Source organism: Choloepus didactylus, chromosome 2, assembly GCF_015220235.1.
Source record: "Choloepus didactylus isolate mChoDid1 chromosome 2, mChoDid1.pri, whole genome shotgun sequence".
NCBI lineage: Eukaryota > Metazoa > Chordata > Mammalia > Pilosa > Megalonychidae > Choloepus > Choloepus didactylus.
The window spans coordinates 13,085,594-13,157,682 of record NC_051308.1 but is presented as its reverse complement, the minus strand read 5'-3'; the positions used below and the strand labels follow the sequence as shown (position 1 = coordinate 13,157,682).

Below are 72,089 nucleotides of genomic sequence, written 5' to 3'. Positions count from 1 at the left end.
GTTATAGCAATTTTTGCTAATGTACATTTGACTTTTTTAAAATGATTTCCTCATACCTCCTCTGAATGTAGGGGATCAGTGGAATGTGTGTGTGTGTGTGTGTGTGTGTGTGTGTGTGTGTGTGTTTTAACATTGATATCAAGTTTCAATTCCAAAGTATATGCCACGCTCACCGGTCTGCTTATTCATAGAGTTACAACCTCAAATCATCAATACTGTATCAACAGTCAGGGCAGCCAGCCTGAGATATGCATATAATCATGTTTTTGGTAAAGGGAAGTCTCTTTTTGTAAAGGGTTCTGAGGTTTGGTAGGCTGAGCAATGGTCCCCCAAAATATCCTTGCCCTAATCCCTAGAGTCTGTGAGTATATTACACTATAAGACAAAAGGGATGTTTCAGATGTGATTGAAGTTAACTGTTCCAGTTTACTAATGCTGCCATTAGGCAAAATACCAGAAATGGATTGCCTTTTATAAAGGGGGTTTATCCAGGTACAAATTTACAGTTCTAAGTGTCCAAACTAAGGCATCAACAAGATTATATCTTCACTAAAGAATGGCCGATGTGTCTGGAATACCTCTGTCAGCTGGGAAGACACGTGGCTGGTGTCTGCTGGTCCTTTGCTCCCAGGTTGTATTCCAAAATGGCTTTCTCCAAAATGTCTCTGGGCTTCTGTCTTCACTTAGCATCTCCAAGTTTCCTTCTGTCTGCATCTCCAAGCAAGCATCTGGGTCTTGGGTTAGCATATCCTGGGGCATTTTCATCTCTCTGCTCTCTGTGCAAGCTCCCTTTAAGGGACTCCACTAAACTAATCAAGACCAACCTTGAATGGGCAGGATCAAATCTCTATGGAAACTTTCAATTAAGAGGTCACACCCTAATAAAAAACATCAATCTGCCCAGCAAGATTACATTAAAGCATATGGCTTTTTCTGGGGGATGTAACATATGCAAACTGGCCCATTAAGGCTCTTGGGAAGAAGAGATTATCCTGGATTCTTTGGGTGGGCACAATCTAATCATGTCAGCCTTTAAAAGCAGAGACCCTTTCCTGGCTGGAAGTCAGAGAGATGCAACCATAGAAGAAGAGGTAGGAGAGATTTGAAGTGTGAGAAGGATTCAACCAAAGACAGCCACTGCTGTCTTTGAAGATGGAGAAAGGGGACCACAAGTCAAGGAGTGCAGGCAGTCCCTAGAAGGTGAGTTCTCTCTGCATTCTTAAAGCCAAATGGGGGAAGCAACTGGAAAGAGGGGAGGGAGACCACCATTCAGAATATAGGATTTTACTAATTCTCACTCTTTTTAGTAGGGTATCTCACCCTGGTCCTCTACTCATCTCACCAATGCTTCTCTGGTTCAATTTCTCTGCAGAATATATTCCCCTTCTCCTGGCTGTGTGTGTTAAGGGAGGAGACAGAGAAGGGAGTGGAAAGGATGCACCAACTGTTCCTTACACATGTTTTCAACCAGTCCTCCTGTTTTCTGTCTCACCATCCAGCTACCCCTACCATCTGAGGTACCTGGTGCCTCCAATTTCTAACCCTCTTGAGGCTCTGCTTTGTGAATTAACTTGTTTCTTGTTTGCATCCCCACTCTGGGAGCATTTGGGCAACTGCTTTCTTTGTTCTTCTAGATCAGTTACCAACCATTGACCTGCTTTCATCTTCCAAAAATTTGTTGATATCTCTTGTATTCTGTGTTCACTGTCACTATTCTCTTTGTCTTTGTGGATTTATGCCAATCACTCATTCATTCATTTATCTATTTATATTTATATTGAAGGTCATTTTAGTGGTGTTTTGGAAGGAAGCAATGGGTTCAATCCACTATGTTAAACTGGAAGATTTGAAAACATTTAATAATAATAATAATAAAAAAAAACATAACATTCAAGTGGAAGAGAGCTGGTTCAATCTCTTTATTTGATGAAACTGCAAATGAAGAAAACCTTTCCACCTTAATTTGTATTTCATAGGTCACTGACAATCATAAGTCAATAAAACAAATGTATTTTGATGTCCACATTTGTGGCCAGCCAGTTCCAGGATAGTAGAGATAAATAGTGACGGCCCTAGGATGCATGCTCTTAGGGGAGGAAAAATAGGGTTATCTCCAAGTGGGCAGTAATTAGAAACACTCATTGGTATGTAATGATCATAGCTGAGAATTGCAACAGGCTCTCCCACAGACAATCAGCCTCACAGAGAAAAAATATCCTTCAAACATCCCCAAAAGTGGAAAATGTCTCCTGGAAATGACTTGTTCTTTCAGTTCTTCTTCCCCATACACTTATGAACATCTTCAGCTATGACAGCTTCAAAGTCCAGTGGTAGAAAGAGTCACATATACTTGAAGACTAGGGTATAAGTTTCCTTTGGCTGTTGTGACAAGATACCAAAAACTGGGTGGCTTTAAAAGAACAGAAATTTATTCTCTCATACTTCGGAGGCCAAAAATTGAAAGTCAGGCTGTTGGCAGGGTTGGTTCCTTCTGGAGGCTCTGAGGGAGAAACTGCCCCATGCCCTTCTAGCTTTGGGTTGGGTGCTGGCACTCCTTGACATTCCTTGGCTTTTAAACACTTCAATCAAATCTCTGCCGCCATCATCACATCTCCTTCCTCTCTGCATCTCTGTGTGTCCTTTTCTGCCTCTTATCAGGACACTCTCATTTGACTGAGGACCCACCCTAATCCAGGATGATCTCTTCTTGGTCCTTTCCTTCATTACATCTGTAAAGTCCCTGTTTCCAAATAAAGTCACAATCTGAGGTTCCAGTGGACAGGGATTTGGGGGTGGGGGGGTGGGGGGCGGGACACACACTATTCAACCCACTACAAGCAGGATAACAAGTCCAACTTGCTTGTGAACCACATATTTCATTTTTCAGTTTTCTTTTAATCAATCAAAATGTTCAACCCTGCATGCCTTTTGTTCCCCCTATGTACTGTATTAGAACTGTCTGTTAAGAAGTCTTCTTGGCTTAGCCTTCATTTCCTCCTATTTTTGCTGGCACATGACAAGCTGTAAAACTCCAACAGCAGAGTAGTTTGATGCAGAGAATGGAAAGCACACAGGTCCTGAGTCAGAAGACCAGGCCAGCCAGGTCATTTTCAACTCAATGAGCAAATGCAAAGCCCACAGGGCCTCGGTGGAATGGGGGTTATCTTGCCTGCTTCACGGCAGACAAGAGGATTAAATGAAATCATTTATATGAATATGTTCTTTTGGTTATGGGGGAGGGGGAATTATTTGATTTTTTCAAGGCTTTTTTAAAAAAAATGAAATGCAAACTATGAAAAAAAAAGGTACACAAATCATAATTACTTAATTCAAAGTGAATATACCCATGTGATTACCACCTATAATAAGAATGAAAACATTACCAGCATCCCAGATGTCCCCTTCATATCCCTCCCCATAACTATCCTCAACGAGAACCACTCTTTTGCCTTCTAGCACCATAAATTAATTTTTCCTGTTTTTAGAATTTACATAAATAAAGTCTAATAGTATATAATATTCTGGGTTTGGATTGTTTCACTCAACATTATATTTGTGAGATTCATCTATGCTGTTGTGTATATCTGTCATTCTGAATGTTTTTAAACTATAAAGCAATAAAGGAGGTAAGGTTTCAGCCATACAATTCAAGTGTCATTGACAACAATCATGTCTTCAATTTGTCTTAAAAGCTACCAGCAGGGACAAAGAATTACTTGTATTTTAAAAACGTTCATGTAATGGACCTAGAATCCTTTCTTTTATGAAAAAGAAATGGCAAGAAAACCATTATGGATCTAGCCCATCAAATTCTCCAGGTGCCAATAAGGTTTGTCTTGAGGTCTTCTTTCTTATTCTGCTCCCACAAGTACACAGGTAGGCCCCCATTCTGGCATCAGATCCTCCTTACACAGAAGTATCCTTTGAATACTCTAAGGACAGACTAGAGAAAAATGACAGCATCCAGTATTAGAGGCTGTTTTCATCCATATTTACATAGTTAGGCAAATTAGGGCCATGTTGCCTAACTCCAACAGAAATATTAATGATTAAACTGAATCATTTAAATAGTTAAACTACTTGCACACAGCAGATTCTATTATCCAATATAATTATGAGGTCACTAAAATTAATGAAACTTTTATTTAGTTAATGAAATAGCCTATGGTCAGATCAAATACCAACTAGATTCATTAACTTCTAATGCAGGAAGGGAAGAATCAGATTGAATATTATATGCTAATGTCTTCTGAAACAAAGCAAATCCAAACACAGCAAAGAGAAATAACAGATATTTGGAAACTTAGCAGCAAGCTGTCAATATTTCTTTTTCTTCTTACCCTTGCATTATGCACTCTATCTGATCACCATAGATGATAATGTTCTCCATTAGCAAATTGGCCCCGCAGACACTATAAAAACCTTCGTAAAGGAGTAACAATGATATAGCTATTTCTTAAATAGCAGGTCATGAAATTAGCAGATGGTTTTTCAGCAAAGAGGAGGCAAATCTGTTGACAGCTTGGCTGAGCGCAAGTCACAGATGCTTTACCTAAATACCTAGAAGGAAGACACAAAGGCAATCACCACTCCTCCCCTGAGCACTTGTCACTTGATTAACCAATTTCTATTCAACTTTTACAAGATTTTCTATGGAACTCAATGCACCCTTATGGCAAAGAAACCAAGCCAATGACTTTCTTTCATGAAACAAATTCCAATCAGTTGCAGCATTCTGGGAAATGAGAATGTAATGACACTGATTACAGAACCAACACTAGAAAGCACAAGACTCTCTCCCAGGGGGATATCAAGAGCGTACTGAGGCTGGTCAGCTCCACAAACTGGTAATTTAGCCCAGTAAATGCAACAAGGCCATTCATAAACACCAAATTGCATGATCTTGGCTCCTAGCCCAGTCACTAATCCACTGAAGGCCATTCCAAAGTGCAGGTTACTTTGAGAGGAATAGAAATGGAAATAGGGAATATAAAAATGCTTTAGAAAAAAATTATATCAGAAAGAAAGAAAATAGCTATCCTAGAGTGGTTTATTTATAAATAAGGCATCTAAATTTATGCCTCTGGGAAATTGTAGTTCTCTCACACATCCTAAGAACAGGTAGTATATAATAGATATATATATATATTTTAGAGTTAAAACTAACAACTTCCATCTCACTAACATCTTTGAACTTTTTAAAAATTGTTTTCCACTCTAGACTCTTCATGAGAATTTAAATGACTATGGTTATATCTTTCAGATTTTGATTTCTAACCAGAGTCGGCCGCAATCCTTCCTGAACACCATCATCAGATTCATCTTTCTAGAACAACAAAAGTCCATACATCACTCCTTCAGTGGACTCTCTCTTCAAAGCAAAGTGCAAACTCCTCTGCTGAACACACAGAATCCTTCACAATCCAATGCCACATTCTGCTTCTCCAACCTTATTTCCCACCACTTCTCAGCACAAACCTTCCAGGTCAGCCAGTCTAGTTTTCCCCCTGCACCCCCAACCATAGCATGTTCAGGTCTAAGTTTATTCAGGTTCGCCCTCCCCACTTCCCTCACCTCTACTAGATTCTGATTGCCTTTCGTGTTGCAACCTGTATGCTATCTCTGACCAGGGCCTCTTCCAGGGCCGGGCAAACTCAGCAGAAGGACTTTGTCAAAGCTGGGGGTTGAAGGGCCCAGAATGGGTCAACAGAGATGTTCATCCAGGGTAAGAAGATGAAAAACAATCCAAGTCACAGCCAAAAGGAACACAAAGTCATAAGTGCCTGGAAGTGGAACTGAGCTTCAGGTCCAAAGGGTGGTGGGCAGCATGATCATGTATATAGGCACATGTGGGAGACATCTGCACTTTCCCACTCACTTGAGTTAAGTGTGGCCATGGGACTGGGGTGAGCCAATGAAATGAGAGCAGAGGTGACATTTCTGAATAATCATTATTTCTCTTTGCTGTTTTGCTTTGTTTTATAGAATGCTGACATATACTATCTCATTTGCATTCCTTTTTCCCTCTGATTGCAGTTGATAGACTTCTTTGGTTTCTGGTAACTCCTGGCTACAGGCTATTTCATTAACTAAATACACATTTCATATACTTTAGAAAGCTCCAATTTATACTGAGAGTATCTGAGAAACACAATCTGATGTGAGCAAATAGTTCTGAGTTCTTGGTTCAGAAATGGCATGTGCTTTTTTTTGAAAAAAGTAACTCTTTTTTACTTAAGAATTATTTTAGATTTACAGAAAAGTTGCAAACATAGTACCTTGAGTTTCCATGTACCCTTCTCCTAGTTTCCCCTATTGTTAGTATCTTGCATTACCACGGATCATTTGTTAAAATGAAGGAACCAGCACTGATACATCACAACTAAGTCCCACGCTTTATTCAGATTTCACTAGCTTTTTCCTAATGTTCTTTTTCTGTTTCAGGAACCCATCCAGGTCACAACGTTCATTACATTTAGTTGTCACATCTCCTTATTCTCCTCTGGTTTATGACAATGTTCTAGTTTGCTAATGCTGCAGAATGCAAAACACCAGAGGTGGATTGGCTTTTATAAAAAAGGGGTTTATTTGGCTACACAGTTACAGTCTTAAGGCCATAAAGTGTCCAGGGTAACACATCAGTAATCGGGTACCTTCACTGGAGGATGGCCAATGGCGTCCGGAAAACCTCTGTTAGCTGGGAAGGCACGTGGCTGGTGTCTGCTCCAGAGTTCCGGTTTCAAAAATGGCTTTCTCCCAAGATGTTCCTCTCTAGCAAGCTTGCTCCTCTTCAAAATGTCACTCACAGCTGCACTGAGTTCCTTCTGCTATGTCAGCTCATTTATATGGCTCCACTGATCAACCTAGACCCACCCTGAATGGGTGGAGCAACACCCCCATGGAACTTATCCAATCAGAGTCATCACCCACAGCTGGGTGGGGCACATTCCAAAGAGACATTCAAAGAATTACAATCTAATCAACAATGATAAACTCTGCCCACACAAGAGTATATCAAAGATAATGGTGTTTGGGGGACACAATATATTCAAACTGGCACAGACAGTTTCTCAGACTTTCCTTATTTTGGCTGGCTTTGATAGTTTTGAGGAGTACTGGTCGGGTGTTTTGTAGAATGTACATCCATTCAAGTTTGTCTGAAGTTTTTCTCATGATTAGACTGAGGTTATGGGTTTAGAGGAGGAAGGTCACAGAGGTGAAGTGCCATTCTCATTACGTTATATCAAGGGTGTACGCTATCAACGTGATTTACCACTGCTGAGATTAACCTCCATCACCTGGTTGATATAATGTTTGCCAGGTTTTTCCCCTATAAAATTATGTTTTCCTCCCTTTCTATACTCCACTTTTTAGAAGTAAGTCATTAAGCACAGTGCGCACTCAAGAGATGGGGATTTAAGCTCCACCTCCTCGAGGAAGGAGTACTGTGCCAGTTTGGATGTATTATGTTCCCCAGAAAAAGCCGTGTTCCTTGATGCAATCTTGTGGGGAGAGATGTATTAGTGTTGATTAGGTTGGAACCTTTTGACTGTTTCCATGGAGATGTGACTAGTAACACCTTTGATTAGGGTGTAACCTGTTGATGGGATTGTTTCCATGGAGGTGTGCCCTGCCCATTCAGCTTGGGTCTTGATTTAACTACTGGAGCCCTATAAAAGCTCAGAAACAGAAGGACTTCAGAGAAGCTGCAGCTGAGAGACACATTTCGAAGACGGCCGTTGAAAGCTGATGCTGACGTTTTGGAGAACGCCATTTTGAAATGCAACCTGGGAGCAAGCAGACGCCAGCCATGTGCCTTCCCAGCTAACAGAGGTTTTCTGAATGCCAATGGCCTTTCTCCAGTGAAGGGACCCTATGGCTGATGACTTTCCTTGGATGCTTTATGGCTTTAAGACTGTAACTTTGTAAATAAATACACCCCCTTTATAAAAGCCAATCCATTTCTGGTGTTTTGCAAAACTGCAGCATTAGCAAACTGGAATAAGTGTCGCCATAAATTATTTGGAATTCTTCTGTAGAGGAGATTAGTTTCTTCTCCCCTTGTGGCTCTCTAGAATGGGAGTTTTATGTGCCAGTGCATGCTTTGCTTTGTTCTCTTTTCCCTCTGCCAAGATGACTGTTAATGGCGACTCCATCAGCCTCAACCCAGAGGGAGGGCAATGACATGATGGAGAGTCCCCAGCTACCTGCAACAGATGTTTAATGTGAACAAGAAGTGAACCTGTGTTGTTTTCAGTCTTTGATATTTGGAGATTGTTTATCACACCATGACTATGCGTATCCTTTCAGAGAGAAGTCAAAGCAAGACTGCATTTAATAAGGTTACAAATCAGGACGGTGAGAGCAATGGAGAGTCAGGACACAGATTAATGGTTTAAGACTGAGGCTGGGAACAGTGCCAGGACACTGGAGATCTGGTCTGACATGATATGGCCTAGAGGGCTTGGGGGAGGGTGGCTAAATGACACTAAAAACTTATGCCAGGTGGAGCAACTTTCTCTTCTGGATCTTTCCTAATAACTGCAGCACTCATTGTTTTTATTACATTTCATAAATTCTAAATAAAATCATCATGTCTCCTTTACCCCATAACCATCTCCTCTCACTGACTGTATTTCTGCAAGTGGTGCAGACATTTTCCCTTTGTAGGCTTAAATCTTAGTGTTATTGTTGAATCCAGCTTCCTCCATGGTCAATCATTTCTAAAGGTTCTACCCTCTGATATTATGTTAGGCTTGGCACTTCATTCCCATGGCCACCATCCGAGTCCAGATCTTCATCACCTCCTATCTGAACCACTGTATGGATTCCAATTAATCTTCTAATTAATTCACCTTTCCCTTCTCCCCATCCTGGTCTCTGTCTCTAAACCACAGACCCAATCAATTGTTTCTGTTATGTGAACTACCTTCTTGATCTACCATTCAAAGCCTTCAACAATCTGGCCCCAATCTACCTTTCTCTCTTTAGTCTTCCCCATTGTTCCAATTTGCTAATGCTGCCCATTACGCAAAATACCAGAAATGGGTTGGTTTTTATAAAGGGGGTTCATTTTGTTACAAAGTTACAGTCTTAAGGCCATAAAGTGTCCAAGGTAAGGGGGTACCTTCACGGAAGGATGGCCATTGGTGTCTGGAAAACCTCTGTTAGCTGGGAAGGCACGTGGCTGGCGTCCGCTTGCTCCTAGAATAATCATTCCCTCTTCCTTGTCCAATGTAGAAAATCATATTCATTCTTTTTTTTTTTTTTTTTTTAAATTCAGTTTTATTGAAATATATTCACAAACCATACAGTCATCCATGGTATACAATCAACTGTTCACAGTATGATCATATAGTTATGCGTTCATCACCACAATCTATTTCTGAACATTTTCCTTACATCAGAGAGAATCAGAATAAGAATAAAAAATAAAAGTGAAAAGAGAATACCCAAACCATCCCCCCATCCCACCCTATTTGTCATTTAGTTTTTACTCCCATTTTTCTACTGATTTTTTTTCAATCTTTTAACTTTGTTTATCAAAAAATTAAAAACAAACAGGCAAACAACAACCAAAAAAACCCCACAACATTTCAAACAAAGCAATGGATTAAGGAAAACAAATAACCTAAAATAATTACTTTGCTTCCAATATGTTCCTACCATACCCCAAGAAAATTAATAAACCATGTCCAAACAGAGGAGTAAGAAAAACAAATAATCTAAAATAACTACATTGCTTCCAACATGTTCCTACCATACCCCAAGAAAATTAACAACCCCTAAGAAAACAAAGGAATAAGAGAAAAAAAAACCTAAAATAACTCTATTGCTTCCAACATGATCTTACTATATCCAAGAAAGTTTACAAACCATAATCATTCCTGAGCATTCCCATAACATTGAGATTACCCTCCATAGTTTATCTGTTCTTATTAGATTATCATTCCCCCTCCACTAATTGGTATCTCTAGGTCCCCTACATTCTACAGTATAAAACATTGTACATTTTTCACAGAATTCACATTAGTGGTAACATACAATATGTCTCTTTTTGTGCCTGGCTTATTTTGCTCAGCATTATGTCTTTTTTTTTTTTTTTTTTTTTTAATCTTCATTTTATTGAGATATATTCATATACCATGCAGTCATACAAAACAAATCGTACTTTCGATTGTTCACAGTACCATTACATAGTTGTACATTCATCACCCAAATCAATCCCTGACACCTTCATTAGCACACACACAAGAATAACAAGAATAATAATTAGAGTGAAAAAGAGCAATTGAAGTAAAAAAGAACACTGGGTACCTTTGTCTGTCTGTTTCCTTCCCCTATTTTTCTACTCATCCATCCATAAACTAGACAAAGTGGAGTGTGGTCCTTATGGCTTTCCCAATCCCCTTGTCACCCCTCATAAGCTACATTTTTATACAACTGTCTTCGAGATTCATGGGTTCTGGGTTGTAGTTTGATAGTTTCAGGTATCCACCACCAGCTACCCCAATTCTTTAGAACCTAAAAAGGGTTGTCTAAAGTGTGCATAAGAGTGCCCACCAGAGTGACCTCTCGGCTCCTTTTGGATTCTCTCTGCCACTGAAGCTTATTTCATTTCCTTTCACATCCCCCTTTTGGTCAAGAAGATGTTCTCCGTCCCACGATGCCAGGTCTACATTCCTCCCCGGGAGTCATATTCCACGTTGCCAGGGAGATTCACTCCCCTGGGTGTCTGATCCCACGTAGGGGGGAGGGCAGTGATTTCACCTTTCAAGTTGGCTTAGCTAGAGAGACAGGGCCACATCTGAGCAACAAAGAGGCATTCGGGAGGGGGCTCTTAGGCACAACCATAGGGAGGCCTAGCCTCTCCTTTGCAGCAACCATCTTCCCAAGGGTAAAACCTGTGGTAGAGGGCTCAACCCATCAAACCACCAGTCCCCTATGTCTGTGGTCATGTTGGCAACCATGGAGGTGGGGTAGGCGAATACCCCTGCATTCTCCACAGGCTCCTCAAGGGGGCACTGCATCTTTTTTTTTTCCTTGTTTTTTTTTTTTAACTTTCCCTTCTTTTTTAAATCAACTGTATGAAAAAAAAGTTAAAAAGAAAACAAACATACAATAAAAGAACATTTTAAAGAGACCATAACAAGGGAGTAAGAAAAAGACAACTAACCTAAAATAACTGCTTAACTTCCAACATGTTCCTACTTTACCCCAAGAAAGTTACCTAATATAGCAACATTTCTGTGAACTTGCTCCTACTATATCCATCAGAAATTAACAGACCATAGTCATTCCTGGGCATCCCCAGAACATTAAATAGCTTATCTGTTCTTCTTGGATTATTGTTCCCCCTTCCTTAATTGCTCTCTATTGCTAGTTCCCCTACATTCTACATTATAAGCCATTTGTTTTATATTTTTCAAAGTTCACATTAGTGGTAGCATATAATATTTCTCTTTTTGTGCCTGGCTTATTTCGCTTAGCATTATGTCTTCAAGGTTCATCCATGTTGTCATATGTTTCACGAGATCCTTCCTTCTTACTGCCGCGTAGTATTCCATCGTGTGTATATACCACATTTTATTTATCCACTCATCTGTTGAAGGACATTTGGGTTGTTTCCATCTTTTGGCAATTGTGAATAATGCTGCTATGAACATTGGCGTGCAGATGTCTGTTCGTGTCACTGCTTTCCGATCTTCCGGGTATATACCGAGAAGTGCAATCGCTGGGTCGAATGGTAACTCTATATCTAGTTTTCTAAGGAACTGCCAGACTGACTTCCAGAGTGGCTGAACCATTATACAGTCCCACCAACAGTGAATAAGAGTTCCAATTTCTCCACATCCCCTCCAGCATTTGTAGTTTCCTGTTTGTTTAATGGCAGCCACTGTAATTGGTGTTAGATGGTATCTCATTGTGGTCTTAATTTGCATCTCTCTAATAGCTAGTGAAGCTGAACATTTTTTCATGTGTTTCTTGGCCATTTGTATTTCCTCTTCAGAGAACTGTCTTTTCATATCTTTTGCCCATTTTATAATTGGGCCGACTGTACTATTGTCATTGAGTTGTAGGATTTCTTTGTATATGCAAGATATCAGTCTTTTGTCAGATACATGGTTTCCAAAAATTTTTTCCCATTGAGTTGGCTGCCTCTTTACCTTTTTGAGAAATTCCTTTGAGGTGCAGAAACTTCTAAGCTTGAGGAGTTCCCATTTGTCTATTTTCTCTTTTGTTGCTTGTGCTTTGGGTGTAAAGTCTAGGAAGTGGCCGCCTAATACAAGGTCTTGAAGATGTTTTCCTACATTATCTTCTAGGAGTTTTATGGTACTTTCTTTTATATTGAGATCTTTGGTCCATTTTGAGTTAATTTTTGTGTAGGGGGTGAGGTAGGGGTCCTCTTTCATTCTTTTGGATACGGATATCCAACTCTCCCAGCCCCATTTGTTGAAAAAACCATTATGACTCAGTTCAGTGACTTTGGGGGCCTTATCAAAGATCAGTCGGCCATAGATCTGAGGGTCTATCTCCGAATTCTCAATTCGATTCCATTGATCTATATGTCTATCTTTGTGCCAGTACCATGCTGTTTTGGCAACTGTGGCTTTATAATAAGCTTCAAAGTCAGGGAGTGTAAGTCCTCCCACTTCGTTTTTCTTTTTTAGAGTGTCTTTAGCAATTCGAGGCATCTTCCCTTTCCAAATAAATTTGATAACTAGCTTTTCCAAGTCTGCAAAGTAGGTTGTTGGAATTTTGATTGGGATTGCATTGAATCTGTAGATGAGTTTGGGTAGAATTGACATCTTAATGACATTTAGTCTTCCTATCCATGAACATGGAAAATTTTTCCATCTTTTAAGGTCCCCTTCTATTTCTTTTAGTAGATTTATGTAGTTTTCTTTGTATAGGTCTTTTACATCTTTGGTTAAGTTTATTCCTAGGTACTTGATTTTTTTAGTTGCTATTGAAAATGGTATCTTTTTCTTGAGTGTCTCTTCAGTTTGTTCATTTCTAGCATATAGAAACATTACTGACTTATGTGCATTAACCTTGTATCCCGCTACTTTGCTAAATTTGTTTATTAGCTCTAGTAGCTGCATCGTCGATTTCTCAGGGTTTTCTAGATATAAGATCATATCATCTGCAAACAATGACAGTTTTACTTCTTCTTTTCCAATTTGGATGCCTTTTATTTCTTTGTCTTGCCGGATTGCCCTGGCTAGCACTTCCAGCACAATGTTGAATAACAGTGATGATAGCGGGCATCCTTGTCTTGTTCCTGATCTTAGAGGGAAGGCTTTCAGTCTCTCACCATTGAGTACTATGCTGGCTGTGGGTTTTTCATATATGCTCTTTATCATGTTGAGGAAGTTTCCTTCAATTCCTACCTTTTGAAGTGTTTTTATCAAAAACGGATGTTGGATTTTGTCAAATGCTTTTTCAGCATCTATTGAGATGATCAATTGATTTTTCCCTTTTGACTTGTTAATGTGTTGTAATACATTGATTGATTTTCTTATGTTGAACCATCCTTGCATGCCCAGAATGAACCCCACTTGGTCATGGTGTATGATTTTTTTAATGTGTCTTTGGATTCGATTTGCAAGTATTTTGTTGAGGATTTTTGCATCTGTATTCATTAGGGAGATTGGCCGGTAGTTTTCCTTTTTTGTAACATCTTTGCCTGGTTTTGGTATTAGATTGATGTTAGCTTCATAAAATGAGTTAGGTAGTGTTCCATTTTCTTCAATGTTTTGAAAGAGTTTGAGTAAGATTGGTGTCAGTTCTTTCTGGAAAGTTTGGTAGAATTCCCCTGTGAAGCCATCTGGCCCTGGGCATTTATTTGTGGGAAGATTTTTGATGACTGATTGGATCTCTTTGCTTGTGATGGGTTGGTTGAGGTCTTCTATTTCTTCTCTGGTCAGTCTAGGTTGTTCATATGTTTCCAGGAAATTGTCCATTTCCTCTACATTATCCAGTTTGTTGCCATACAGTTGTTCATAGTATCCTCTTATAATTTTTTTAATTTCTTCAGGATCTGCAGTTATGTCACCTTTTTCATTCATTATTTTGTTTATATGGGTCTTCTCTCTTTTTGATTTTGTCAGTCTAGCTAGGGGCTTGTTAATCTTGTTGATCTTCTCAAAGAACCAACTTTTGGTGATATTTATCCTCTTTATTGTTTTTTTGTTCTCTATGTCATTTATTTCTGCTTTAATCCTTGTTATTTCTTTTCTTGTACTTGGTTTAGGATTGGTTTGCTGTTCATTTTCTAGCTTCTTCAGTTGATCCATTAGTTCTTTGATTTTGGCTCTTTCTTCCCTTTTAATATATGCTTTTAGTGCTATAAATTTCCCCCTTAGCACTGCTTTTGCTGCATCCCATAGGTTTTGGTATGTTGTGTTCTCATTTTCATTTGTCTCTATATATTTAGCAATTTCTCTTGCTATTTCTTCTTTAACCCATTGATTGTTTAGGAGTGTGTTGTTTAACCTCCAGGTATTTGTGAATTTTCTAAGTCTCTGATGGTTATTGACTTCTAATTGTATTCCATTGTGGTCAGAGAATGTGCTTTGAATAATTTCAATCTTTTTAAATTTATTGAGGCTTGTTTTATGTCCCAACATATGATCTATTCTGGAGAAAGTTCCATGAGCACTAGAAAAGCATGTGTATCCTGGTGATTTGGGATGTAATGTCCTGTATATGTCTGTTAAATCTAATTCATTTATCAGATTGTTTAGGTTTTCAATTTCCTTATTGGTCTTCTGTCTGGTTGATCTATCTATAGGAGAGAGTGATGTGTTGAAGTCTCCCACAATTATTGTGGAAACATCAATTGCTTCCTTTAGTTTTGCCAGTGTTTCTCTCATGTATTTTGTGGCACCTTGGTTGGGTGCATAGACATTTACGATTGTTATTTCTTCTTGCTGAATTGCCCCTTTTATTAGTACGTAGTGGCCTTCTTTGTCTCTCAAAACATCCCTGCATTTGAAGTCTATTTTATCTGAGATTAATATTGCTACACCTGCTTTCTTTTGGCTGTAGCTTGCATGAAATATTTTCTTCCATCCTTTCACTTTCAGTTTCTTTGTGTCCCTGTGTCTAAGATGAGTCTCTTGTATGCAACATATTGATGGTTCATTTTTTTTGGTCCATTCTGCGAATCTATATCTTTTAATTGGGGATATAACGTTATAACCGTGAAGGCATTTCTTGAATCAGCCATCTTATCGTTTGGTTTATGTTTGTCATATTTTTCCCCTCTGTCTATTAATATCCTTTATTGTACCCATACCGAATCTCTTTAGTACTGAACCTTTCTCCAAGTCTCTCTGTCCTTTCTTTGTTTCTCTGTCTGTAGGGCTCCCTTTAGTATCTCCAGTAGGGCAGGTCTCTTGTTAGCAAATTCTCTCAGCATTTGTTTGTCTGTGAAAAATTTAAGCTCTCCCTCAAATTTGAAGGAGAGCTTTGCTGGATAAAGTATTCTTGGCTGGAAATTTTTCTCACTCAGAATTTTAAATATATCGTGCCACTGCCTTCTCGCCTCCATGGTGGCTGCTGAGTAGTCACTACTTAGTCTTATGCTGTTTCCTTTGTGTGTGGTGAATTGCTTTTCTTTTGCTGCTTTCAGAACTTGCTCCTTCTCTTCTGTGTTTGACAGTGTGATCAGTATATGTCTCGGAGTGGGTTTATTTGGATTTATTCTATTTGGAGTTTGCTGAGCATTTATGATTTGTGTATTTATGTTGTTTAGAAGATTTGGGAAGTTTTCCCCAACAATTTCTTTGAATACTCTTCCTGGACCTTTACCCTTTTCTTCCCCTTCTGGGACACCAATGAGTCTTATATTTGGACGTTTCATATTATCTATCATATCCCTGAGGTCCATTTCGATTTTTTCAATTTTTTCCCCCATTCTTTCTTTTATGCTTTCATTTTCCATTCTGTCATCTTCGAGGTCACTGATTCGTTGTTCAACTTCCTCTAGTCTTGTACTATGAGTGTCCAGAATCTTTTTAATTTGGTCAACAGTTTCTTTAATTTCCATAAGATCATCCATTTTTTTATTTAGTCTTGCAATGTCTTCTTTATGCTCTTCTAGGGTCTTCTTGATTTCCTTTATCTCCCATACTGTGGTCTCATTGTTCATCTTTAGTTCTTTGAGTAGCTGCTCTAGGTGCTGTGTCTCTTCTGGTCTTTTGATTTGGGTACTTGGGCTTGGGTTATCCATATCGTCTGGTTTTTTCATATGCTTTATAATTTTCTGTTGTTTTTGGCCTTGTGACATTTGCTGAACTTGATAGGGTTCTTTTAGGATTTGTAGACCAATTGAAGTCCTTATCTCTAATTTATCAATATTCATTCTTTAATATTTGGCTCAGGAATCATCTCTTCTATTAACATTCCTTTTTGTTTTTCCTTCCTTCCTCCCTCTGTCCTTCCCTTCTTCCCTTCCTTCCTTCTTTCCTTCCTCCTGCCCTCTAAAAAATAATTTTAGCCCTGTACTTTCGGTAAGGATAAAACAACACATAAGAAATGGACCTTTTCATCAAGCAGCATACAGTCTACCAGAGGAGACAAAGACATAACCAAGTAAGAGCAAACCTCCTTCAGAAAGAATCCCAGCCGCCTTGGCCATCTGACAGGGCTCCAGCTACAGAATTCCTCACACTGGACAAGAATACCTGTTCTGCTTCCTGTCTTGGGGAATAATTGTGGGTATTCTTAATGACAGAAAGCTTGTCATCTCTGAATTTACAGCACCTATAATCATGCCTGGTACCTAATAAATGATCAATAAATATTTGTTCAATTGAATCCAAATAAATTGATGTATGTGTTCTTTCTTGCAGGGTTTTCTTGTTGGCTGGTGAATTTTTACATCAGATTTAAACAAAAGACATGTTTCCTTGTTAAAGTCAGCTCAAAAGAGAGCAATTATATTTTATTTTGCTTTTAAAACAGTAAAAAAGAATTTTATATATATATATAAAAAAATAAATACACTCTTTCTGAAAAGAAGCAATTTTTCTGCAATGTTGGAAAAAAAATGACTAATTCTCTTCTACATAGAAATTTCACAGATCTTTCTCATTGCAATGAGTTGTGTATCTAAAAATTATAACTGTAATGATATGAATTAATATTAATATTAGTATTACATTTTTACCTGAACCAAAAATTAAAACAAACCAACAAGCCTTATGCTCTGTGAAAATGCTGAGCCAATTCTCAGAGTCTTACAAAGACTTGAGAATATTTTTTGAGGAAATAAAAAGTGCAATATGGAAATATTCCACTTAATTATCACATAATTATGTTTAAAAAAACACTAATTTTTAGCATTAACATTCCAATTTAATTTAATGTTCCTTATGACAGTATTTGTTAACTGGCTGTTGGGTCAGGCCAAGGACACATCATAACTGCCTGATGAACAATCAGACTTTCTTTTTCCCCTTTTTTAGAAACTGATGTCAATTTTCCATCACCTTCATTTCTATATTCTGTTGAAGAGTCTGTGGAGAAACAGCAAAAGATGACTCAGAGGTTTTTCCACCTGCTGATGGTCTTAGTAGTGGAGCTGCAGCCCGTCTTCAGTAGGGGATGGCTACAGGCCCCAGCCAGCCTCGTCACAGGTTGCCAGCTCACATTGAGCCACAGAAAATTCGGGAGCTGAGCAGTCCATTCCCCCGAAACTCTTCTTTGGTCACAGCCTTCTTGGCAATGTTTGTTCTTCTTTTTCACTCTCCCCTGGGTCTCTGTGGAAGTAGGGGTCAGCCGTGCCTTCCTATGGCTGGGCAGGTGGCAGCTGAAGGGATGAACTGTGAGAATAGAGAAGACGAGGAAGTGGGGAGATGGGGTGGTTGTCTGGGTGGAGCACAACTGACTGCTCTATGAGAAATTACTGGGTCTACCGGAACTAGAATTATAATACAAAACAATGTTGTAACAGTAAAATAATAATAGTAACAGTAATAGTGAGCATATATAGCACTTACTATGTTGCAGGCAGTGCTCTAACAGCATTATGTATGTTAACCATTGTGAGTTATTTTTTCTAATTTCACGTGCCAAAAAAATGCAAAGACTACTACTTCCTAGATATTTCTAACAAGATGCCATTTGCCATTAAGGCTCTTTAAAATCTAGCCCTTAGCATACTAGGGGGAAAACAAAAAGAGCAAACTTGATGTTAAAAGAAGATATCAGGTTGTGGTGATGAATGCACAACTATATAATGGTAGTGTGAACAATTGATTATACACCGTGGATGATTGTATGGTATGTGAATACATCTCAATGAAATTGAATTAAAAAAGAGACGATATCAGGGACTGCACAGCAAACTTAAAAAAAAAATAAAAAACCTGTTTGTGTTGTGCAATTAAATTAAAAAAAAATTCTCTTTTAAGGGCCAAAATAGATTATACCACCAAAATCCAAATTAAGTGGTTCTCAAGAACAAACAACGTGTAGCTAAATTGTAAAACTCTTTTTGGACCTCAGAATGTTATAGAAAGTTTTCCCTTTGACAGAAGTAAAATTTTCCTCCCTGTGACATTCCTCTTTGTTCATTATGATACCTGTAGGGCAGGTTAAAATATGTTGGTCCTCTGAGAAATCATTTGTTCTAGATGGTTTCCTTTTTTTCCTTGCTAATCAACCTAATTAATTCTCTTAGCTCTTCTTCATATAAGACATATCATATGCACATTTATATATGTATACAATATATACATTTATAGAAATGTGTGCATTGTGTAATTTAGCAACAAATACTCTTTGCATGAATGTAAGTAAGTATATAGTACCTACTTTGATAATTCATATACAAGAAGTTCTATTGCAATGGACCCTGTTTAATGCAATATGAGCACAATAAAATAACAGTGATTTTTTTTTCCCCTTTGGGACATAGTTAGTATGCATGTAATTTTAGTTTTATTTTCTCCCATGTGTATTCCATTGCTTCAGTGTTTTTGTCTTTGGGTCACATTTTTTTTTCCATCAGATTTTATGGTCAATTTGAAGAGCAGTAATCATACAAGAGATTATGATGTCTGTATCAGTCAGCATCCCAGCAGGAAAGAGATGACATACTCAAAGGGGTAATTGAAGAGAGTTAAGTGACATGGCCACCCAGAAAAGTCAGAACAGGATCAAGTAAACCAATAAAAGATGGTAAAGAGTCCAGGGATTAGCAACTATCAGAAGGTGTGATCATCCGACCTCCTGAAGGGTCAAGGGGAGAGGGTATTTGTCAGAGCTTGGCAAGAGTGAAAGCAGTGGATAAGGGGTTGCATGATAGGAGCTAGGACTTAAGCAGAGGAGCAAAGCCACTGCCAAAGCCTGGTCTGTTAGGGAAGGAGCTGGGGAAGAAATACCCAACTTCTCTTTCCACTCACCCTCCGATCTCCCACCAGTGCCTCCTATAGACTAGTCCCAATGGGATGCCAGAGATCCCAGGGCATGAAGAGAGAAGACGTTGGTAACTCAAGCCACGATACAGGGTTGAGATGGGTGACAAGGGGATCCGGAGGGTCAAACCGAAAATCGAGTTCAACATGAACCACAAGGAGAAAAGTATAATCCCCTTGAAGGTGTAGACTAGGCATAAAGCATCTTTTTATTCCCAATGTCTAATGCAATGCTTGATACACAACATGTGTTCAGTAAGTGTCTCACTGAATTTATGAGCAGCTTAGAAACAAGTTGCTTCTGAAATATATAAGGTATTCTAATTAACATGAGAATACTGATGAACTTTGGCTTTTGAAACAAGCAACACATCACATAAGACTAGGATTAAAAACTTCCAGGTCTTAAAACAGTCTTCCTTTTAATAATCAGTGAATGTTAAGGAAGACTCTACTAAACCTGATTTTCCTTACCACCAATCTTTCCCTAACAGATATAGAGAGGAGTATTTCTGATTTACTTAACTGATTTTTATAAGACAATGAAAGAACAAAGTCCTCCTAAACAGAGAACAAATATAGGGTAATATTGAACTCTGGGGGCGGACTCCTTTGGTTTGTCCTGATTCCATTGCTTGTGTTTTGTTGGGTAGTTTACTTAGACTCTCCATGCTTCAATTTCTTCAGCTGTAAAATAGGAGTGATAATAGTACTCCTAGAAACTCCTTTCCAGCAACTATCCTACCTTCATCAGACTCTTTTATACAATGCTCTGCATGTTTCACCCAGTCACTAACTTCTATTGCTCCTAACAACTCAAAATCTCTTGCTTTGATTTGTGATCTCCAATTCTGGTCCCATTGCCTGGTTACTAGAACCTACCTTTCTATCTAACCCTTGTGGATTAACACCTTGGCTCTATTTGTCAGTTTTGGTTCTGTGATTGCAGTAGGGTTGCCAGATAAAATTTGGGATTCTAAAATACAAATAAATACAGATAATATAAAGATAAAATACAAAGTCAAAAGTTTTGAATTGCAGATAAAAAACAGCTAATTTTTAAACATTAGTGTAAGTATTAAACATACGTGTTGAATCATGTCCTCCACAGAAGGCATGTTCGGGTCCCAACCCCTGGTCATGTAGGTGTGAACTCATTTGTAAATAAGATCTTCAAGGTGTCATTAGTTCAGGTGTGCTTAAACCAAATGAGGGTGGGACTTGATCCAATAGGGCTGAAGTCCTTATAAGCAAAGGAAAGTGGACACAGAAAGAGAAGCCACAGGGAGCAGCCAGAAGCAGAAGTCAACAGAATCCAGAAGAGAAAGGAGAAGGCACCATCATGTGCATTGCCATGAGATAGAAAAGCCAAAGAACCCCAAAGATTGCCTAGCAGCCAGAAGATACTGACTCCAGGAGGAAGCAAGCCTTCTATAGCTTCTGGAGCTAACCCATTGTTAAGCCAATCTATTGCATGAATTTTTTTAGCAGATGGGAAATTAAGATAGTAAGTTTGTCCCAAATATCACATGGCAACTCTACATTGGCAGTTGCCTCTCGAATCACCCTCAAGCTTATGATTCAAAACCTATTGGCCCATCCCATCCCATGTTCTCCCTCTTCCCCAGTACAGCCCCAGGTCCTGAGCACCTCAGCTCCTGCTTCTCTGGAGATATGTTTGGTCAGATGTGTCTCCTACTGAGAATACATTGATCATTTTACCCTAACTTGAACCCTCAGCAGAGATATCCTGGTGTCTATTGTTTCTCAATATTGAAATAGAGGGATGAGCCATGACAAGTTGATTGAAGGGCTTCAAATTTTTATGGTCACCATTTTCTCTCTGAGGATCTATCAAATTTCCACCTCGGGTATCATGAAAAAGAAGTTTCCTCTCTCATCTCTTGTCTGTTTGCTTTGTGAATGGGTAAAAGAAGGGCCAGTTTTTCCAGTTTCTGCCTTGTTAAGGACTGTCGGGAGTCTAAGGGCCTTGGCCAGATGAGTGAGATGGAATTCCCAAGAAGCTGTCTGGAAACTTACCAGGTTTAAAGTATACTATACATTTCTTATTCCTTTCTAAAAGCTCAAGTGAAATGACACCTCACAGGTAGAATGGGGCTTGTCCATCAGGACAGGAAATGACATCCTTGCCACCAGCCCGTGAGAAAGACCCCAGCTGACACATGGGAATTCATTGTTTGCAGCTTTGTTATCCATGGATCTCTGCCCCAACTGACTGGATAAATGTTATTGAGCCCCTCGGTCAATTCAAATTAAATAAGGCACCTGAGGAAGATACTTCCTGCCATCCAAACTTTTAAGAGTTTTGGGCTCTAACTCTTGTCAACTTATTTATTGTTGTTAATTCTACAGGCGTAACTTTTTTTGGAGTTTTATTTCAAAATGTAGTCTATCATTTTAAAAAAAGTCAATCCCTTATTCCTTCCTAAATTACATACTGTTCCTCTGTGCTTATTTTCTGAAAGCGAACGTACTATAAGCTTGGGTTTTCCAGCTGGATATCCTGCAGGAGAGGTGGGTAGCTATGAAAGTACTGCTCCTGCTGCAACCAGAAAATGCTATGCTGTTCTCTGTCACATAGTATTATTAGTCCAGAAGTTGTTCACCCTTCCTCCTCTCCCACCACAGACACATTCACGTGTGCATACACTGACCGAGGCAAAAATCCCTACATTCTTTGGGTAAGATAAAACACATGTACTCCTACTTTTGTAAGAATATAAGACATATTGCTACTCCACATAGATGGCACAGTTTTATTTCATGCATTCAAATTCCTTGATGCCATTTTCTGGCTGTTGAATTTGGACAAGTTATTTAACCTTTCTGAGCTTAAGTTTTCTCACCTTTAAAATGTAAGAAATAAAAATTAACTCACAGCACTGTTGGGAGGCTTAAATAAAATTACTTAAAATGCTGTCAAGCACACAATGGAGGCTCAATACATGATCGTTGTTATTAGGATGAAGCTCTGAACATGTGGACCACTTAGATCTGTGATTTATTGAGTTGATGTGACAGCCACGAAAGTTCGCTCTTCAAAGCTCCCTTCAAGAAAGAACTTGCTGTTCAGCTGCAAGGAGAGCTGTGAGCAGATGGCTTCCAGCTGCCTGGTGCTGGAGCTGAGGTCATGCTCTACCCAGACAGCGCACAGCCGATGACTGAGTGTGCCAGGGGGTACTAGGGCCTGGCTATTTCTGTCCGATATGGAACTCCTCTTTGTACCAGAGCCTCCCATTGGATTAACGGAGACTGTCAAATCCAGGGCAGCTGAGGCTTGCCCTACCCTATCCTGCTCCTTCTCCCTTTATGTGTCACAGACATTACTACCCCAGTAAACATCTTATACTCCTAACACCCTTTCATTTTCTACTTTCTGGAAGACCTGATCTGATGCAGTGAAGATTCCCCGTTTTATACCATCTGAAAGTACAAGTTCATGTGATACCTGGTACAGCTGGGAAAGGAGTAAAGCCAGATCAGATCGAATTACTGTTAACTTAGGTAGGAAAGACCTTTCTCTCTCTCTCCTTCTCCCTCTCCCTCTCCCTCTCTCTCTCTCTGTGTGTGTGAAAGACAGAGGGAGAGAGAGAGAGAGAGAGAGAGAGAGAGAGAGAGAGAGAGAGAGAGAGAGAGAGAGAAAGAGGAAAGGAAGAACCCTGGTCCTGGATCCACTCCTTGGAGATCTTTCCACTAAAGATGTGCTTTACCAAAGTGACAATACTTTTCTTAGGATTTGTAGCCCACGCTTGGCTAGAGTCTTGAAACCAAGTTGAAATAACTTGCAAATCCATACCCTAGCCATATGTGGGCCTCTGAATCCTTAATATCAGAGAAGGTGGCATTAACTTCACTCAGACCTGAAATAGGGGCTTATTATGCAGGCACATGGGAACAAGAGCTTTTGATCTCCAGGAAGAAAGTGAACAAGACCTCATGAATATGCAAGTGCATGGGATGTTGGGAGAAATCTATGTTCAATATTACTGGAGTGTGAATCGTATAGAACAGTGGTACAACATTTAAGTTAGGGGGTAAGACTCAGATCAAGAAAAGTCCTTACAGACCTTGCAAAAAGGAATTTGGATTTTATTCCTCAGGCCAGTGTTTTCCCTATTGAGAGTCACAGACCCCTGGGAAGTTATGGAGTTAATGTCGGAGGGTCCAAGAATCTATAAGAGAACCAAGAATTATTTACAGAATAATATCATACATATATGTACCCTTCTTTTTCAATTATATGTAGATGCTTTTGTGAGTAACTTAATCTCAACTGAAAGCATTACTGAACATAAGATAAAATGAAAAATCATTTTTGAGTTCATAAAAGCATTTCTTAATAAGTGTTTTCTCAATTAATGTGAAAATGCAATTACATACTGCATTTTATCATTAGGTAGTTTACAAAAAGGGTAAAAGTATAATTACTATTGTGTGGTATCTGCAAAATTGAGGGGCATTACAAAATGGTTAGGAACCAATGCTATGGGCAATGAAGGACCATCGACAATTTTGTAGAAGTGAAGTGACATGAATAGCTTTGATACATATATATCCTTGGCTGCAGTGCATAGGATGGAATGGAGAGGGATCAGATTTGCCAGACCGGAGGCAGGAGACATGAGGAATGCATGAGGAGATGGAATGAGCCTGGATTTCTGGCATGGTGGTGGGAAGGCAGAGAAAGTTGATGTGAATAGGACCTGGTGATCAATTAGATCTGAACAAAACGGGAAAGGGAGTATGAGCTGATGCCCAGATTTCTGTTTTGGACACTGGACAGATGTACTGATGCATAATAAGCACTCTCTAAGAAAAACAACTCAAGAGAACACACAAGGAAGGGCAAGTGTGTGGGGAAAGATGAGGTGAACTTTGGAAGATGAGGGTGTTAGGCAGAAAAATGGTTCCCCAAAGATATCCATGTCCTTATCGCTAGAACTGGTGAATAGGTTAGGTTACATGGCAGAGGGGAATTAAGTTTGCAGATGGAATTAGTGTCACCGACTGGGGAGATCATCCTGGATTATCCAATGTGGGCCCGATGTAATCGCAAGGGTCCTTAAATGTGGAAGAAATCAAGAAAGTCAGCAGTAGAGTGATGTGATGTGAGAAAGACTCCAAATGCTCCACCAGCCGTGGTATCTCTGAAGATGAAAAGGGGCCATGGGCCAAGGAAAGTGGCTGGACTTGAGAAGCTGGAAAAGACAAGAAAAAGGATTCTCCCCTAAAGCCTCCAGAAAGAAACACAGCCCTGCCAACACTTGATTTTAACCCAAGGAGACCCATTTTGGACTTCTGACCTCCAGAACTGGAAAACAATAAATTTGTGTTGTTTTAAACTACTAGGTTTTTGGTAATTTGTTACAGCAGCAATAGGAAACTGATACAATAAGTGAAGTTTGAAGTATCTTTGAACATTCAGGATATTAACAAAGAGAGATGAGATACTCTGCTCTGGAATATGTCCTCTTTTTAGAGACAAACATCAGGTTTCCAGCTACTGCCTCATAGGCACACTATATCTCAGTGCACATATGCACACAGATACATAAGCACACTTGCATCTTGAGATACAAGTCTGTAACTTAAGACTTTTGGTTTTATTGTTAGAATTCCACATGGGATTAGATAAGAGGAAAAACTATAGTTGGGTGACTGTGCTAGTCAGTAATGACTGCAAAAATGGTGCCAGTGTCACAAAACCAAGAAAGTGCTAATTTGGAGCATGAGCTTCTTGCATGAGAGGGGCCAATTGACAATCCAGCAGTGCCATGAAACACAGGAGATCCTTGACTTCCACCCAACTCCCACACTGCTACCTTACCCACTGGACTGACTCCCCAAACCATCTTTTTTTTTTTTAAATTCAGTTTTATTGAGATACATTCACATACCATACAATCATCCATGGTGTACAAATCAACTGTTCACAGTACCATCATATAGTTGTGCATTCATCACCCCAATCTATTTTTGAACATTTTCCTTACACCAGAATAAGAATAAAAAATAAAAGTAAAAAAGAACACCCGAACCACCCCCCCATCCCACCCTATTTTTCATTTAGTTTTTGTCCCCATTTTTCTACTCATCCATCCATACACTGGATAAAGGGAGTGCGATCCACAAAGTTTTCACAATCACACTGTCACCCCTTGTAATCTACATTGTTAATACAATCATCTTCAAGAGTTTGGTAGTTTCAGATATTTACTTCTAGCTATTTCAGTACATTAAAACCTAAAAAGTATTATGTATATAGTGAGTAAGAACGTCCACCACAGTGACCTCTCTACTCCGTTTGAAATCTCTCAGCCACTGAAGATTTATTTCATTTCATTTCGCATCCCCCTTTTGGTCAAGAAGATGTTCTCAAGCCCATGATGCCGGGTCTAGATTTATCCCCAGGAGTCATATCCTGCGTTGCCAGGGAGATTTACACCCCTGGGAGTCAGGTCCCACATAGAGGGGTAGGAGGCAGTGATTTCACCTGCAGAGGTGGCTCAGTTAGAGAGAGAGAGAGGGCCACATCTGAGCAACAAAGAGGCACTCAGGGGGAGACTCTTAGGTGCAATTATAAGCAGGTTCAGCCTCTCCTTGCAGTAACAAGCTTCATAGGGGCAAGACCCATGATAGAGGGCTCGGCATGTCAAGACATCAGTCCCCAATGCCAAACCATCTTTTGTAACACTGAATCCAGACTTTAGAGCATCATCATCTGCTGAATTAGCATCTTCAGTTATCACTGAGTAAGGGTGATAATAGCAGCAGCATCTTTGTACCACGGAGTCAGCCTGGGCAACTACTGGAATAATTTATATTATTTCACTCTTATTTTACAAAAATTGGTAGAAATAATAAAATGAATAAGCTAGTATCCATAAAAAACATAAGCCTCATAAAATTTAATAGAGATGAAAATGGAAATCATTAGGTGCCAAATCATCAACTCAGTGGGCTGCTCAGTGGACTTGAATTGATGAACTGGGTGTCATGCTGTGAAAGAGATGAACAAAACTATGCAACATGTTTACTGATAAGATCAATAAGAGTTGACAATTATCAAGTGCTTATTATGTACCAGGAACTGTACAGTCTTAACCCCATTTAACCCTCACAGTAATTTATTAATGTACGTGCCATTATTACCCGCTTTACAAGTTAGGAAGTTTAGACTCAGAGAGGTTAAGCAGCTTGCTTAGGGAATCACAGTCAGTAAGTGGCAGAATCAGGATTCAAACCCAAGCCGCCCAAACTCTAGAGTTCAGTGGTCTCCATGATCTTACTCCCCATCACCACCATCACCTCTGGCATAATTCCCTACTACTCTCTCTCTCTTCTGTCTGTCCCATCCATACCGGCCTCCTCAACACGCCAGGCACTCCCCTGCTTCAGGTCATTTATACTCATTATTCCTTTCAGAAAACTTGTCTCCCAGGTATTTCTTTCCCTCACCTCCTTCAGGTCATGGAAACAACTCAGCAAAGCATTCCCTGACTTCACCTATAAAGACTGGACATTCTGACGATGTATCCTGAGAAGGCTCATCTGGAACGGAAAATGAGCACCCAGAAGGCAGGACGTAGACTGGTGTGAGAAAAACTTCCAAGTCCCTCTGGGGCTTGGGATCTGCCTGGCCTAATGGAGGCAGGTGAGGGACGAAGAAGCTAGCCAGCTTTAGACACCCTAGGACACGTGTAGATTGTGCAGTACTTTTAGGTGCCTTCCATGCAGAATTGCCTGTCCATTATTCCTGAGTGTTCAATGAATTCTCCTTAGAGTTGTAGCCTGGCCTCTGTGTGCTGGGGAGAATTAGGTGGTTGGGTCTAACCTTCACTAGATGACTCCAGGATGACTTTTACCCTCTCATAATGGTCATCTCCCCAAGGTCACATTCCTGAATCACTGGGGTAAAGACTGCATCCTGGTACCATGATGATAAGGCTGATTGCAAAAACCTGAAGAATTCACACAGAGCACACCATAGCTCCAGCTCCCTTCAGTAGACCGGGAACTCCAAGCCATGCTGCTTGTCACCTATAAAGCCAATGGGGGTGTTCAGTGCGCCATTGTAATTGGCTCCCTCTGACTTCTCGCTCCTTCCAAGGTTATTTATAGACCCTACATAGGCAACACTATTTATACATAGGGAAACTGAGACTTGGATCTGGAGACATCTCCATCTCATCACAAAGTGCTACTCAAACTCTGAACTTCTGGTTCCAAGAATAGTGACCTTCTAATACACTGGGACACCAGTATGTGATTCATTACCAAACGCATATCACGTTGTGAACCCAGAATTCTTACAAACCCATATTGAGTAAGGTCTTAATGGGAATGCATTTCCAAAGCCCCTCTGATTACACGTCTGTGATGCTTCTCAATCAGCGCTCTTTCAAGATGGGGGTGTGCTTTTATTCACTTCCAATAAAATTCTTTGGTAGGAAAGGCAAACGCAGTTATACACATAGCTCAGAATTTATTTCATACCACCTCATTTATGGCATTTTCAAGTACAACATTCTGCTCCACATCATTTATACTTAAAAACAGAAAAGCACAACTTGGTAAGGCACCAGGTTACGAGAGTCTGGGGAGAAGACCTTGCTCTCATTTTGGCTTATGTAATACCTGCACAATTTCTTAAGTATGTCAAGAACAGAGAACAGCATTATAAAATGTTCATTTATATATACATGGTAAAAAGATACAACAGAACAGTTTTTGGAGTATATGGTACTTCTTAAATTATGACATTGGCCTATACTTTAGGAGTTAAAGCTAAAGTAGCATTCTCTAAAGCACAACATTTAGAAAAAATCTTCTCTGCAATACCAAGCTGTAAGTAGAATAATTTTTGAGCTTTAAAGTGAATCAACTTTAATTCAAATACACACTTTAAAAAAAATTTCCCTCCCAAATCCCTATTTTCACAAAGAAATAAAATGCAGGAAAACCTGGAGTAAAACCGTACCCTTACTCATCTATAAAATGCAGCAACTCATTAAAAACTGTCACACTCAAATGTCAACCCACTAGATTTCAGCATTAATAGTCCAGATTGCATAAAGGCAAGTTGTTTCTTCATTTTCTGGGTTTGCAGTACAGCATTAGGCACAACCTGCTAAAAAGTAAATGACCCATGTAAAGCTCTCAGAACTGGACCACACAGATCTTTCATTGCTTTACTTACACAAGTGCCCCTTAAAAAGGCAGGGGATATGAAGGCAGATCTTGCGGGTACTAAGTGTGGCCTGATATACAGTCACATGCATAAAAGTTCTTTTGAGATTTGTGTTTAATTTTAAATTAATTTGCACTGTACTCCATGACATTTCCTTTCGTATAAAAATAGTGTTTAAAATTACTTACCAGTTAAATAACTTATCCCCCAACCCTCCACCCCACCATTAGGAATATACACTAGCTTTCCTTGTTACCCTCATCTCTGCAATGCCAGGGCAGGCAAATCCTAGGCTGGAAAGCATGGTTTTCCACAAATGGGTGAGCTAGGCATGGCAAGATTAGGATGAATTTAATTAGGTTTATTTTACGTATTTCAACAAATGGAGTAATTTTATCCACTCATATTGTAGCTAAACATTTTGGAAACCTGATATCAGCTTCAATATACTGAAAAATGAATAGCAAACCGTCCATGTATTTTAGTGGTTTAAAGATTAATCTTTGTTAAACAAAGAACTTCTTTAATTTTATTTACTAGCAAGAATAAAAAAGGCCCTTACCCTAAAACATAGTCTGATCTTTTATTTTTTCTATAGGAAAACACAAATTGGACTTTTTAAAAAAATATATATTAAAAAAAAAATAACACAAGACCTACAAAAAGATAAAACTTGTCTATCCACTGGCTTTACAATGATTTCCCTAGAGTTAGCTATTGCATTGATTTGGGTAAATTTGTTTAACCCACTGCAAGCCTGACATTACAATGAACTGCATTTATGCTATCTTTTGGCATGTCAGAAGCATACCTATCACATAGTAAAGGCTACTTTCCTGATATGGCACTTTTTTCTCCAGAAGATTAAGCCCTAAAATCTACTACAAATATGTCATTTTCTTAATGCCCCACAGCAAGGCAGCAGCTGAATGGGAGGTGTCCCAGCTCCTCCCTGCTGGCCTGAGAGCAGCGGGCATGCCCCCCACCCCCCATCCTCTGCTTTCAGTTGAACGATTTAACCGTTCAACTGTTAAATGTGGATTTAACTGAATGTTCTCACAGGTTTCAGGTTGTTTATTTCTTTTTTAGGATCTCAAAAATAAGTAAGTTATATGTAAAACCATATCTAGGGTTTAATCAAAATGATGTCTATTCAAAAAGAGTTTTAACGGGAAGAGGAAGCCAATCTTAACTAAAATCTTTTTTTTTGTGACCATGCACTATTTTCCATTAATGTTTTAAAAGACAGAATCTGAGGCATACACAGCCATTTATCCATATGTTGTGTATGCAGACGTACATTTTGGCTGACCTAATGGAAAAAAACTACATTTTATGTCCAAAAAACATTTGCTGTAGGCCTTTCAAGAGTGTTCACTTCCTTGTAGAGATGGGGGAAAAATGAAGATAGATGCTCCCCAGTTCTCTAATTACTTAGGATTTAGGCAGTTTGGAACACACTTTACAGTACCTAAAGAAGAGAACACTCTGCAGTGAGCTGCTGTAAGCAAATGTCACTTTCTGATCTCAACATGCTTCACTCCCTAAAGAAAATGTAAGAGCTCTTAACTAACACCTGCTTTATTCCACATGGCATTTTGGCTCCTTTTATGCAGTGGCAACACAACTATCTAAGAACAAAAAAGCTCAATACATAGGTTTCCTTTTTGATCTACACAGTGCTATATAATCAGTGGGATGTTGGTTGGGTTGGTTTCAAATCTTAATCAATGGGCTAAATGACAAGAGACTCAACCAGTGATTGCTTTGAGGTTTTGTAGGCAGAGTTGCTTTCATTTTCTTTCTCAGATTTTTTTTGCTCTTTAATAAAATAGTATGGTTTGCAAGGAGTTTCAAAGCTAAGAGTCGTTCTTACCATGGTTGCCCTTACGAACATAATGCACAGTTACATTAAGTAGCCCTTAATCAAGGGAGGGCTAACCACAAACATCCCCCTCTTTTTTCTCCTGTCCATTATAATGCAGCAAAATTTCATTCCTGACATCCAGATCAGAGGTGTCCTTTTCATATTAGATGTAAATTACTTCAGAGATCTAGAGCTCTACATTTCCAGAGTTATGAAAAATTCTTAACTTAATTCAAAAACTTTGCATAACTGTCTCATCTCTAAGTTCAAACAAACAAGAAAATTAAAAGCCAGAAAGAATACACAAATTGAAAACTCCTTCTATATTACATATACACACACAGTCTCTATACAAGTTCTACACAGTAAAAGGAGTCATTTCAGCTAATATAGCTTCTAATATTGATGTCATCCGAAAACAGCTTTTCTGAGTTTCTGCCAGCATTATACGAAACAGCAGTATTTTTTCCACCAGGACTTGGAGAGATTTTTCACCTTGTCTGGAGTCCTACTCTTGGACTTCTTTGGCTGTTGCTGAGTGTCTGAGTATTGAATGCCAGCAACGATGGCGGCATCAAAGACCTCTTTGAGATTTTTCTGAGTCAAGGCCGAACATTCTATGTAAGAGGCAGCTTTGATTTCCTCGGCACACAACTTAGCCGCCTCCTCAGGCACTGGCTTCTCTTTGCATTTGTCCAGTTCAATGAGGACTTTGACATCTTCTCTGAGATCTGACTGAGTTCCAACCAGAATGATGGGGGCTTTGGGACAGTGGCATCGAATCTCTGGTACCCATTTCTCACTCACATTCTGGAAAGATGAGGGGCTCATAACACTGAAGCACAGCAGGAAGATGTCTGTGTTTGTGTAGCAGAGAGGCCTCAGCTTGTCAAACTCATCCTGTAACCAATTGAAGCAGCCAGAAGTTATTTTTGCAATCAATTTTCATCAGCAAAAAGACCAATCTTAACACTTGTCTTAAAAAGGTTCCGGCAGGTAACAGAAACTCAGCTGGTTATGGGAGGAAGAGATAGTGTCTCTAAACAATCCTGCTGTCTTAGTGGGTCCATGCTCCCGATCCAGATTTGACTACTGCCTTCTTCAAGGGGCAACTATGGCTCCAGCACTGCCAAATGAGTTGAGCATTTTCATCAATACTCACGACCTTGCAACTTGCAACTTACCAAAGAAGATGTAGCTGAAGTGGATGAATCTTATATAGCAAAAGTTTACTTTTTCTAGACTATTGGTCCATACAGACTAGCCTAGATTTATCCCAACTCTAAGTACTCAGCTAACTCATGTAAAATTTATTCTATATCCATACTAATTCCTGAGATTCCAATCAGATATCAATGAATCCCAGTCTATTAATGCAGCTCCTTTCTTTATGAATCTAGTCCCACTCATTCTCATGACATCTATCAAGTATACAGATTTCATTACATCTGCATTAAGGAGGGAAATTGCACCCAGTGTAGGGTAATGCTAATCAGATACAATGGCAGACCAGAAATGAGTCGATGGCCTGTTAGACAAGATTCTCCTTGCAACTCAGAGAACTTGTGCCTCTCAGTATCATTTAAGACATTGTTCAGTACATTCCCCTTCTAGTGCATTACACCTCTTGCTTTTTGCTTCAACTTCTCTTTCTTTCTCTTTCTTTGTCTCTGTCTCCCTTTCTTTCTCCTCTTTTCTTCCTTTATTTCTGCCAATACCAGAGGCCTGCCAGAGGCCTCCATGTACAGGGCTTTGGGTAATGATGAAGGCTGCAGCTATCCTATCCTATGGGACAAAAAATTGGACCCAACTAATTAGACTTGGTTATAATCGAAACCAAATGCCTATGGTCTCAAATCATTTCATGCAGCCATTCATTTACCAAATGCATATATCGAACATCTCCTGCACCAGGTACTGGGCAACATGATTGGGATTTAGTTGTGAAGGAAACAGACATGGTTTCTGCTCTCATGGAGTTTGTACATTGGTGTCTAAATTAGGGTCTCTTTATATGGAACATTCTACAGTCTCATGCAGCACAATATTCAGCTAACTGAAAACTTTTCATTCAATTTTTTCATAGGAAAATATTTAAATCATCTCATTACTATTTAAAATTTATATCTGTGGGTGGAACCATCCTCATGTAGAATGCTACTGATAATTTTCCAAGTATAAGAAAAATTGAACATTATTCATGCTTTTCAGTACTCAATTTGCATATTCTGACTATTTATAAGCTAATATTTACATACACATTATTCTCTGTCCATGGCTTTCTCCTCTAGGTATAAATAAAATATCTGTTTCATTTGAACATACTGTCTTCATTTGTGGTTCCATATTTCAATTGTGGGGCAATAAGCAACAAATAAATATTAAAATCAACCGGCCAAAATGCTCAGGAATGAATATGGCATTTCAGAATATCACAACCATTTGTCCAGTCTTCTAGAAGGTGAAAGTTAAAAGAAGAATGACTTAAGTTTCTTAGAGCCAGTTTTGTGCTGAAAGAAGAAGCATAAAAACTCAACTAGGTAGACTATGGCTCACCTCTGAAGATATTTTAATTAAATGTTCTCTCTGTTCTCAAAGGATCTCAGAGAAGCACAAAACATGAAACCAGCGTTAAGTGAAATCCCTCAGGTGGCTACGCTTCACTGGGGGAAGGCCAGTCATACTTGGCTCTACTCTGGAATCTGGGCTTGCATTACCAATAAAAAGAAAGGCAAGCACAATGAAGCCTGGGTTTCTGTCAGGGGCTTGGAAATCTGGCTTCCCCAGACCTCTTGAGAGTCTGTCTAAGGGGCTCAGGAAGCAAAATAGAAATTAAACCCTCCTGCTCACTGCCTGACCAGAAACCTTAGCTATTTGCTGAAATAAATGCAATACACACATGCACGATGAGACCAGTTGGAATGCACCACTCAATGAAATGTGTTCTGGGGGCCAAGAGTTTCGCACATACCTGCCAGGTCTGTGTTAAATAAATTGTACAGGATTAAGGTCAGTGGCTGGGGGTGGGGGCGGGGGTTGGAGACAGGTAAATTGTATCCATCCTTCTGGTCAAGTTGCAACCTGTCTTTTTTCTTGATTATTAAGATTTTTCCAAGGACCTCACAGGTCAAAAGGCTGAAGCATTTTCAGCTCCCATTGGCAATTCTATACTGAACTACTCCCATTTCAGCAATACTCCCTTCACTTATGTCAAAAGCATATTTCTTAAAGCTCTCCAGCTCCGATCTCTTTTCACTTGAGTAAGAATGTGAGTCCAGTGTTAAAAACCCTTTTGAACATTTCATAAACTTGTGTACCCTCCCCAACAAGAAAACCCAAAGGCAACTTCTAGTTATTTATTCAGCCAGTAGGGCTACACTCTCCTCTCACAGTTTGTCAACTTCTCTAAGAAACCTGCATTTTAGCCTGACTTTATGGATTATCTGTGCTCAGTTTCTCCTGGTATTTGAAGTAGAGGTGGGTAGTCACTTCATTAACCCTGTGAGGCTACTCTGGGGATTGCCTACAGGAGAGGTAAATTCCACTGGCTCTGTCAACACTAAGGAAATCCTGCAGGTGTCAATTTAAGTCACTTCAAAGGTAGTTTATCAGACCTGGATTAGGAAGTGTAGCAAAGGATTACCACCCTGACCCGCTTTGCCAAGAGTCAAAGGAAACACTAATTTATACTTTGAGAGCAGGAAAAAACCTGACTTTATTCTTTATTCATGATTTAATCAGGTATGCTTTACTGGCCAATACACCAGTTGAGGACTATATAGTAAATCTCACTGAAAACATTGCTGGAGGAGTAGAGGAATAATTTCCAAATAAACTGAAGCTTACCAACTTAGCTCCAAACCTTTTCTTTTTTTCCTAATTATAAACTTTTTTGTGTGTGAAATGGTTCTAAAATGATTTTCATGCTCCCCTGACTTTTAAACAGACAACACAAAGGGGGAATTTAACTCTTCCTTGATAATTCAGGATCACTTTTACGAAGTTTTTCTGGTAAAAATCCTATCCCTCTTTCAATCCTTTGCAAACAAGCCTCCAGCCTCAGAGCTGAAGAGGCTTCTTCTTTACTCTTGGCTTTATTTTGCAACCTTCACAAGCTTCTATTAACCCATTTGTGTCTCCTATAGATTGTAAGTTTTCTGAGGGGCAGGCCTGACTCATCTTTGTATCCCCTAGGACCTAGTACTCCATTCATCCATTCTACAAGCTTTTATGAAGCTCCTTCTATGTGCTGCGCACCGTTAGACACTAGAAATAAAACTCCCGACCTCAGGAGACAGGTCTTTTGTGGAGCAGTGACATCCAACAGGAGACCCCACCATGTGGATGGCAATGCCCATGGGGCAGTGGGATGTGTTGAGCTGCCCTTTCCTTCCCCAAAAGGCCTCTAATAACTGTGCCTTTTGATTTGCTGTGTTTTCCTGTCTCCTGTCTTATTCTCAAGCTGTTACCTATCAATTCTTATTGGGGGGGGGGTAGCTATATTTAGTGAGGTGCTACTCTGCCCACATTTTAAAGATCAGAAAACTTGACCTGTAGTAGGTCAAGTAGCTTCCTACAAAGCAATAAACTTTCATTACAAATACCAGCATGGCATTCAGAAAGAGTAAATACTAGAAGAAACTGCTTTCTTAGAAGGTGAAGGTGAGGCTGAGGAGCAACTCATGGTTAGGGTAGGGAAAGAACAAAGGAAGCCGGGCTACAGCTCATTCTGCCAAGGTTACCGCCACACTGACATTCAGTTGGGATCTCCTAGTCTATCAAGTGTGTTACTTTGTGTTACAAATAAAATCTGTCCTCAGTTCCTAATTTACTGACCCAGCGTGAGTGATCAACTTGGATGTCCTGGGATGAAGGAGGTGTTTAAGGACACTGGAAAACCAACCGTCTTAAGTGCAGATGGTCACAGAACAGCATCTCACAAAGCGACTTGGGTGGCTTTACCTGCCTACAAAGAACCCACCACCAATTTGCCTAACTAGCAAGTACTAAGGATACAAGATATTCATGAGCCTGTCACTTCAGCAAACCCAAGAGGCATGCATCTCTGGGTTGTAATAAACAACAGCGTGCCTTCAATGACCTTAATTTAACACCTGTGCCAAGGGTGTTTTACGTGATGAGAGCACCCCAGAGGTTCTTTGGTGAACACCCTGAGGGGGTCACTCCCTGACTGTCACCTCTCAGTGCCTGCCCTTCAGACAAGAACAAATAGTCACAATGACTTTTGAAAGAGTAAGTTCCAGTTTATTCAATTCCCCAGCTTCAGACACATCCAACAACTGTATCTATGCTTTAACAGATGGGGGTGGTCCATAGTGAGTAAAACCATGGAGGGGAAATAGTAACACTTATTGACAAATGCTCCATCTTTTTCTTGAGCAAATTTCTTAAATATTGGGCTCATGGACATTTCCTAAAATTATTAGAAGATACTACCAACCTACCCTGAAAAATGATTACAAAGCATTACTGATCATTTTTAACAAAAACCAAAAATGCAGTAACATTAGAAATGCCTGTAAGGTAAGAACCGTTCTTGACCCTGTTTTCTCATGCCCCTACCCACCCTAAGCTGGGCCAAACCCCGTTTTATTGGTACCAAGGTACTTCCTCTGCCTCCTTCCTCAAACTTTGAGAAGAGCCACCGGCAAGGGCTCTTCTAAAGCTAGAATGACCCAGTTATTGAGGAATCATTTAGAAACTCATAAATGGTTATTTGGAAACCCTTAAACGTCCATTTCCTTTGCCAGCACTGAGCAGTAAAGTGATACTTACCTGGCCAGCCGTGTCACAGAGCTGAAGTCTCACGGGTCGCCCATCTACAGATACCACAGCTAGAAAACAAGACCAAAAGGACTGTCAGGAAGCGGTTTTTGATCCCATTCAGAAGAGTAAGACTTTCAGCTTGCCCTACCATCCTCCTCTTTCCAAACCCTTCAACTCCTATTCTGGTTCCTTCAATGAATTCAAGACTTGCCTAAAACGAGGAAACCTGATCCCAGGCAAACATTCTGTATACAAACCCTTCTGGGCCTGACAATTCACTTCGGTGCAAACGGATGAGGCAGCAAATCCCTGACCCTTTGATGGCACCATCAGAAGCGCCCAATGCTTTTCTTCTAGCCTGAAGAGATTTATTTTCCTGTCACACTTGTTTCAAAGGACCTAAGAACAACACTGGGGGGAGGGGGGTGGATAAGTGGGAGCCAACCTTGCAGTTTTAAGTTTCAAATCAATGGAAAACCTCACAAATAATTCTGTTTTCCCTTGGGAAAAATTTCCCGGCTTCAGAATTTATCATAAAATCCTAGCTTGTTTTGAGAACATGTGCAAACACAGGGTGTCCACATTGTCCTGTTTGTAAAAGAGGTTACTGCTTATCTCTCTCTGTCAGTTCAAAGAGAGGATTAAAAAGAAAAGAAAAGAAAACCATGCCCACCTTTCCTCCAGGATGCTGGTATTTGATGGAGGGGAGGTGGGGAGCAGGGGTCTTCATTAAAGCAGGGCTTGGAAGTTTCTATTTGAAATAAGCAATTAGTTTTGTCTCACTGCAACTTTCTAAGCTGCTTACAAAAGTTTATACTAGTCAGTAGGTTAAAAAAAAAATGCCATTTAGGTGGGGAAACCCCCTAGAAAAGTACTATATTATCTAGGCTACCTTTGAGATGTAAGAAATCATTGCCCTTTGCCATAGGAGTTAGAAAGACCTCCAGCTAGAAGGCAGTGAAGCAATTAAAAAAAAAAAAAAAAAAAAAAAGAGCATGAGAAAATAAGCTTTCCACACTAGTTTCTGTGGATTTTACCTTTTCTTAAATTTCAAAAAGATCTGAAAAGTTTTAAAAACCAGGCTGTTTGTAATTAAAAGGATTCTTTTATCTTTGTGTCTATCAAAACATGTGACATTACACCCCGTTCACAGAACTGTAAGCAGCTTAAAGAGATACTAGTAAGATGCTAACGATCAAAAATAGAACTAATGTTCGGGTTGGGACTGGAGCAGGGAGAGGAAGAGGTGGGATTCAGAAGAAAGAAACCGTGTTTATTCTCTAGGCTTAATCAAGACCTAAGCCCCGTTCGCCAGTGGTGCTAGTGCTATTTTCACTAAACGAAGTATTTTCCGGGATCTCCGCAATTCTTTCAAGTGGAGGACCCCCTTGTGTGCTAGGCCGCGGGAAAGCACAGGACCGAGAAACTCAAGGCCACAGGTAAACCTCAACCTGCACTTCACCTTCCGATTGAAGCTAGACAGCGGCGCCAGGACCGCCGACCTGACACAACTTTTCTACGTAGAAAACTGACCAGGCAATTTGAACTCCACCTGTCTGATTCCCCCTTATCTCGCAAACTGAGAGATCGTTTGATCTTGCGCCCACTCCGTCACGGAGCCCCATCCCCCACCCCGCCCCTAAGTTCTGGTTTTAGGTCTTCTCATTCCCCCGTGTTCCCTTAGATTTTGCTCCGACCTTTTCCAGTTCCCGAGACTCAGGAAATCTACCCAACTCTAAACCTGATCCATTTTCCAACTGGAGCTGAACCTGGCGCCCGGCAACCCTCCTTGGAAACTCTTGGAGCCTCGTAACGCCCTCGCGTCGCCTGTCCCTTCCTCGGCTCAACAACCCTGTCAACAGCACTTTCATGGACTGGACTGTTTAACTGCACTTTCATGGACAGCTACTACCGTAACTCTCCGAGTGTTCCCAGCCACAGCGCCCTGCTGGTTCGCCACCCCCAGGTCAGGGTCCCCTCCCCGGCCATCCGCGCCCTCACCCGAGAAGTTGTCGAAGGCGGTGGGAATGTACTCGGTGGGGTAGCCGTTGGTGGTGTAGCTCACCACCAGGCTCGTTTTCCCCACGGCGCCGTCTCCGACCAGCACGCACTTGATGCTGCGCCTCTCGGCGCCGCCGGCGCGACAGCGCGTCCCCAGCGCCGCGGTCCGGCCGCTGCGCACCCGACGCGGGGGCACCGGGGGCACCTCGCAGCCGCAGCAGCCAGTCACCGGCTTGCTGATGTACTCCGGGTCCCCTTGCTGTGGAGGCATTGGTCTCTCGGGCTGGAACGTGGAGGTGAAGGGAAGAGGGGCAGCAGGGGCTGGGGGCTGGAGAAGAGAAGCCCGGGAACTCCGGAAGCCAAAAGTTAGCTCAGTCTCTTCACCGCGGCGGCTGCTCAAAGCCCAGGGTGTCCTCGGCTCAGGCTTGCGTCCAGCGGGTCCCGGAGAGAGAAGTAACCTAGAATGGTCTGGCCAACAGCTCAGTCTCCTTCTTCCTCCCAGGCGCGCGTGCTGGAGGTCGCAAGCGCATCCACCGGGGAGCCGGGAAGCACTCGCGGCTCCAATCTCCCCTCCGCTCCAGATGGTTCTCTGGCGCGCGAAGATCGGGGTTCAGGGAGGGAGCTGTCACAGACCGCTGGCTGGCAGCTCTCAGATCCCACAGAAAGCAGCGATTCCAGAAGCGGCTTCCAGACAAAGGCGATCTGGGGGAGTGTCGCGGCTTGCGTGCTCCTGCGGTGGCACCACCCGGGCGCAGAGCGGCAGGCCCGCAGTGCGGAGAAGACCGAAGCCAGCGCACTCTGGTCTCTCTCCTTCCCGGCTTCACGATGACATAACTCGTGGGGAGAGGGCGGGGAGGGAAAGGAGGTGGAACCCGCCGAGCTGCCTCCCCTTGGCCGAGACTACAGCGCTCTCTACCTGCGCACTGCGCCCCCTGCACCTTCCTCGCTCTCGGGGCCGCACCGCCCGTCGCCCGGCACGAGCCGGAGGATCTGAAGTACCCGCTCCCCGGGTAACACGGCGCTTGAAAGAGCCGGGGCCCAGCTGACTTGGAGCTTCCTTCCCAGTTTCTGAGATTGAAACAATCCCTGCGCGCCGATTGGCTGGGGCAGGTCTCCGCCTTCTCGCCCTCACGCCAGCAGGGTACTGAGCTTCCTTCTTTTTTTCTCTCGCCACTCCCTCCTCTAGCTTCTTTCTGCTTCCCTGGGCCCTGACTCCCTTTCCCCAAACCCTCCCTGCGGGACCCCCTCTCCCTTCTCGCAGCCTCTTCCTTCTGTCTGACTCTGGTGGAGGCTGTGCTGTAAAAATTCCCTTCCGCAGGTCACAGCTCTTCACCCAAGGAGGGAGAATGCAGTGTCTTGGGGGTATAGCCTCCAATGAGACCGTGTAAAACAGGCGGAACTTTTTTTAAAAAAATCTAACTACAAGCCCTTTCTTCTTCTAAAATCTTTTATTCTAACTTTATTTTGGAGCAAAAAAACCTGTTTTTAATGCTGATCTGGGTTCCTCTTTGGCATGCCATAAAGTTTTATACATTTATAGTCCAGCAAATTTCTTTATAGCTCCAATTCCCTCATTTACTTAAATGTGATTTGGTGATATTTATATTATCCGAAAATAATACATTTATCATTGTCCTCTCTGCCTTGCTTCCTATATTTAGTCAACAGTTCATTCAGCAAACAGGGAAAGTCTCTTCTGGCCCACCGGGATACAAAGACTCTTTGGGGTTTTGGTGTGGTGTGAGAAGCGGGCATATACTGCTACTACTGATACTGATATTACTACTAATAATAAAAGTAACAACACTAACTCAATAAATATTGAACTTTTATTAACTGCCACCTTTGTAAGCATTCCGCATGAACTAATTCCTTTAAACTTAACTTGGTTTATACCCGTCTTACAGAAGAGAAAACTTGCTCAGTTACACAAGCTGGTAAGTGGCAGTGCCAGGATTCAAACCCAAATACTCTGGCTCCAGAGCTTAGCTTTCTTTTTTTTAATTCATTTTTGTTGAGCTATATTCACATACCATGCAGTCATACAAAGCTACATTCAATTGTTCATAGTACTGTTATATAGCTGTGTGTTCATCCCCCAAATTAATTTTTAAACATTTTCATTTCATGGTAATGAAATAATAAGAATAAAAATTAAAGTGAAAAAGAACAATTAAAGTAAACAAGAACGCTGGGGGTCCTTTTTTTTTTTTTTTTTTTTTTTTGCCTCCATTTCTCTACTCATCTATCCATACACTGGACAAAGGGGAGTGTGGTCCATATGGCTTTCCCAATCACACTGTCACCCCTCATAAGCTACATTTTTATACAATCGTCTTCAAGATTCATGGGTTCTGGGTTGTAGTTTGATTGTTTCAGGTATTTACTGCTAGCTATTCCAATTCATTAGAATCTAAAAAGGGTTGTCTATATTGTGCATAAGAGTGCCCACCAGAGTGACCTCTTGGCTCCTTTTGGAATCTCTCAGCCGCTGAAACTTATTTCATTTCCTTTCACTTCCCCGTTTTGGTCAAGAAGATGTTCTCCATCCTGCAATGCTGGGTCTAGATTCCTCCCCAGGAGTCATATTCCATGTTGCCAGGGAGATTCACTCCCCTGGGTGTCAGATCCCACGTAGAGGGGAGGGCAGTGATTTCACCTGCCAAGTTGGCTTAGCTAGAGAGAGAGGGCCACATCTGAGTAACAAAGAGGCATTCAGGAGGAGCACAGCCTTAGCTCTTAACCAATGTACTAAAGGCAAAAATAAACCAGAATGATAAATTCAGACATGGAAATATGGCCTCGCCCAGAATGCAGAGGTAGATTTATCAAGAAGCCAAAAACTTGAATCTAGAACTCCTTCCTTCCAAGGAACTCCTCCCAAATCCCCAAGGTCCCTAGCAATGTGAGCACATGGTTATATGTTTTGTAAATTTTGCAAAATAATATATTTTAAGTACCACCATGTAAGTCCATGTTTCCTTCAACTCCAGCTCCCCCTCATATTGAGAGGCTTTGAAGTAACCATGGACATTTTGGGGATCAAGCCAAGGAAAATGAAGTTGGGGACACATTTCTTTTGGGTTTAACGGGATACAGGACCAGGGCTGGGGTGAGGTAAGGGAGGTGGTCAAGAGCACAAAATTTAAAGAGACACTCACTCTCAGGTCCTTGCAGGTGCCAACCATGCTCTTGTAGGAACCTGAGAATAAAGGCCTCCTTAACTTTTGAGCTTTAGACCCCTTGCTTGCCTCACCCTGGTCCGGGTCCTGATGGGATATATGCGTGTGCTATAGTTATATTGCTGCTAGCCATCCAGGTTCAGAAATGGCTACCAGTGACATGCCTACTACCCTCTGTGCAGAGTCACTTTGGTGTCCAGACACAAAGAGCAAAGGCCAGAAGTTGTAACATGACTTGAATTGCCTATGTTCTCCAAGGCTGTAAGAATAAAAATAGCAAAGGAGTAACAAAATTTGTGATGTAGGGAGCCAGAAGCTAGTCTGTGGCAATTCTTTCAATTATAAGACATGTAAAATTGTTAGAGAGGATTTTGTTCTCTCAAGTACACTTGGTCAGGAATATGCTCTAAATGCAGCATATACAATTATAAATGTACCATATGGATTTTATGGGAATCACATGTAACGAATAGATCTGAATTCTTGTGTTTGTAAGGAAACAAACCTGTAGCAGTACCACAAATAGCAAGTTCACGTGTATGTGAATTATCTTTCTATCCTTCTCAAAGAAAATATACTGTAAAATTAGAAAATATACTGCAAAATTACAAAATCGAAGAAGTGATCAAAAAGTACGCAGCCAAAAAATGTAGGAAAAATAGTATTAAAGAGGTGTAGCAGCCAGTTAATTAAAATATTATGTTTTCTTATGGATTTTTTTGAATTGTATGGCATTTGCTAGCCTTTCAAAATTTGTAATTTGTTGCGATGTGTTTCAAATTATAAATGGATATTCACTTTTGTTCCTAATTTTCTATTCATAATTTTAAAAATTACTTTTCTTGAAGAAGACCCCCAAATTTTATAAGCCTGAGGCCCTATAAAACTTGGCTCTACCCCTCCACCTGGCCATAAGTCAATTTTTATATCTTGTAACCTCTTAATTTTTCCTTTACTCCCTTTGTTTATGCTTTTATTTTTATGTGGAATATTGCCCCATCTCCACACATTTTGACTCATCTTTCTAGACTCAGCATAATCAACTCTCTGTAGGCTTATCTAACATGCCCAGAACTAATTCTTCCCTCTTTACAAGAATATAAATTTATAGTATTTTACTAATTTAGTGAAAAAGCTGTCCTAACAGACTTTCCATATTCAAGAAATAAATAGAATAAAATAATGTTTTAACTATAAAAGACTCCTTGCCACAGTGTCATTTTCATCATCAAATTCAACATAAAGCCATTATTCCTACTATTTAAATATTTCATTATTTATCCATCTTCCATAATTAAGTGACAGCAAAGAACAAAACCAAAAGTGTACAGGTTTTGGGATATTTAATTTTAGCAAGTTGAATAGCTGTGCTTTCCAAGTGTGTTCATGTTCTTTCTTCACTAACTTTCCTTTGAGCACAGGAATCTCGTTTCTTTCATTTGGCAGTGTGCTAATTTTTGTTTTTATAGAGTTTTTTTTTTTTTTTCATTGTGCTTTTATTAAGTATTTTATGACCTTTTTTATAGGGTGTGATAGTTTTTTAATGCTCTTTAAAAGACCATGAGTCAGAATATTATTTCCCTTAAATGGAAGATTCTAAACTGGATTATCTGCTCTACTGCCGCCATCTGAGGTTAAGGACTGTATTTCTGGAACCCCCATCCCTGTGTGGTTCCAGGTTAAAGTCACCTGATGAGAGGAAGTCCTCTGAGATTGGGAAGGCTGAGGGGAAGCAGAGGAAGGTTGTAGTCGTCAAACATGATGGTGGACAGAGGCAGAGGGCCCTGCACGTCCTCACTCTCACGCTCTGCATGCATCTTGCCCTCCTCACTGCTGGTCCTGCTGAGTAAGAGTTGCCTCAAGCCCGCCACCAGTCTCTTGACCCAAACAGTGGGTTCCACAGCAGTTGCAATTCTCACTTAGGCAGCGGTTTTCACAGAAGCAAGTTTCTGTAGATGCAGCAGTTTGGGCAGAACTTTCCATAAGCTCCCCTTTTGTAGACCCATTCTGGCGGCAAGATCTGCACGGCTTATTGGATTTTCTCACACAAGCTCCAACCTGTACACTGCACTGGTACTTTAGTTGGATGAGTTAGTGACTGTTTTTGTAATCCTCTGACCGTCACTGCCCTAACTCCTCTCAGAATCATGAAAGCTCTAATTCCTTACTCCTGTAACTTGTAGAGGCTCAGTTTTCCTGAAGGAACCCTGACAAACTTCCTTAGTCTTGTATTTCCATTGCTAATACCATCCTAAGAAAAAAAACTGACAAGGAAAATAATCTTAGCATTTTTTCACTAGGGAAGAAGGGAAAAATCATATAAATGTCACCTAACCACCAGCTGGATCAATATTTATCTGAATAAATCACATCTCTCCATATCAGCTAATGTGTCTACACTTAGTTGGTTCTTGTTAGTACTCACAAACCACTGAACTCTTCCATCAGTTGGTATTATGGTAAGAGGTCATAGCACATTGTCCAACTTGTTGACGTTGGTGCCCTGCTTCCTTTTGCCACTTGACATCATCTTGTTGGTAATTAGAATGAACAAATTAAGAGCTTCTATTGGCATCATGAAATTTTAAGATGTGAAAATCAATCATTAATTTTGAAAAGAAAAAAATTTCTGAAAATAAAACACTGATATTGTTCTTACTAGTCTGATTAGGCAAAGCTATGCTGCAATAAAAAATAAACCCAACAGGTCAGTGACCAGAAACAGTAATTAATATTTTGGTCATGCAAACAACTTGCAGATCTAGTGGCTCTCCAAGTCGTGACTCAGGGATCCAGTCTGATTGCATTTGTAGCTACACCATCTGGGACACTTGGTTTCCAGGAGAGAAAGCATGGAGGGTCATGTACCAATTTAGTCCCTTATCTCAGAAATGACTTCTGCTTGCAGCTCATTGGCCAGACTTTGTCACATGTGCCCATCTAACTGCAAGGGGTTTGGGAGACATGGGGAAGCACTAGACAATTAGTGATCAGTAAATGTCTTTGCTGTACATTTTAAACTATATATATATTTTCCTAAAGTAGGAAAAACAAGAAAATTGAAGTTTTTTATTAGTTATTTTGTGAATGTTGAGCTTTGTGATGATTGATGAAAAAAATATATACCAAAACACAGAGTTAGACAAGTTTTCCTTTATGGACTTGAGAGTCATAAGCCTCCAAACAAATGACTCCCCACTGATATGACATGTCATGATACCAATTAAACAGTTTGGCAAAAGAATCTTTAACTCTGGGCAGTGTGGCAAAAAAAGTTTCTTAATCTTAGGACAAATGAAATTTAGAGCAATTTTTAGTACCATTTTAAGAGTAGAATAGGAAGGTTACTGATATCTTGACATTCAAATAGCACTTCCTGAGTGAGCATCAGAGAACAAAACCTAATACAGAAACAGACATTTGTTAGGTGAATATGCTGTTATCCCCTGGTAGTATGAGCTTAGGGCTCCTAAGATGTTATCAACTCACCCCCCCCATCCCAGCCCTTAAAAATCGTACCCTTTATATATTAGGCTAAGGCCTCAAATTATACAATTAGAAAATTATTCTTTTGATTTAAAAGTTTTGCCCTCTATTGAGATAAAAAAATTAAGTTGGGAATAAAGAATTTCCTTTCCATGGAGGTCACTAATACCACTGTATGGAAGTGGATTTATTTTCAGACATAATTTATTTTTATTGGGCTAAATATGCATCTGGATTAAGAAGGTAGAAAAGTCCTATCTTAAACAAGACATTTAGAACCTTTGATTGGACATTATAGTAATGGCTCTTTGTATATTTTAGATAATATATTAAAATCCAAATCTATAAAATAAGAACATGAAAAGAAAGAGATTTGCAACAAGTGAAACTGACAAATGTCTATCATCTAGAATATGTAAAGAAACATTACAAAGTGGTAAGAAAAAGCCAAAAAAAAAAAAAAATGACAGAGAAAAATGAGCAAACCATTCACAAAAGACTTCTAAATGGTTGTGGTGGCTTGGAACTGTATGTGCCCCAGAAAATCATGCCCTTAAACTTAATCCATTCCTGTGGGTGTGGACCCATTGTAATTAGGACCTTTTGATGAGGCTACTTAGGTTAAGCTGTGACCCGCCTCATTCAGGTCAGGTCTTAATCCTATTATTGGAGTCCTTTATAAACGGGGAAGAATGCAGAGAGAGAGAGAGAGAGGGAGCCAGGGAATCAAGAAGTGGATATCAGCAAACCTGGAAAAGAAGGGGGAGACCAGCAGACACTACCATGTGCCTTGCCACGTGACAGGATTGCTGGCAGCGGGTCTTCAGGAAGAAAGCATCACTTTGACGATGCCTTGATTTGGACATTCTCAAGGCATCCAACTGTAAGCTAATAAATTCCCATTGTTTAACAACAACCCATTTCATGGTATCTGCTTCAGGCAGCCTAGGAGATGAAAACAATGGTGAGAAAACATACGGAGACATGTTTAAACTCGTTACTAATCAGGGAAATGAAAATTAAAAGCATATCAAAATAGTGCCACACACCTACCAGAAAAACGAAAATTAACAAGACTTATGATATCAAGTGTTGGCAAAGATTTAGAGTAGCAGGAACCCTTATACATTGCTATTTAAAATGTGAATTGGTAGAACAAGTTTGGAAAATTGTTCAGCATTATTTACTAATGTTTAAGAAACATATGCTGTTTCAGTTATGTATTGCTGCCTAACAAACCACTCCAAAACTTAGTAGCTTAAAACAACAATAAATATGATTTGTCGTTATCCTGTGTGTTGGCTGCGCAGGTTTTCTGTTGCTGCGGCCTGGTGTCTTAATTGTCTGGTTGCAATCACAAATACCACAAAATGGGTTGGCTTAAACAATAGGAATTTGTTGGCTGGCTGTTTTAAGGCTAGGAGAAGTCCAAACTCGAGGCATCAGCAAGGTGAAGCTTTCTCCCTGATGCTGTGGCATTCTGGGCTGGTGGTGGCCAGCGATCCTTGGGCCCTTGGCTCTCCTATCACATGACAATGCACAGGCAGTGGCTTCTCCTTTCTTCTCCAGGTTCTGTTGGCCTCCAGCTTCTACTCCCTGGAGACTTTCTCCCTGTGGCTTTCTCTATATGGCCTCTGGTAATAGAATTAAGACCCATCTTGATTCAGATGGCCACACTTTTAACTAAAAATAACTTCTTCAAAAGGTCCTATTTGCAGTGAGTTCACATGCACAGGAATGGATTAAGAACTTGTTTTTCTGGGGGTACATAATTCAACTTACCACACTTAGGATTATACTTATGGCTACATACAGTTGGTGCATCTGGTAGGAGTTGCACTTAGCTTGGATGCTGGGTCAGCTGGGCCTTTGACTACATGGTTTAGGTGAGACCTGGTGTGGAGTGTTCTAAGGTTGAGAAAATGGAAAACCTAAAGCCTAGGCCAGGAGCCACACAGCTTCCTATATTCTTTCTATATTCTACTAGTCAAAGTAAGTCACAGATTCAAGGAGAGGAGAAATAGTCTCCACCTTTTAATGGAATTCACATTCAAGCATGGAGGAATAGTAGGCAACCATCTGGGCAGACAATCTCCCTCATGGAGCCTAGGACCCAGGAATTTACCCTTGCTATGTATAGCTGTGTTCTAGTTTGCTAATGCTGCCGGATGCAAAACACCAGAAATGGATTGGCTTTTATAAAAGGGGGTTTATTTGGTTACACAGTTACAGTCTCAAGGCCATAGTGTCCAAGGTAACACATCAGCAATCGGGTACCTTCACTGCAGGATGGCCAATGGTGTCCGGAGAACCTCTGTTAGCTGGGAAGGCATGTGGCTGGCATCTGCTCCAAAGTTCTGGTTTCAAAATGACTTTCTCCCAGGACATTCCTCTCTAGGCCACAGGTCCTCCTCAAAATTGTCACTCTTAGTTGCTCTTGGGGCGTTTGTCCTCTCTTAGCTTCTCTGGAGCAAAAGTCTGCTTTCAAAGGCTGTCTCCAAAATGTCTCTGTAAACTGTAGTTCCTCTCTCAGCTCCTGTGCATTCTTCAAGGTGTCCCTCTTGGCTGTAGCAAGCTCACTCCTTCTGTCTGAGCTTATATAGTGCTCCAGTAAACTAATCAAGGCCCATGCTGGACGCGCGGGGCCACACCTCTGTGGCAATTATCCAGTGGAAGATCACACCCACAGTTGAGTGATCACATCTCCACAGAAACATCCAATCAGAAGTCTCCAACCCAATCAACACCAATACATTTCCTGCCCACACAAGACTGCATCAAAGATAATGGTGTTTTGGGGGACATAATACATCCAAACCTGCACAATATGCAAACATTTCTGTACCTGTACACATGCATTTCTGTATATGTACATACACATGCAGTACAATTTTTATAAGATATCAAAACTGCAAAGAATACAAATGTCCAGAACAGTTAAAGAGATGAGTTAATTTTGGAATTTATGTAATACTATTCAGTTGAGATGAGTCAACTACAGACACAAACAACAAGGAGAATGAATCTCACCAACATAATGAGGAGTGAAAGAAACCAGGCACCAAAGAATATAGATTATGTGATTTGATTTGATGTATATAAAGTTTAGAAATGGGCAAAACTAAATCACAGTGTTAAATGTCAGGATAATTGAGGATAATTGTTACATTTGGGAAGGAGATGGTCCACGGAGCTTTTGATGTTCAGATGGTATTCCATTTCTTGATCTTAGTGGTGGTTTCATAGATTTTGCTTTGTATTAATTAATTATGCTGTGTATTTGTTTTATTTACTTTCATGAATTCCATTATATTTCAAAATTATAATGGTTAAAATACTCAAGCTTATAAAGCATATTAAATATGACTGATAGTTATTTGCATTCCAAAGAACCATTTGCTTTAGCCTAGCACAGTGCTAATTATATATTGTGTTTTTTTTTAATTAAACAAACTTGTACAGTAAAATTTAAATGTGATTTAATTTACTAAAATTCTATTTGTATGAAACCTTTCCTGAACATATCTCATGAAGTACTACTGCACATTATTTACATCTCCAATATTTATTTTTAATATGGCATTGTCTTCCACAAGTATTATTTATAGACATTTTAATCTTTTTAATAAACTGAATTGGTTTTTCAGGATTATTAAAACAGAGATAAATGTCAATTTATATGCATAAGTTCCTGGAGAAAAAGGAAAGCACCACAGAGAGCCCATGGAAGGATGGCAGGTAAATTTGCACTGTGAACTCCCTGGAAGAGAAAAGCCTAGAATCACAGCTAATGTTGAAAACAGTGGCTGTACAAGGCAGGCTGAACTACACCGGAGGGAAGTTTTCCTCCTCAGTCTTTATTGTTTATTTTCCCCTTTAAAATCCCCTGTTCTGGGTCTTCCCAGCTGTTGCAACGCTGCCATTCCCCTTGATCAGAAATGCCATTTCCACCCCTCGAGCTGCTGAAACACTCCCGATCGCCCTTCCAGCTGTTCTGACCCTTCTGATATAAAACGTTCCTCCCAGATCTTTGCAGCAATTAACATTCTTCCAACTTCCCTCCTCAAAACACATCATAGAAACTTCCCAGGCCAAACATTTTCCCAGCTGCCCAAATCTTCAGATGATAAGAACTCTTTAGAAACCCCTCTTAGCTATTGTGAAACCTTGACCTCCTCCAATTTTTCAGCCCTCCTGAAGATAAACACTGACCTTGTAATCATTTCCCAACAACCATGATCACCCTGGCCAGCAATTCTGAAATGATGGGACTTCTACTCCATTCCAGAAACTGCACCCTCTCTCTTTACTGGGTCTTCCTAACTGAGGGAATGGAAGCACTTGCAATCCTACAAAAGGAAAAAAAAAGGTCATTTTATATATTCCAATAGTTGTAAAAATTCATGGCTCAGTTTGTGATGACAGTATAAGACTTTAAATAAATGTGGACATTCCAAGCACCATACAAACATGCCTAATTCAGTCTTTGAGAAGAAATGATGGCTTACTGTTGCAGGAGACCTGTTTTCTCTGTCAAAGACATGTTAGTAGAATGTATTAGAGGGTAGATACTACTTCAACACATTGGAATCATGAGATTATCTCCATTTTAGAGGTTTGTGAGTGTGCTCGTTCTAGTTTGCTAATGCTGCCAGAATGCAAAACACCAGAAATGGATCAGCTTTTATAAAGGGGTTTATTTGGTTACAAAGTTACGGTCTTAAGTTCACAAAGTGTCCAAGGTAATGCATCAACAATCAGGTACCTTCACTGGAGGATGGCCAATGGTGTCCAGGAAAGCTCTGTTACCTGGGAAGTCACGTGGCTGGCCTCTGCTACAAAGTTCTGGTTTCAAAAAGGTTTTCTCCCAGGATGTTCCTCTCTATGCTGCAGCTCCTCAAAAATGTCAATCTTAGTTGCCCTTGGGGTGTTTGTCCTCTCTTAGCTTCTCTGGAACAACAGTCTGCTTTCAACAGCCGTCTTCAAAATGTCTCTGTAAACTGTAGCTCCTCTCTGAGTTCCTGTGCATTCTTCAAAGTGTCTCTCTTGGCTGTAGCAAGCTTGTTCCTTCTGTCTGAGCTTATATAGTACCCTAGTAATTTAATTTAGACCCACTCTGAATGAGTAGGGCAACACCTCCATGGAAATTATCCAGAGTCACCACCCACAGTTGGGTGGGTCACATCTCCATGGAAACACTCAAAGAATTACAATCTAATCAACACTGATACATCTGCCCACACAAGATTACATCAAAGATAATGGCATTTTGGGGGACATAATACATTCAAACTGGCACAGTGGTCTTTAGCTACATGACTGAACAGAGGGAGCCAACTCAAGAACTTGGTATGAAAGCTAGGTGTGAGAAATGGTGATGGAGGAAAACAAGTTTAAAGGAGGTTATTGACTTCAGGGAGGTGGCAATGCTAGTAAGAAAAAACGTATCTGTAAAGCAACTGTAATGTGAGATAGTGTATGAGGAGCATAATGGGATACGTAAAGTGCAATTGAAATTCAGATGATGCCTGAGTACAGAATTCTGGATGGGAGAAATGCAAACAGCCTTCCTCTGAGTAGAAGAAAGGCAAGACTGGAGCAGCCACGAGGTCCAGAAAGAATCTCCCGTCCCTTGTCTTCTGCTTGGTCATAAATCTTCAACAATTACAGTCTCATTTATTAAACTCACCACATGCTAAGCATTTTATATACATTGTTATAGTCGATCCTCACAAAATTTGAGCAGGTACTATTATTTCCCCAATTTTCCAGATTAAAAAATGGCAGCTTAGGGAAATTAATTGAATTTCCCAAGTTTGCTCAGCTAGTGACAGGGTCGGGACTCAATTCCAGTTCTGTCTGATCCCAAAGCCAGTGTTTTTGTGTTTTACCAATCTCTCCATCAAATCGTCTGACATACACAAGACAGCAGAGCAATGGAGTTATTTTAACAGCAGTTAGTTTTAGGAACTTTTAGCAGCATGGCCACAGTACAGATCAATGAGGCAGTATTCTTGATCATTAATTCAGGACAAGGTATGAGGTATACACAGGTCAGCACTGATCCGTAGAGACAGACAAAAAAGGCAGGTGTCTGAAGTACTGCCCTCCAAATGTTTGCAGTACACATTAGAAAAGAGGAGAAAAATGTAAATATGTAATAAAATGGTAAAGCCTAAGAATGAGGGAGGAAAAAAAGAGAAAACCCACAATAGTTTGGAAGTTTTAAAAACCCTGACCCAAGCTGGAGTAAAATCTGTCTTCTTATTAGCTATTTTAATGCTTATTAAGAGATAAAGAGGACTGTAGAGGGAAGGCGTAAGTAGTTAAGAAGTGAAATCTAGACCATGCCCTATAGAAACATCATTTTCATACATGTGCATTCCTAATTTAAAATCATTTTTATCTATTCATTGAATTAATTCCACAAACATTTATTGAATCCCTTTGTTATCGTAGCTGAGGAGACTCCATTTTAGATGAACAGACATATCATGTTTTAAAATGCTTTGTGTAATTCTAAAATTTCATTAATTTAGATGGCTTTCTAATCAATTAGATAAAATAGAGAAGTTTTAAGTTGCATTAAAAATGTTTTTAGAGGGTAATTGCTGCCTGAGAAGACTTTTCCACAGTCTTTGCCTAAGGAAATGACAAGGGTCTCTTCAGGACCTGTTAAAGGTGTTGCCATCGTCCTGCCTTCCCTGCTCACCACTTTGGGAAGTATCCGTCTCTCCGTGACACCCTGGCACTCAGATGGTGCCCCTCATCTCAGCTTCCATGGTTTCCAGGGCCACGTGGAATGAGGAGTGATGAGACACTCAGTTGTGTCAGTTGCCGATGGTCCCACAGAGGAGCTAAGGAAGCTCAGATGGAGGAACCCCTTGGCAATGACCCCTTTACGGTGCTGTTACTCTTCAGCCATCAGAGTTCTGCAGCTTAAATCCTAGACCTCTGAACCTCCCACACATGACAGAGAACCAGATTTGGGAACTACTGGATGAAAAATTCTTTCCGGGCTCGTCCTTCATTGGAATACAAACAGAGTCTGGTTGTTATTGAGCTTACGATCCTATAAATTTTGGAACTCTACTCTTTGGGACTATAGAGTAAATCCATATTTCAAAGGAAATGTATTTCAGTGTATTTCAAAGGAAATGCCTTCAAATTAATTAATCTGAAATAATCCAGAAGATGAACATGAATAGCAGGAAGGGCTAATATTCTTGAGTAAAAAATATCAGTTTTCTTTTCTTTTTTATCCCTATAACCATAGTTCTGAGATAAAGAAAAAATAAGGCAGAGAAACAGTGTCAGACAAGAAAGAATTCAAGGACAACCAATGAAAATCGGTGACTTTGTTCTGCTCTTGCAAAGGAAACGAAACCAATCAATTTAATTCTGCTCGCTTCAGCTCCTATCTGTTATGGACTGAATATAATCACCCAAAAGATATGCTGAAGTCCTAACATCCAGTACCTCAGAATATGACCTTATTTGGAAATAGGGTCATTTCAGATGGATTTAGTTAAGCTACAATGAGGTCATATTGGAGCAGGGTGGGCTGTTCATTCAACATGACTAGCGCCCTTATATGGGGGGAAGCGACACAGTGGCGAGACATGGGAGAAGGCAGAGAGCCAAGGAACGCCAAGGACGGTTGGTAAACCACCAGAAGCTAAGCGGAGGAAGGACAGATTCTCCCTACAGACTTTAGAGGGAGCATGGCCCTGCCCAAATCTTGGTTTCAGACTTGTAGACTCCAGGACTATGGGATGATAAATTTCTATTGTCTTAAGGCACCATGTTTGTGGTAATTTATTACAGCAGCCCCAGCTATGTATCAAGGGATGTATTTAACATCTAAAAGGATGGGGAATAACGTAACAAAAGAGGAAGGTCCCCAATCCTACATACTGAATATAAGTAAAAATTTTGCCTTACAATAGGAGGGAACTTCAGAAACAACACAGACTGGATTTCAATTAATTCAAAGGGAACTTTTTCAAGCCACCATGGATTTAACCTTTTTCTGAGACAGTGGTATCTTCCTATCGAAATAGGGGGGAAATCATGTAGAAGGAATTCCATTTATGCATTCATTCAACAATTATTTACTAAGAACCCACTATATGCTAGTCACTGTAGCATTTGGGGATACATCAACGAACACAATAAAAGTCACTGCCCTCGTGGAGTTTACATTTTAGTGGGGGAAAGAGACTGTAACAAAAATTATAGAAAAATGTTAAAAAAAAAATGTTCAAGTGCCATAGAGGAGAAAAAAGCAAGGAAGGGGAGCAGGGATTAGGAAAGGGGGCTATATTTCAATCAGGTAGTCAGGGAAGGCCTCACAGAGTTTACATATGAGCAAAGACTTTGAAGGAAGTAAGGGAGCAAGTCACGTGGGTATCTAGGGAAAGAGTGTTCCAGGCAAAGGAACAGTGAGAGAAAAACCTACTTCAGAGGGATTGTGCCAGCATGTTGGAACAGCATGGAACAGCAAGAAGGCCAGTGTAGCTGGAGCAGAGTGAGCAAGGAGGAGAGTAATAGATGAGGTCTTAGGGGAAATGAGAAGAAGACATGAGACGTAGGCCACAGGAAAGGAGCTGGCGGTTCTGCAAGAGTCCGGGAGCCACAGGAATTGAACGGAGTGGTAACTTCATCTGACTTAGGTGCTGACAGGTTCACTCAGGGTGCTGGACTGAAAAGAGGCTGTGTGTGAGGAGCAAGAAGCCCAGGTGGGAGACTAAGGCTCCAGGCCAGAGGTGGACAAGGCTTGGACTAGGAGCAGCCGTGGAGGTGGTGGGAAGAGGTTGGATCCTGGACATGCTTTGAAGGTAGAGCCAGCATGATTTTCCTGATGCATTGGATCTTGGGTTTGAGAGGATGAGAGGAATCAAAGATAACATTCCCAGGATTACAGTCTGACAAATTGAAGTTGCCATTAACTGAGTTAAGGAAGACTCCAGGGAGTAGCAGATTTAAGGAAAAAGATGAGGGATTCATATGAAGTCTGAGTTGCCCATTAGATGTCAAAGAGGAAATATTGTCCAAGAGGAAACATTCCTGATCAATAAGTCTGGAGTTCAGAGAGAAGTCCCGGATAAAACTGTAATCAGAGTTTCATCAGCATATGGACAAAGTCATGAGAGGGGATGAGATCACCAAGGAGGTTAGTGTAGACAGAGAATAGGGGGAGACCAAGGATGGAACTGTGGGACCCCCAATAATGAAATGAAAAGGACAAACCTTTAAAAATACATTAAGTAGGAGTCAAAGATTGAAGCTGGAAAGGAGAAATGGAAAAGTCTCCAGAGCAAAATACACAGACTACATGAGCAAGAGCACAGGTACCCAGCACCTGATTCCTCAGTTAGCAAGGAGCTGTATTTGAACTTGAAACAACCACTTATCTCCTTTGTTTACAGTGCGGTCAATAATAAATCTGATATTGCTTTGTGGCTACCCTACTTTAAAGGCACCAACCTCTGCCTATTTACAAACTGACTGCTCCCTTTAGTAAAGGAGAGGGCAACCATGACTGAAAAACAATATTCTGGGCAGTCATGGTAGTGTGTCCTCTGCACACAGGTGCAGTTTTCTCTGTTCCAGTGTCTGCTGGATTTGGACAAGAGATCTGGTTGTATTGGTAAAAAGACCTGCCCTGAGTTATTTTTGCCTGATAAAGCCTATGTGCGTTCCAAGCTTACTAGAAGGCGAGGAAGAACCAGAAAGGTTTTCTGGCTCAGCTCTGACTGATAGTGAAATGCTATCAATTTTCTTCTAAAAAGTGTTTGCAAATCTTGTTTATGACAAGCATGACTTAGGAAGAAAAATATTCTCTTGGAGCCTCTGAATTATGTGTGAATGTCTTATTAGTTACTCTTTTAAAAGACAAAGGGACAATTCAATTTAAATCAATAGTGGGAGTTAGGAGGCCAGAGATAACAGGTGAGACAACCAGGAATCTGCTCTGCAAACCTAAAAATGACTTGTGAAGAAGACTGAGGAGAGGGATGGGTACAAAGTGACTTCATTAGAGAAAAGTGCTAGTTAAATCCAAGAAAAAAATGATTTCCATGAAGCCTGTTTTGTTGGGGGCTGGCATGTGGGAGACAACTTTGGAGCCTAGAGGTGAATCCTAATAACACCACTTATTTGTTTGTTTGTTTTGGTTTTTAAACAACAAACATCTTTTTATCTCACACGTTTCTGAGGGTTAGGAATCTGGGAGTGGCTTAGCTGTATGGTTTTGGCTCAGGTTCTCTCATGAGAGAGGGTCAAGTTCTTGATCTAGTTTGCAGTGATTTTAAGGCTTGATTGGGGTTGGAGAATTTGTTTCCAAGATCATTCATGTGGTTGTTGGCAGTTCTTTGTTGTTGGCTGGAGGCTTTATTTCTTTGCCACATGGACCTCTCCATAGAGCTGCTCACCATAAAGCAGCTTGGATTTCCCCAGAACAAGACACCCAAGAGAGTGAGTGCCTAAGATGGAACCTGCAGTTTTTTAATAACCTAATCTCAGAAGTGACATGCCTACACTTCTGCCACATGCCATTGGCTGCACAGGCTAGCCCTGCTACGATATAGAGGGATGAACACAAGGGCATAAATACCTGGTGGCAGGGATTTTTTGGACCATGCTGGAGGCTGGCTGCTACAGTTGTTATTTTATGTCAATTAGAAAGCAAATCTGCTGTATTTACTGTTTTAAAACTTTATCAAAAAATTAAAAAAATTTCAAACAATACAAAACAAAGGAATAAGAAAAATAAATATCCTAAAATAACTACATTGCTTCCAGTATGCTCCTACCATGCCCCAAACGGAGTTCTGTATTTAATTTAACCATAATTTAAGCCATAATGTTATGGCTAATGCAGGTCATTTTACTTCTCTGACCTCAAATTCCCTCATCTGTAAAATGTGGATAATGATAGATTTAGAGTTGCTGTGAGAATTACATCTGATAATAAATATTCTATTTTTAAATATTTGTTGTTTGTAAACATTAAATTTTTGCATAATTGATCATAATCTAATCCCTAGGAATTCTTAAGATTACAATGTGAGACCAATATTAATGTTCATAAAAGAGCACTTATGTCTACCTTTTTTATGGTATGGGGATTTTAATGTATTTTCCTTGGGGTTATTTAAGGTCTGTTTGGGGGCAATGGGAGCCTTATCAAAAGAAATACCAACTAATGAGAGTCAAGTGTGAGAACTACTGAGTTAAGAAAAATTTAAGCTAAATTATATTAGGGAGTATGGTCAAAGGGCCAACCTAAATCCAATGACAGTTTGTTAATTGCATGACTTTGGCCCTCAACAAATAATAGCTCCCTTCTCCTTGATTAAGATAGTAGTATGCTTCAGAGACAGAATATCATTCTAATGACTTTTGGAAAACTGATGATTTTATAAATCGAAATGTCAATAGTTTTGGCTTTTCTCAAAGATTCAAGGCACAAAGCAAATGATCAATAAATATTTCATGGATAGATGGATGGATGAATGGATGTATATGAAAGCATATGAGGACATTTTTCTGATTGTCACTTTATCTAAAATCTAGCCCGATACTGACCTGGGTTTACCTTCAGAAATCTCACTCTTCTTCATTCTACTCTCACTTATCATCTCTGAGGTAGATTCCGTAGGGATAGATGTCATTAAAAGTTACATTTCCATTTTTAAAGCCATACTGTCTTTTAATCATCAGCTATGATTTGTGTTGGTCCAGCCACCGTGTCTGATTGGATCTTCAATCCCTCCCAAAACCTGCTTCCCCAGCTAGTAAAATACCCAGTCCCTCCCATAGTAAGCTTTTAGAGTCATCTGTAGTGTGAACATCTGCAGATCTTTTTTGCTCATGTCCTACACTAGGATGTTCATATTACTCTCTAAAACCATTCTAATTCTCTCAGTTCACACTTGAATCTCTGCATTTCTGGATGAGAAAGACAGTTTCCTAACTTCTCCCAAATATTGTGCATCTGGGCTTTCAGCCTCCTTATACTTAAGTTGTACATATTTCCCTTCCATTCTCTCCCAAAGTTCCCTAAAACTTTGGGTCCACAGTTGTCCAATACTTGTCCTAACCCAATTCTTTATCCAGTTGGCAAGGCAGTTCAGACCTCTAATGATGCTCAGCTTTTTCATGCACTCTTTGAGACTGGCATCAGGGCATCACTTCTTGCAGTAGCCAGCCTCCAAGGGGGCCTGCAACAATCCTCACCTCCTGGCATTCATGCCCTTGCATAGTCCCCTCCACACAGGGATGATGCATAGTCAACAGGATACTGTGGAAACGATGGAGTGTGACTCCTGATGCTAGGTCATAAAAGACATTGCAGCTCCTGCCTTGTCCTTTTGAATCTCTCTTTGGAGAAAGCCAGCTACCATGTTATGAGGACTCAAGCAGACCTAAGGGGCAGCCCCATGGCAAGGAGCTGAAGCCTCTGCCAACAGCCATGTGATGGCACCATCTTGGAAATGGATTCTGCAGACCCAGTCAAGCCTTCAGCTGATACAGCCCTGGTCAACATTTTGACTGCAGTCTCTTGAGAGACTCTAAGCCAGAGCCACCCAGCTACACTGCTCCCTAATTCCTGACCTACAGAAACTGTGAGATAATAAGTATTTATTTTTTTAAGACATCTGAGAAGAAGTTTTGGGCTAATTTGTTATGCAGAAATAGATAATACCCTTCCTGAGCAGAACCTTAATAATGGATTCCATCTGTCCATCCCTGAAACTTGTCTGCATCATCCTACCACTTTCCCTTCACGATTAGAAGCAAACTCCTTGACTCTTCCTATTTCAAAGCTCTCCTTTCCTTTTAGCCCAACCACTAGAAAACCAATAGATGGATAAGTCTTTTTATGTGGGAGGTGTGGGAAAGATCAGGACATCACCTCTTCTTCTCACTTCCCCAGATTCTAATTATAATTTCTAATTTAAGTATCTCCAAGGAAGCAGTCTTCCTTTTAAATATCAAATTGGTCTTTATCATAGAGAATGAAAACAGATATAATTTTCACAAAGGAAGCTAACCCTGATGAGAACAGTATGAATCTCTTATCTTTTATATTCAGACATGACCCTACCTTACTAGTCAAATGCATAGAGTGAGTAGTTATGCTTAACGATGAGCATGGGATTACATTGATCCATTCACTCTTACACAGTTCTTATGATCCTGAACAAACTTTTTAAATGACTGGCTACCTTCATAGGTGCTGTGTTTGGTCCAAGAACACAAAGCTGGATTATTTTGGAGAAGAGGCAAGGGCAGAGTTATCATTAACTGAGACGATTGGCCACCAGTAAATAACCTGTTGCTGATAAGATCATTCCACTGAGGCCAGTTCTCCAACTTTTTCCTATACCAAGATGCCAGAGGGCATGCCTCCAGCATGACTCTGTAACAGTAGCTCACCTTGGCGATGATTTTTCATAATGATCTGAGGTAGGGGTGGTCAGGGGCAGATATGCATGCCCTTTTCTCCCCCAGTCTGTGGGCCCTCTCTGTGGGGCAGAGCTAAATATACTCAAGGGGGTGCAATGAGTTCCCAGGTGATTTTGATATTCTCCCTAACATCTGAGAATCTCTATGTTCAAGTGATTCAAAGATACCATACATAGGACCCTAGAGGATTGAAAGGGTCAGTTCTAGAGAGTTTGGTGCTTATGAACAGTCTGTGCTCTAAGATTTGCTGGCTCTATACTTGGAAAGTGCCAGGTGATTGACCAACACAAAGTGTTATTATAGAAACAAATAGAGCAATTCCAATTCCATGCATCCTTTCAAAGTAGATATAGCAAGGAGATTTTTCTAAAAAATAGATTTAAAGGTCTGAAAGTCTCTGTTCTTCTAAAATTCTCCCAGGGAAAGGGAATGCTTTTGTTTCAGTGATATGAAAAGGCTGTCTTGACTTAATTTTCTTCCAGCTCTGTTATCCACACTGATAACGAGTCCCTGGTACAGAACTCCTAATGAACTATAGCCAATGCCATTTCAGGACGCCCCACAATTGTGCCAGCTGGTTCCAGGCTTTTTAATCCCTGGATAAGAAAATAAAAATGAACTCATTTTGTCAAAGGTGAAAATGAGGAGAATTGGAATGTTTGCCTGAATAGAAAATAAATCCCTCCGTATCTCTCAGTGATATTTCTTCATGATGGAAATATCACCCTGTGCCAGGGTGAGAAAAAAAAATTGTAGTTGAAGTGCAAAAAAAAAAAATGTATAATTGTGATTACCAGTTTCCACTAGCCTGGAATATAAACTACAGCCAATATACTCAATTATTCCTTTACTCATTTAATAAATAGTCCTTGAATGTCAACTAAATGGCACCCACTATATTGAATGTTGGGAGCTCAGCAGTGAACAAAACAAACACAGTCTTTTTCTTATGAAGCTTGTAGACAATAAACAGACAATTCCAAACTACAAATTGTGTTAAGTGCCATGAAAGAGAAATAAATCGTGACAGTAAACTATTTGAGAGTTTTTCTCTTGCTTTCTTGTATACAACCTTTTTCTTCAATATCTGGCACAGAGTAGGGACTTATTATATATAGAATGAGTTAATGAATTTATATATTTATTATCAGTGATCATAAGGGGAAACAACTTATAGGGTGGGAGAACAGGGGAAAAACTCCAGTGGGAAAGATAAGCAGGAATTACCCACATGAAATGGTCAGGGTGAGCAAAGCATTCCAGGAAGAAAGCAAAGCAGGTTAAAAAAGAGAAATAAAAGACCCATATTTTTAATGCTGAAAGTCACAAATCACAATGAAGCTCTTTCCATTATGGTAACTGCATTGAATAATGCAAAAATCACTCTTATAAAGCAGAAATTACAAGAGACACAAGGCATAGATAATAGAAACACAAATAATGAGAGATTAGCACATCACTCTGAATAAGATAGATCTAGCAAACAAAAAAAAAAAAAACACAAAAAAAGATGTAGAAGTGCTATAAAAATGTAATAAAGTATGTCAAATGAATATATATTGAATCTTTCACCCAGAAAATACACCTTTTTCTCAATGCACAAGGATCATTCACAAAATTGATCACAAAAATTGATCATATATTGGATCACAAAAAAAAATCAGTAAGTTTCTTAAAGCAGAAATATTTTTAAATGCAATTTTATTGAGATATATTCACATAACATACAATCCTCTAAAGTGTACAATCATCATATTACAGTATCATCATAGTATCATCATATTAAAGCAGAAATATTACAAACAACAGTCTCTGATCACAATGTGATAAAACTAGAAATTATTGACAACAACAATAAAAAGGTTATTCCATCTGGAAATGTAAAAGCTTCTATTAAAGACTCCTGGATAAAAGAGGAAATATAAACTGATATCACAAAATTTCCAAAACATAAAGACAAGAAAATAGAATATGTCAGAATACATAGGATATATTTAAAGCAGTGATCACAGGAAAATTCAGTCTTGAACACTTTTTTTGATAAAAATAAAAGATATAAAATAAACGAATGAAATTTCCACCTCAAAAAGCTAGAAAAAGAACAAAAAAGCAAGCCAAAGGAAAACACAAGGAAGGAAAAAATAAAGATTAAAAATCAGAAATTAGTGAGGTTGATAGAAAAATAGATCTAGTTGATAAATCAAAATCCTGGTTTGCAAAATAATAAGCAAAATATATTAACCATTAGCTAACTTAATCAAGAAACTAAAGGATACAGATTACACAAATACTCAAAATAAGAAATGACACAGGGGAATAACTATTGAAACAGAAGAAATTTAAAAACCATGAGACAATTTTGCAGATCTCTATGGAAATAAATTTGAAAAAGTAGGTGAAATAGATAATTTTCTAGAGAAATAGTTTATCAAAATTGACCCCTTTAGATTTAGGAAGATTAAACAAACTAAATCTATAGAAGAAATGTAGAAAGTATCAAGGAAATATACCCCCAAATGCTCCAGGCCTAGATAGTTTCAGAGGGAAATTCCACCAAACCATCAAAGATCAGATAGTCCCAACACTCTGTAAATTATTCTAGATGATTGAAAGAGAAAGAAATTTTCCTAATGCTTTTAATGAAGCAAGCATAATCTAAACTTGTTAAAAGCAGTGCAGGAATGTTGATGCAAAATTCAATACTAACAAACAGAGTTCAACAGCACATTAAGAAAATAATGTGTCATGGCCAAGTGGGAATTTTTCCAGGAATTTAGTTTAGTTTAGTATTAGAAAATTCATTAATAATTTAACATAATAATAGATTTAAGGAGGAAAATCATACGATTATCTCTGTAGATCCTGAGAAATCTTTTATAACAATTTACAAAATTCAACACCCATTCCTGATTAAAAAAACAAATGAAAATAGTAATCAATTGATACCTTCTTAATCATAACTAGATAGATACATATAAATATATATCTTAATCCTAAATTAACTAAAACCAGCATCTTAATGGGAAAACACTAGAGCTAGAGAGGCATTTCCAAAAGATCAACAACAAGGCAAAGATGCCCGTTGTCATCACTACCTTCGATAATAACTGGAGGTGTTAAGCAATGCAATTAGCCAAGAGAAACCAGCTAGAGGCATAAGAATTGAAAAATAAGCAAAACAATCTCTATTTGCGATGGTATATGATCATGCACTTGTAGAACCCTAGATAATCAACTATAAAACTAACTTGAACAATGAAATAATTCAGTAAAGTAACAGGATATAATGTTACCATACAGAAATAATTAGCTTTCATATACACAAAAAATAACCAGTCATAAGATAAAATGATAGAGAAACCCCCATTTAAATAGCACCAAAAAGATAAAATAGCTAAGAATAAATTTAATCAAGAAATGTACAAACCTGTATGAGGAAAATTTTTGAAAACTTCTGAAAAACAAAGTAGACTTGAACAAATAAAAAGATGTGTCAGTTTTCTGGGACTGCCATAACAAAGTACCATGAACTTGGTGGCTTAACACAACAGAAATTTATTCTCTCCCAGTTCTGGAGGTTAGAAGACTGAAATCAAGGTATTGGTGTCTGATTGCTCTAGGGAAGAGTGCTTCCTGCCTCTTCCTAGCTTCTCTTCATGGCTTGTAGCAGCAAAACTCCCATCTCCATCCTCACGTGGACCTCTTCCCTGTGTTTCTCTCTGTCTCTTCTCTTGTTATAAGGACATTGGTCACAATGGATTAAGGGCCCACCCTACTTCAGCAGAATCACATCTTAACTTCACTAACTACATTTGCAGCGACTCCATTTCCAAATAAGGCCGCTGTGTAGGCTATCCAAAACCTCTATCAGATTCCACAACAGCCTCTTGACACCGACTGTGTTGGTATCAGAAACTTCGATCAGCGATTGCAAACAACTGCCTAATCACTCAGTCAATTCAATTCTAATGCTAACTACCTGGAGTTAGGCCAGACTCCACAAGTTAAACGCAACCCCTTACAGACTGCCCCTCCAATACCAGTCTCAGGTTTGGGGAGATGGGTGTGTGGGGAAGTAGGGGGTTAGGCTACCCAACCTGCAGACCAACTGGTTACAAAATCAGGGGTTCCCATCAATCCCTCACATTTGGTAATTCTCTAGAATGGCTCACAGAACTCACTGAAAGTGCAATACTTAGCATTATAGCTATATTACAGTAAAAGGATACAAATTAGGCGAAGCCATAAGATATGTAGGGCAAGGTCTAAGAGGGTCTCAAATGCAATGCGTGGAGTCAAAACCCATCACCCTCTGGGCACAAAGACTTACTTTCTCAATCAGGGAAGTTCTTAGAGCTTCAGGTATCTCAGATTTATACGGGGTCTCATTACGTAGGCATGATTGATAGACTCAGTGTCCATATGGTTGAGCTCAATCTGCAGTCCCTCCCCTCCCAGAGGTCAAGGAGATGGAGCTGATATGAAGCAGCTTAAAATCCCAACCCCCTAACTGCCTGGTTGTTCTTTCTAGCTTGGCCAGCCTCCATCCCAAGACTGCAGGTGAGCTTGACCCCTCCCTGTCACCTGGTTAGCATATAAACTATCAGGTGTGATCCTGGGCCTACCATAAAGAGCAAAAGATGCTCCTATCACAGGAAATTCCAAGGGTTCAGAAGTTGCTTCCCCAGGAACGGAGGGCAAAGATCAGCCAAGTTTTTCATTACACTGCAGTTACATTCCGAGGTACTGGGTGTTAGGATTTCAACATATCTTTTTGGAATTTCAACATATCTTCAACAATTGGACCTAGCACAAAAGATATCACTTGTTCCTAGATAAGATTATTCAGCATCATCTTTCTTACAAACATAAAGCAATCCTGCTAAGAATACCAGCAAGAGATATATTTTTAATGGAGCTAGAGTGTTTATGCTAAACTTTATATAGAAAACTAAGCCTGCAAGAATAGCCTGGAAAATACTTAAAAGAAAATCTGTTCATGGGGAATTAGCCCTACCAAGTATTAAAATACACTCTAATACCTCTTATAATTAAAACAATGTGTTACTAGCACATGAATAGACAGACAAAACAGTAGAATAAAACTAAAAGCTAAGAAATAGACCCTTGCATATATGGAATTTTAGTATATTTTAAATGTGGTTTCTCCAATCACTAGAACAAAGACGGATTTTTAAAAAATAAATAACGCTAAGAAAACTGGATAGTCATTTGGAAAAAGATAAAATTAGGTCCATACCTCACACAATATACAAGAATAAATTCCAAATGAATCAAGAATTTAAAGAAACCATACAAATGCTAAAAGAAACCATGGGTGAATTCCTCTTTAACCTGGGATTAGGAGGAAAATACTAACCCGTGTAACTTTGGAACACAATATTTGAACTATATCCACTTAGGCTAATATAAAGAAGGTTTTCTAACTATGACCCCAAATTCAGATGCAATAAAAGAAAAGAATGATCAATTTGACTGTATAAAATAAATTTAAAAACTTTAACATGGAAATAGAACACCAAAAGCACAATTAAAAAAAAAAAAAGTTAAAATACAACAGACAAAGTGGGAGAACACACTTGCAATACATATCACAGCTAAAGAGCTGATAATCCTTTCTTTGTTTTTAAAATATTCTTAATACACAAAATATTCTTTAAAGTTTGAAAGAACAAAAACTGAAAAAATAGATAAAAGACATGAGTAGGAAACTTACAACAAAGTAATGAACATGGTCGTTAGATATATGAAAAGATGTTCAACCTTCACTCTTCTTAAGAGAAATGAAAATCAAAATTTTACTGAGATACAAGTAAAAGGGTGGAAAGAGATGCACCATTTAAACACTAGTCAAACACCAATCAAATGAAAACTGGAGTAGTTAATATCAAAAGCAGACTTCAGAGCGAGGAAAATTACAGAGATAAGAAGGGACAATACATAGTGATTAAAGGGTCAATTCACCAAGAAGATATATTAATACATCTAAAAAGATATATTATTACAAGTATTATATATTAATACACCTAAAAGATATGTTAATATACCTAAAAAGAGAACTCCAAAACACAAAACTAATAGAACTGAAAGGAAAAGCTAGACAAATCCACAATTAAACTTGGACACTTCAATACTTTTCTCTCAGTAACAGATAAAAAGTAGACAGAAAATAAGAAAATATATAGAAGAACTGATTGATACCATCCACCAACTGGACCTAATTGACATTTATAGAACATTTCACTCAACAGCACAGAATCCATTCTAAAATAGCCACCAAGATGGACTATATTCTGAGCCATAAAATAAGCCATGACAAATTTAAAAGAATTGAAATCATACAAAGTATGTTCTATGACCATAACGGAATTAAGCTAGAAATCAGTAACAGATAGATATCTGGAAAATACCCAATTATTTGAAAATTAGACAACTGGCTTCAAAATAACACGAGTCAAAGAAGTCTCATGAAAAGTTAAAAATAGTTTGACCTAAATGAAAGCAAAACAACAACGTATCAAAATTTATAGGATGCAACCTAAACAGTTTAAGTGCATTGAGAGAAAATAGAGAAATGTATAGCATTTAGCACCTATCCCAGAAAACTAAGAAATTGGTAAAAGAATAAATTAAACCAAAAGAAAGCAGAAGAAAGGAGACAAAGAATATAAGAGTATAAAACAATAAAATTGTAAAATGAAATTTACCAAATAAATCCAATGAAATCAAAAGCTGTTTTTCGTTGTTTTTTTTTTAGTATCAACAAAATTAGTAACCACTAGCCAGTTTGACCAATAAAAAAGAAGATACAAATTACCAATATCAGTAATGAAAGATGGAATAACACTTACAGATCCAACAAACACTACAAGAATAATAAGAAAATACTTTGAACAATTCTATGCCCATAAAGTCAACAACTTAGAAGAAATAGATCAATTCCTTGAAAGGCAAACTTCAAAAACTCATTCAAGAAGAAATAGATAACCTGAATAACCCTACAACTATTAAGGAATCAATTTGTTTAGTTAAAAACCTTCTTACAAAGAAAACTACAGATCTAGATGGTTTCATTACAAAATTCCACCATTTCACCAAACATTAAAGGAAAAAAAATAAAAAAAGCCAAGTCTGCATATTCTTTTCTAAAAAATAGAGAAGGAAACATTTCCCAACTCAACTTTATGAAATCAGAATTACCCTAAACCAAAATCAGGCAAAGACATTATGAGAACAGAAAATAGCAGAAAAATGAATATCCCTCATAGGAGAATAGATGCAAAAATCCTCCACCAAATATTAGTGAATTGAATTCAGTAACATATGAAAAAGATAACACATCATGACCAAGTGAGTTCTACTCAGGCAAAGCAAGGCTGATTTGCTATTCAAAATTCAATCAATGCAATTCACTATATTGACAGACGAAAAAGGAATAATCACATGATCATCTCAATAGATGCAAAAAAAAGACATTTGACAAAATTCAACATCCGTTTCTCATAAAAAAAAAAAAAGTCAGTAAATCAGGGATAAAAGGCAACTTCTGAAATCCAATAAAAAGCTAATGTTGAAAGAATGAATAATTTCCCAGAGACAGAAACAAGAATGACTACTCGGCATTCCTATCCATCATCATCCTGGAAGTACTAGGCAGTGAACTAGGACCAGGAAAGGGCATAAAAGACAGAAAAGAAGAAATGAAACCATCTCTATTCACAGACAAAATGATTGTCTGCATAGACACTCCTATGGAATCTATAGAAACATGCCTAGAACTAATAAGTGACTAATAAGGTCACAGGATTTCAGGTCAACACAAAAATGAATTTTAGTCTATATTGTATATCAAACTTAAACTTTAAAAAGTACAACTTTAAAGATGCAATTTAAAGTAGCACCAAAAAAAATACTCATGGAAATAAAACATCACATCCACAAAGCAAAAGATGGATGCTTTAAAACAGATATGCCAAGAACAACAGTATCAAAAAGCTCCTGGAATTTAGATGACAGCAGAAATGAAAGATTCAATATGATTTGAAATATACAGTTAAGATAATCTCTCAAAACAGAGTAAAAAGACAAGAATACATATAAACAAAAATGTTAATTTATATATGTACATATTTTCATGTATGTATATATTTTGCATGTTATTTACATGTATATTGTGTGTATGTATATGTAGATATTTATCCTAGAGAACCAATCCAGGAACTCCAGCATGAAAATATTAAGAATATTAGGTGTTTCAGAAATAAAGATCACAGAAAATGGAGAGGAAGTAATAAGAAAATAATTGAAGGAATTTTCCCAAAATTGAAGAATTAAAAATCAATTTTTAGATTCAAAGAGCTTTCCAATGCCCTACACAATGGGTGAAACTAGAATCGCACCAAGACACATCTTCTTGAAATGTCAGAACACCAAAAGGAAAGCTACGGGTAACCACTGTGCCCCAGAGAGAGATCAAGCAGTCCATATTTGAGCATTGCAACTCAAGAGACAAAAACTTTGAGTCTGTTATCGCCAAAGATGACCAAGTGAGGTCTACTCAGGCAATGCAAGGCTGGTTCACTATTCAAAAATCAATCAATGCAATTCACTATATTGACAGACTAAAGAGGAATAATCACGTGATCATCTCAACAGATGCAAAAAAGACATTTGACAAAATTCAACATCCATTTCTCATAAAAAAACTGTCAGTAAACCAGGGATAAAAGGCAACTTCCTAAATCCAATAAAAAGCTTTATTGCCTTTAAGTTTTCTTTTCAACCTGAGTCATGCCCAGGGGGGTTTCTGTACTTGGCTTGTTCTGACCATTTGCTGATGAAATGCCTGTTGTCCCTTCTGTGCTTTTGTGCCTGGATCAGTCGAGAAAACGCAGTTCATCCCAATGAAGTTTTCTGCTTTGACCTAGCCTGAGACCTGCAGGTAGACCGTGCTGAGCTTAGAAGCTGAAAAGACAAAGTAGCCTGCTCCCTTTGATCCTATTTCTGCCAGATTTTTAGTATCTGGTCTGCTTTACAGGCATGCCAGATGCCCTAACTGTGGTGAATGCCTTGTGTTTCCCAGACTCACTCATGATATTGCCCTCTGACTTCCCCAGAAGAGGCTCTTGTAAACTTCTGGGAAAGCTGAAATCTGATTCTAGAACCCAAATACCTCAGTCAGGTTTTCTTCTCCTGGGAGCATTTGTACAGCAGGGGCAATAGCTCTTTCCTTATGTAGTTAAACTTGTGCTTGCTACTTGATTTTTCAAAACTAAACCATTTATTACTTAAGGCTTATGCATAGGTGGTAAAGTTATATGGAAAAACAAGTAAATTATTAACACGAGAGTTAGGATAGTAGTTACCTCTTCTAGGAACACCAGGGAATTCTTTTGAAAGGAGCAAATAAGGAACTTCTGAGATGCTAGTAACCTTTGCTTTCTTCACCTGAATGCTGAGTACACAGATGTTCATTTCATTATCTAAATCATATATTTATCTTTATATAGTCTTGGGTATGTGTATTAGTTAGGGTTCTCTAGGGAAGCAGAATCAATGAGAGATATCTATGAATATAAGATTTATAAAAGTGACTCACGCAACTGTGGGTGTGCACGAGTCCAAATTCCATAGGGCAGGCAACAGACTGACAACTCCAATGAAGATGTTTGATGAACTCAAGAAATGAACAGGCATCTTCGACGAACTCCTCAGGAAATGCTTCGCTGGTCAACTGAAGAAGAAGTGAAAGTCCTCTATCTGTCTTAAAAGTCTTCAACTGGTTAATTGGATTAAATCCAGCCAACTGTATTCTCTCATTGTGGAAGACACACCCTTTGTTGACATCATCAGTCACAGCTGCAGCCAATTGACTAATGATTTAATAAAACAGCCTGTTGGTTTATTAACCAGCCACAAATGTGTTCATAGCAACGGTTAGGCCAGTGTTTGCTTGACCAAACACCTGGACACTATCATCTGACCAAGTTGACACATGAACCCAACCATCACAGTATGTATGATACATTTTCTAATTTTAAATTTGATGAGATGAAAAGTGAAAAGTATTAAATACAGAACTTCTCAGTCTTGTTCTTTACTCATCTCAGGTACGAATTTTCATGTCCAAAGAACTATTTGAACTTCACATTTCTCTTCTTAGTAAGATACTAGTCCATAAAACAAGAATATTTTTTCCTATCATGTAAACAAAATAAAGAGGAATTGATTCCTCCATAGATTCTATGTAGCATAAATAGTGTAGCCATCTGGATTTGGGATTCACGAGTAGGGTATACATCCAGTCTGTACAGGGGGAAGGCAAAAGACAGAGGGGAACTATAAATGCAGAAAACAGATCCACTCTGCTCTCTTCATGAGCCAGTGGATTACACAAACACATAGAGTCTTCTTTCATTTTACTTTTTTTTTTTTTTTAAGTCTTATGCAAGTTTGCAGCGGGTGCTATTTGTTCTTTTCCCGTCCTCAGGAGGATCTGACATTGGTGTTCCTGCAGGCTCTGAGGGAATTTAATACAATCCCAGGGTCACTCAGTCCTGGCATTGCAAATGAGGGGCTCAGCTCTACTGATAATGGATGAAAGTATCAGACAGACTGTAAAATTAGTGGAGCAGAGACAGTAAAACTGGGCTGGAATTTCAAGTTCCCAAAAAGCCAAGGCTGCACTGAGGGTAAATGCCTCTGTCTGCTTGTCTCTGGAAGCTATTTTGAGTACAACCTTGCCTTACCAGTTTCACCCAGGCTATTCATTACTCACAGTCATGCTCATTCTGTACCTGGGACTTGGGTATTTGGGGAAAAGATGAGCCAGGTAGTGGTCAAGGAGAGGAGAACAACTTTAAAGCAAGAATTTGCCACATATCATATTGTGGTTAACGTCCACCCGTGGCCTCTTTGAAGAATCACAGAAAACTTTTAGAAATAGAATTTGTCAATTTCCTGTCTTACTCTCTCTATTCTCTCAAATTCCAGATGGATATTTGTACTTAAATTTTAAAATCAATTCTTGAAAATTATTAGAAGAAAATAGTGTTTATGATCTCAAGAATATGGAAATATTTCTTAAACAAGATACAGAAAACATAACCATAAAAAGGACTGATGGATTTAACTACATCAAATTTTAAGTCTTCGTGATTAAAAAAAAAATTGCCACAAACAATGCTGAAAGCCCAGTGACAGATAGGGAGACAACATTTGTAAAGTTTATAAAAAATAGTATACAGAATAGATTAAAAATTCAGAAGCTGGGTAGCAAAAAAGGTGAAAATGAAATGCCCACTAGTGACAGCATGGCTCCAGGCACTGCAACCTCTGCATTCTGATGAGGGAAGATGACCAACAGCCAACACAGAAAAGAGACAAAAGAAGGCTGCATCCACCTCAGGGCTACTGTGGTATCTTATCCCCCAGCCTACCTGGCCTGATACCCAGATAGGATGACAAGGGTCATCCCAGCCGCTCTTTGGGTCCCAAATAGGAATATGTGTGGAAGCAAGCCTGGCTCACCAACCCTGGGCACCTTCCCAGAGAAGCCCTATCATCCCCCTCCCCTTAGCCTCTTCAGAGACATCCTGTGCCCCTCCCTCAAAGTCACTTCCAATGTTGAGATGGGACCTGGAGAGTGGGTCTCCTTGGATGCCAGCTTCTTAGCAGGGTTGGGAAGCAGTGGGAAGAGGATTCTCAGCCTGATCATCAGCACCCAAGCAAGGAGGGCCTGGAGGTGCCCGGCCCAGCTGAGCTGGACAAGGCCTGTGGTGGCAGAGTCAGGACATCTTCCGAGGCTGGGAACATGTCAGCTGTTGACAAGAAGGAGGATGGCTGGAAACACTTGGTTTAACCATGATGGAGGGTGGTGTTCTCCAAGAGCATCTGCTCAGCCATGGAACACTTCTGTTGAGGTCCCTGAGTGGACAAAAGCAACCAGAATGGCTGGTGAATGTCCAGAAGGAAGCAAAGGCTCTGAGCATAGACTCATGAGACAGATTTCCTGGATTTGAACCCTGCCTCCACCACCAACCTGCAGCATGACTTTGGAGATTTAATTCTTTTATGCCTGTGGGGGTTACCTCCCCCCATTTTGATTTAATTGTATCAAATTAATTTTGATCAGCTGTTATTAAATTAAATTAAATATAAAAAATGATAGACAAAATGTGTACCCTAGCCATCAAGGAAATGTTAATCAAAATCACAAGGACATACCACTTCCCACACATTAGGATGGCTAGAATAAAAAAGACAAGCAAGTGCTGATGAGGATGTGAAGAAATATGAACGCTTGTACTAGTGGGAATGTAAAATGGAGCAGACACTTTGAAAAACAGTCTGCCAGTTCCTCAAGAAGTTAAACATAGAGTTATCATTTGACCCAGCAGTTCCACTCCAAGGTATATACCCAAGAAAAAGGAAAACATACCTCCACACAGAAATTTGTGCATGCATATTCATATCAGCATTGGTAATAATAGCCAAAAAGAGAAACCACCCAGATGTCCATCAACTGATGAATGGGTAAACAAAATGTGGTATATCCAGGCAATGGAATATTCTTCAGCCATAACAGGAATGAAGTTCTGATTTATGCAACAATGTGGGTGAACCTTGAGGACATGATGTTGAGTGAAATAAATCAGACACAAAGGACAGATATGATATGATCTTACATATATGAAATAATTAGAATATGCAAATTCATAGAATCAGAAACTGGAATACTGGTTTCCAGGGGCTGGAGTAGGGGTAGGGAAGGGAGAGTTAATGCTTGATTGGTACAGAGTTTCTATTTGGATGGATGCTGGTGATAGTTTCACAACACTGTGAATGTAATTAATGCCACTGAATGATATAACTGAATGTAGTTAAAATGGGAAATGTTATGTTGTATATATGTTACCACAATAAAAACTAAAAGGGAAAAAACATAAAAACCAACAGAACTGTACAACACAAAGAGTGAACCCTGATGCAAACTATGGACTATAGTGAATAATGTAATTATAATAATATTGGCTTATCAACTGTATCATATGTATCACACTAATGCAAAATGTTAATAATGAGGAAAACTGAGTGTGTGTGTTGGGGGGTAATGTGGGAGCTCTGTACTTTCTGCATGATTTTTCTGTAAACCTATGATTGTTCTAAAGAAAAACTAAAACTAGAAATTTTTTTAAAAGGGGAAAAAAAGTCCACTAGCAGGATAACATGTGTGTTAAAGGTAATTGCATCACTGGACTTGGATGAAATTAGCTAGGGAAAGAGTACAGGGAGAAAAGATTAGGTGGTTTGAAACTAAGCCCTGAGAAAACTGAACATAATCCTACATTGAGGATTAATACTGCAGAGGAGGCTAACAAGGAGCAAGCTGAATCACAGGAAAAAAATCAGCAGGGGAAGGTATGAAAAGCAGTGAAGAAAATGCCTCAAGAAGGAGGAGATGGTCCATAGTTTAAGATGCTGCTAAGAGGTCATTAAGACATTCTTGTGTGAGTACAACATTTCTTTGAAGTCTCATGTGGTATTTTAAAAATTCAATCACAGTCCCACATGAATATTCCATTGTAACTAAGTTACTTGCTCTTTCCTTATCATCATGTCTCATAAGC

At 39.4% G+C, this 72,089-nt stretch overlaps 1 protein-coding gene across 2 annotated transcripts; it reads right to left on the bottom strand.

The window, feature by feature from the left end:
* Positions 1-27,919: 27,919 nt before the first annotated feature.
* RHOU (ras homolog family member U) lies at positions 27,920-39,217 on the bottom strand. Of its 2 annotated transcripts, XM_037820769.1 has the most exons (4): positions 38,297-39,217; positions 36,969-37,046; positions 36,305-36,363; positions 27,920-31,408 (listed from the first exon to the last, which is right to left on the bottom strand). In XM_037820769.1, the coding sequence occupies exons 1-4, from the start codon at positions 38,565-38,567 to the stop codon at positions 30,953-30,955; spliced, it is 864 nt and encodes a 287-aa protein (XP_037676697.1). In that variant the 5' UTR covers positions 38,568-39,217; the 3' UTR covers positions 27,920-30,952. The 2 variants fall into 2 exon arrangements, with proteins under 2 accessions (XP_037676697.1, XP_037676701.1); XM_037820773.1 differs by lacking the exon at positions 36,969-37,046 and having other exon boundaries at positions 38,297-39,186.
* Positions 39,218-72,089: the final 32,872 nt, after the last annotated feature.

Bases quoted from the DNA above. Each gene is read 5' to 3' on its own strand.
- RHOU (XM_037820769.1), bottom strand. From the start codon at position 38,567: ATGCCTCCACAGCAAGGGGACCCGGAGTACATCAGCAAGCCGGTGACT. The intron at 37,047-38,296 runs GTGAGGGCGCGG...TATTTCAAATAG, and splicing joins CGCCTTCGACAACTTCTCGG to AAACTTCCAAGCCCTGCTTT. The intron at 36,364-36,968 runs GTGGGCATGGTT...CTTGTTTTCTAG, and splicing joins ACCAGCATCCTGGAGGAAAG to CTGTGGTATCTGTAGATGGG.